Source organism: Battus philenor, unplaced genomic scaffold (genome assembly GCF_028537555.1).
Source record: "Battus philenor isolate CCGP_79_NKW_IND1 unplaced genomic scaffold, ilBatPhil1.0.hap1 SCAF_27, whole genome shotgun sequence".
NCBI classification, from domain to species: domain Eukaryota; kingdom Metazoa; phylum Arthropoda; class Insecta; order Lepidoptera; family Papilionidae; genus Battus; species Battus philenor.
The window spans coordinates 10,843,922-10,913,693 of NW_027181690.1; the positions used below are offsets into that span (position 1 = coordinate 10,843,922).

A 69,772-nucleotide genomic window follows, 5' to 3' on the forward strand; every position below is an offset into this window, starting at 1 on the left:
GTAGATTTTAAAAATAAATTACTTACCTCGTTTTTAGATAGTACTGTCACAGCTGCACAATAGGCATTTGTAAATTCCGCGGGCTAGAAATAGCAGGGCGCAAGACCTTTTTTATAATAGCTAAGTTTAAGCCATTTTATCGGATTCGGAAGTATCTTGGTTCAAGGGACCCTAAAAGTGAACCTTGACTTGGGTTGTAACTCCTCGATAATATCCGTTTAGCTATTCGACACAAGAGCACCCAGGGACCCCTTACTTATTTCTCAAAAATTTTAACGCGAAAAAACTATATATAGTTTGTTAGCGTTAAGATTTTTTTAATTAGACTTCTAGTTGATACAGATGAACTGATTCCTTCAGAAAGTACAGACATGTATTTATCCATTTAAAGAGTGAATATATCACCTAATAGTTACATTTTAACGCAAATAGAACTATTTAACGTGTTTTTTACGTTATAAGGTGATAGATAAACTAAACCCTTGAGAAACTATCAATGCGTCAATTATATATATTAAAAAAACTAGTATCAGTCATTACAGGAAACTTCTTTTTTTCTTATTTCCTAAAAAAGGTAAATATTATTCCAATTTATTTATTGGCAGAGTTATATTATTTTTGTTATTTAAATGTTTACTTTGTTCAATTTTCTTTTTAAAAAGTAGTATCTTCGTGAACCCTGGAACCTATCTTCGATCTTTTTACATGGTTTGCTATAGAAATTCTTAATTCACTTTGCGGCGTTTCAATTTGCGTCGTGTTTTTTTTGGAACGTAACCACGACGCAAAGTTAGGTATTGGTGTACACTACTTCGATCGCATACGTTCATTTTACTCATCAAAGTATGTTAATAAGATTGGTTACATACTTTTTAATTGTTTCTGGGCATTTTGACATCTATCTCGTCTGATATCAGCTAAAAAGAAAGAGATGAAGTCAATACCGACCGGTATTATATTTGTGATATAAGAGTTGACATAACATGCTATAGAAAATCTTATTACATTTTGCGGCGTTTCAATTTGCGTCGTGTTTTTTTGGAACGTAACCACGACGCAAAGTGAGTTATTGGTGTACATATATTTTAGTGAAATTTTTCAGTTAAAATATATATATATATATATATAGCCTAATCATATACCATGCCATGCTGCACGCGAGATTAAATAAGTTAATTTTCATGCTCCGAGATGATTAAGAAAAATATTAATCATTGTTTTACATTTACCTTATTTCATTTTAATGTAAATTAACTGAGATGTAACATGAAAACCATTGTAATTACGTTTTCATTTGTTTATAGTCCGCAGTTCATTTATTTATTGGCACTTTCCGTCCGTCTGTTATCGACAAGGTTTAATATTAAGATGAGAGCCTGCTTTCCAAAATATGCTTCGAAAAAGTTATTGACCTAACTAACAAACTACTAGCTGTTGGGAAAATAAACTGTATAATACTGCTAAAGCGATCATCAGCTGGTCTGTACAAGTCAAATCAGTAACTGGATCCTCAATTACTACTGCCCTGATGAAAGTAGAGAACACGATAGTATGAAAAGAGCTTATCTATTTTAAGTAAGAAAAGGACCAATATTTACATCACCATATTTACTCCACGGGGCATCTTCAGGAGTTATGTCAGGAGGGGTGAAACACGTGTTGAGTAATTTGGCGGTGGCGGTTGTGTGATTCGCATTGTTTGCCGCATACGTGTCTATTCGCGGGCTGGCGATCGGTGCATTTTATTGCACGACTACCACTCCATGTGCGGAAGTGGCTAAATATTGGTCCTTTTCTTACTTAGGATGGACTTCCGCGAGGTAACGCCTGATTCCATTAAATATCATCTATTTTGACATTGTAAGAGAAATTAGCACTTTATTGTATATATTAACATATAAATATAAAATATAGTACAAGTATCGAACTTATATCACTCTATAATGTCTTATCTTAGAATTTTTATCATCATCATTTCGACCGTAGAATTAACTGCTAAACTGCCTCCGCCAGAGATTTCTGATAACACCAGTTGGAAGCGGCCTGTCCTCGCAACGAGGGGATCCGTGGTCTTCACTCCATAATCTTCTGTTCTGAACGATGTGTGGACTACTACTTCAACCTGCTAATACGCCGAGCAGTGTGGTTTACTTTCATTCGTCGGCAGATATCCTCATACTTGATTTGATCTGGTAGGGTAATACCGAGGGTATCCCTCTTGTGGCTTACGACACCGTGTTATATAAATAAAGATAAAATTAATTTATTCAACATTGAAACTTTTAAAAGAACTCTTAATGATCGTCAACGTTTTATTTTTGACTATTCTCTGCTTCACAAGTTGTTATAGTTGTGGAGAAGAAGCAGGAAGAAACTCCACAATAACACAACTTTTAATAAAGTTTAACACAGATTTAGACATATACACTTTATCAGATATAGCCTAAATGAAATCAAAATGATCAGGCTACATCACTGCTAATGATTCTTGTTATTTAAATATTCGTTTATTGAATAATATACATTTTCTATCATTTTACTTTTAATATTCGTTTTGAATTTTATTAACGGTAGTTCAATAATGTTTTGATAAATTTTATTATAAAATGTGATTCCATTTGACACATGAATCGGAGATTTTAAGCAGTCGAAAGTTTGGTATGATTAGTTTATCACGGTACCAAATTCCAAAAGACGCAAAACAGAGTCCTCTGCGTACCAAAATACCACACTGCGATCGCCAACCCACCTGCCAAGTGTGGCGATTACGGTATATCTTCCCATAGTTGTCTTTAAGGAAGCACAACCTTGCTAGCATCTATGGGCTGAAACAGCGATTTAATCCACACTTTTTAATATATGACAAAATAACTATATATATATATATATATACACATACATATATATATATATATATACAGAAAACAGGTAATAAACGAAGCATTTATATTACATCGATGAAATGGAACTTTTTATCGCATATTATCTATAAACATATCAAATTATATCATAATAAGCGTTTTATAAAACCGCTTATGCGACAATACGTTGTATTCACACCTGTGCCCCCAAATCTAAAATGAAGCATTTCTTTTGTATCGTTGTTAAAAATAAATTAAATATACCTAATAAATTTAATAACGATTAAAAAATATATACATTTTATACGGGTCGCAATTTCAAGAGTGAATAGGTTTCTTGGCAAGCATGTAGCATAGAAGGCTTCATCGCTTAATATCAGGCGAGACAGAGGTCAAATGCTTTGCCCATAAAGAGGTAAAAAGTGTGAAACCACCCATATTAATTCAATAGGGGGGGGGGGGGTACCCACACCGTGAACATCGCCACTAGAGAACCTTTCGGCATCAGCGGCCATCCGATACACGAAAGATACGCCCCGCCCACTGTCACTTTAAACGAGCAATTCTTTGAATTCGTTGGTGATGTTAACATAGTCATATCTGGATATGGTGCTCCCCTACCATAAACGGGGCCTTCGGGGTCGCGGGAGTTTAGGGTGGGGGCCCTAAACTCCCATTAGCTTCGGCGACTCTGAGACGGACGATGGCAATTGTGTAATTCGCATCGTTTGCCGCATACGCATTTATCAGCGGGCTAGCGGGCGGTGCACTTTGTTGCACGACTACCACTGCATGTGCGGAAGTGGCTAAATATTTGCCCTTTTCTTACGTAAGTGACCACGTCTGGAATCCGTATATCATCACCGGCAACACACTAGTCAAAGACCTTCGTCAAACATTGCTACATTTTTCAGCTCTTTCTCGAAATTCAACTAACGAACCTTATAATTAAGGGTGTAAAAACAAAGATCATTTTTTTTGTATATTAAATAGTTATTTATTAGATATAATTGCACCTATGACATCGAATGGACTGCAGTTGGCGTTGACTGTCACCTAACACATCCTTATCAGGCCTCCAGTTTCCAAGAGAAAGGACATTAAAGCAAAAATATACATAAAAAAACTCATATTCATACATGGTTAGGACCGTATAAGGCATGTCTTTGGCTCGGGAAAAAAAAAAGTAACAGACATTAGCATTTCTAGCACCATCTGGACAATAAAAGAACAAACATAAATATAATTTAATTAAAAAAGAATATAACAATATATTTATAAAAAAAAATGCCACGAAACACCGAGAAAATGAAACTATGTTTCTTGATGGCCTTTCACACTAGCGCGCCGAATCGCAGCGTTTTTTAAAATGACAAGGGGGACAACATTTCGATACATTTATATATAGCATTAAGTTTATTCTCTTAAGTAGTGTATGCATTGTAAAAATTATATCTCCTTAAAATTATTACAGATATGTAAAGTATTTATGTATGACCGGACGGATTTGCTGGGACTTTTATAGTAGCTCTATATATACACACCAGCGAACAAAGCATTGTATATTTCGAAATCTTTTAATAACATTTTATACTCAGAACTACATTAATTTAATATATTTTATAGATTCACAATGTATCAATGAACGTACAACTTCCGGAATGAAAAATTAGTAGTTGAAGGAATGAAAATAATAAACAAGAGCGCATCATTATAATATATTCTTTTACTTAATCTACACACGAACTGAATTCAATTTTGCATATGGATGTTTAAATTTTATTCCCCTCTGGAATGAAAATATGATATATATGTAAATTAGAATCATAAACTGATTGAATAATTAATAATTTTTAAGTCTTTTTGTAATTTTTTTTCAATCTGTGTTCACAACTAAATTTCAATTTTACTAATTGACGTTTCAATTTTTCAATTATTATGCATCCATTTTCTGGAATGAAAGTTTGGTAGTAACAGGAATATAAATATCATAATTATAATTTTCACAAGTTTGTGTGATTTATCATAATTTTGACTACTAATATTGAATTTTAAAAAATTATTAATGTAAAACTATATATTCAATTTGCGGAATATTTTTTTTTGTTGGTTAATAATGACATTGTGTTTGTGTTAGTTTATATTAAAGATTAGTAGTATAGAGAATAAAGTAAATTATATATTTGACATAAAGTAGGAAATAATTAAGTCCGCGCTAGATCGCTGGTGTGGACATGCCTTTACATTTAAGATTAACATGGTAACTATACGTTGCGAAACCCGTTTTGTTGTGGTCAGTTAAACTTTAATAATAAACCAAGTCTTACATATCAATATTAGTTATAAATTGACAAGAACCAAGCCGACCATGTCTCGTTTAGACGCCGAGGCAAATGTTTTGATTTTTTTTCTTTTAAATTTTAATAAACAATAACCCAGTTTTTCTGGCCAACCAATTGAAAGTACGTAATTTAAATTTGTTTTTATTTTATGAAATGGAAATTGTATCAAAAAATCACTCAATTTCTTCTCGATTGCGAAACCCATGTGTTACAATTACAGACTACATTTTTTTTCTCACTTAAACATTAATAATTAATATGAATTAAATTGAATTCTAACAAGAGCCGTAAAGTTATGTTTTAGGAATAAACATTTTAGAAGTCAACAAAAAAAAAACTACAATTAAATAATAATATTCCGCTGCAGACACCGTTATCGCTTTGCGCAAAAAAAAACTTAATATTTACACGATTTAATTAAATAAAAATTAAAAAATAGAAATTAACAGATTAACAAAGAAAATTTAAGGCAAAAATAATAACTCAACTCATGAAAACCCTTGGTATAGATATGATATTTGTAAAAAATATATAATTTTTTACACCATAACTTTTCATGATACAACATACGTATTATAAGAGATAAAAAGGAGTTTTAAAATAAAGAAGTTATAGAAAAATAATTAAAAAAGTTAATTATTGATCAGTTATTTACAAACAATTTACACATTTTTTTCTCTAAATAACTAATTAAAATCTAACATATACAATACAACAGTGCGTTGCTATCTTAATATACGTTTTACAAAATTTTTCACAAACAAATTGTACGACGATGAACATTTTATTGTCTCAGTCATAAGAAATATAATTCCCGTGTCATTATTTGTTACAGTATCCTCCAAAAAATAGCATTCTTCTTTCTAAATTTAATTAATTATTTTAAATTTACTTACAGTATTCATAATTATAGTGATATCAATAATGTATATTCATTTGAAAATATTTTGACACAAAATGGCAGTGAAACATTTGGGAATACAAAACAATTAAATTTCCGACACCTATTTCATTTGTTTATATTTAGAACGAATATAATCATTCATAAAAAAATATCGTTCGAAATATGATTTGTATAAAAACTTTTTTTTTTAAATGTATTAATACATCAATAGCTTTGCTGTATATTATATATAGTACACAAATATTCCTCGAGCTACGGACCCGGCCATAGCATTTGAGATCACATCTTTATGGCGCAGGTACGTGCTCAAGAAAACACTAGCTTCATAAAAAAATATATCTAGATTATCCGTGTATATTTATATAAAAGTAAACAATTATAAAATCACAAAGTAATTTAGCTAACTAGGTTTATTCAAGGAGGAGTCACTTTACATTGTCTAATGCACTTTTAACACACCGAGTTCGTTCACCAGTACGCGAATGGATCCATCTGGAACAAAGAGAATAACGTCAGCAAATCACATTTAAAGGTTTAACAAAACGCAAATTTAATAGGCTGCATCTGTGTGATGTTTGTGCCTCCAAAAAAAAAAAAACTTTGAACTGTCACATTCGTTAAAATTACATAAAAACTTATTTTAGAATTCATTATTTTAACATATAATCAATCAATTTATTCAGTCAATATAAAAAGTAATTAATGTAACTTCGATACCCAGAATACATTGTTGTACATAAATTGGCAGCATCGTCCTCTGAGTACCAAAATACCACACTGCGATCGCTGTCCCACGTGCCAAGCGTGTGGCGATTATGGTATGTCCCCCCGTAGATATGCCTTACTTTTAAAAAGGCAATATATCACAAGTACAGAAGTTATATTGGTAAATGAAGCCTTAAAAGACAGTTTCAATTTTTTTTTAATTTCGTTGTCGTTTCAGTCTATTGACGCCAACTGCAAGGCATAGATCTCTACCAAAGGTATATACAGGGGGATATAATTTGTGATTAGTGTGGTATTATTATACGAAAAGAACGCTGTTACCTAATCTCTTGTAACTTGTTTGTAAATTAGGCACAAATATTATCAATTTTAAAATTAATAGTAAATAAGCACTAAAGTTGAGAAAGAAATTAAATTAAATTTTAAATAAAAATATTTCAATAAGTGGAATAAATGATAAAAACTGTGATAAATATATGTAAATAGCAATGTGAAGCAGTATAAAACTGAGATTTAAAGAAAATTGTAAATAAAGATACGTATAATGTAGTGGTGGTAAAGGATGTATGGCGAAAAGAACTGAAGAGATAGACTGAGAGAATTGTGGAATGAAAGAAGTAGAAAGATATTAAAAAACAGCGTGAAAAAATCCTGTACTTTCCAAAGGCACCCATAAAAAACTTGTAAGTAGATGCAATGATATATAATTAATGCATAAAGTTTAAATTATATAACATTATGCTGAATGTACCCGACACATTCAAATATTTTTTTTTTTAATTTCCTTCTCATTTAAAAACCTCAATTAACTGATTGCGGATTTAGAGTACATAACAATGTCTAAAGCAGTGATTCCCAAAGTGGTCTATATCGACCCCTAGGGGTCTATGACAACCTGCAAGGGGTCTACGTCAGCGAAAAAAAATTTGGGGGTCCATGAAATGAAAATGGGGGTCCACGATAGTAGATCTCAACACATACATAGATAGTACCTATTTACTTACATCATACTATCTTATAATATCAAAACATTTAGTGTTACATATATTTTACATAACAGATACAAAATTTTATTTTGAGTAGTTTTAATTTAAATTTAATTAATAAATGTATAAATTAACATGTGTTTTTTCTTTAAGTTTTTAACACTAAACTTCACTACAGTTAGAAATTTACAGGAAATCAATATCAGGTAAGTAGGGGGTCTACCCAACACGGAATAACATGGCAAGGGGTCTACAACACAAAAAAGTTTGGGGAACGCTGGTCTAAAGTCTCAATATAACAGGTCGATCGCCGGACGTATTGAGAATCAATTTCACAAGAGTGTCCGACTAAACTCTACCAGTTACGTGATGTGTTACAAAATCGCGACGAGGGAAATGGTGTTTTGATATTTACTCTGTTCAAGGCCGTATCATCGTTGCATTTAATTTATAACTAAACTGGTTTTCACTTTGTATATATTAATTCAGTTACAACATATCTAAATATTTTTTTATATTTAATATCAGTATCGTAGAGTTCTTTGATAGGCCTAATATGACCAATATATATGTGTATTGTATGTATGTATTTATAACATCTACATATACATGTTTATTATGATTTATATCTTACATATATACATTGAATAAATAAATATTACATTATCTGTCACAACTTCCTGTAATTTCCTTTCAAAATATAGTTATATGTTTAATGTTATTTTTTGATAAATAAGTATACACAATATTAACAATGCTAGCATATATTACAGTTATTTATATGCATATATAATGGTTTCAAATAACACTTTTTATTTCAAAACTTTTAAATGCGTAATTTGCGTAAGGCGCCTTCCTCAAAGATCTCTACGATGACCGATCCTGTGGGTTTTTTGTTTCTGAAGATGTTAATGCTGTTAGCCATAAGACTTTTACAGCTTCATCAGTACTGAGTTCAAGGAACAGAAGGATCCGTGAACTAGATCCTGACAAGGGTCCTACTCGCACCGCGTCCACTTCAGAGGGGTAATCCTTCGAGCAACGTCGTTAATCTTGGTTCTTCTGCGATCTTCTTATTTATGACTAGATCACGCATTCAAACTCCGAGAACAACCCCTCGCCAACCCTTTTGCGAAGCGTGGCCATTATGGTATATCTTCGATAGATATCTTTAATCTATGCCTTGCATTGTATGTATTATCATATATATTTATATATATATATATATATAAATATATATATATATAAAACGGAGTAACTTTAACAAATTTATCATCACTACTATTATAATTTTTGATCAAATTTTGTCAATATAACCCCCCATTTAATCCCGATAACCAAGAGCGGTGATCAAGGTGATTTTAGGGGAGGGGGGGCAAGTCCTTTCAGTCAGGCTATCACCTGACCTAATGTTTCAAAGGTCCCAATTCTCGGGGTAAACCCAGTCTGGCCGAGCTGATCTAAGTTGGCGTCATGTTCAATACAATCAAATGTTTAATTGTTGGTGTTATTTTTTTTTTTTTTAGGTTAGGTTATGTGTGGTCTGTTTTCTTTTCGGACAGTATTTTTATGTGATTTATATTTGAATGTATTATTATAAAATATGATGTCGACCGAAAAGAAATATCAAGTCGAAGCGAGAGTGGCTGTCCGGCTAAGTGTGTCAGTACAGTTAAGAGAAGTTACGTCACAACCACGGAAGCCGACCGACTTTCACAGACCAGGTTGCGTAAGACCAAAATCGTATTACATAACAGCCCCACAAACCTAATGTCCCACTGAAGTTGTTACGTCACTGAGTATATTTTTTTTAATAATTTTCGGCGGGTAAACTTTTCGAATGTTGGTAGAAAGTGGAACGTGTGAAATGGCAACACTGGAACGTTTAATTAGGCCGCGTTCACACGGTGCGTTCGATTGCGATTTTATAACATTATGTGGCAATCGACGAATGTTTTTTTTTTTCGAAAGAATTTTTTTTATAACCGGATGGATATATCCGGCTGAAAGCGCCTTGATTTTGTAACTTATTACATTTTTATGGCACCCGATTTTAAGAGCTTGATCACCCCTATCTAGGCAGGGAAAAGATCTATTTATTGTATTACATAATTTTTTCTGATTCGTATTTTTATTTTTCTTTCTCTCTTTATATTCTTCACGATTTCATTCATTCTCTTGACTTATAGGTCTTCTTATATACACCACCACCCTTTCCTCTCTTCTAACTTATATATATATACTTATATATATATACATCTGTGTGTATATATATATATATATTTATATCACAGTACAGTTTATACTTTTATCTTTGATATTTTCCTCTTTTTATCTCAACGTCACCTATATATGCTATTTTTTTTCATTTTATATGGTTCCGTTTTATGACCCTTTCATGTTATCTCAATCATTAGTGGACAGAGTCCTTATTTACATCGTAATGTCTTTCATTCCTCCCACTAATTTCTCTTTCTTACTACCTGCATTGCACTATATATAACTATTGTTTATAATTTACATTATTCCTGTTATTTTATTATATATAATTATAATTAGATTATTACATAATTTTCGGAATCAAATTAGATCACCATGACTGACACTAGATACTTAGAAAATACCTAAGTTATACTTAGAATACACAGGATGATGATATATAGGTATAAAAGCAAAGAAAATTAATGTATAGCTCATATGCTAATAATATATACCCGTGAACGGCGAACAAGCGATTCGATTCTCAAAGAAATCATAAAAGAAAAGTTATTATCAACTTTGCAAATATCAATCCTCAAGTGGAAGGACCTGGAAAGCCTCCACGGAGATGGACAATCATCACCAAAACTTCCAAATTATTTATTTATATATTTTTAACATTCACGCCAACAGATTTTTTGTTATATAGTACAAAATTAATATACTCTATTTATTGTGTGTTTTATGTATATGTATGTTTCGTATATATTTACACGTTAACTACCCTTTATATATCCCTCTAATGTTTCCATAGTATGTTTGACTGAAATTTCATTGTGTGATAAGACCGCCCATTGTACTTTTTTCTTTACTTTTATTCAAGTACATATATATATATATATATATATATATATATATATATATATATATATATATATATATCATAGACATTATACATTCGTTTGAAATTATTGAAAAAATATCCGAATTGTTCGAGCAATTTTTTCATATTTACGCAAAACTTTCTGCAATTTTATTTACATATACATGTTCATATTGTTCGTGATATAGTTATATGAAGATATAGTTCATAATGTAAGCGTCAGTCAAATACGATATGACGACGGAACAGTCAAAATTAACTTCAATAGACGTCACGCACACAGACGAATTGATGCACACGCAGGAACCATCACAAGTCGAACGGGATGGTTGTAGTAAAAAAATCACAGGGAGGTCATTGCACTTTGGGCACCCGAAATGCATGGCATTGCACTCATGTGCGTCGGCCTAGAACTTTTATGATAACGAACGCATCTCGTTGGACATATTCTATATTATTAATCTTTATTGTATCCGTATATACTATATATACTCCGTGTACATATTACACTACTAATTTAAAAGTTCATCACACCTAAATTATTTTAAAAAATACATTGTAAAGTAATTTATAGTTATAACACTATTTGGAAATCCATTCCTTTAAATTCTGTAATAAAATTTGTAAATGTTCAAAAAAAAAAATTTCGTCTTAATTTTGAACGCATCCGTTCGGCGGAATTTTGAAATTGGAATGGCGTTTCTTTCAGCTACTCCACAGCTATATCACCTTGCGAATCATAGTGAAGTCAAAAATATTAAATAAAAAAAAGTTGTCGATCAATAAGAGTTCTATTTAAAGTTCCAATGTTAAATGAATTAATTTTATTTTTATCCGTTAAATTTTACATTTCTTTTCTATCGGAATGTCACTGGCCAGTAACTTCTATAAGTCTACGTGGACAGACGTAAACAAAAACTAATTTTAATATATAGTAATCTGAATTATGAAAATTACTTTTTTTAATATATTATTATTGTGTTATTTATTATGATGCTACATTAATTGACTGCAAATGATCTATACATTTACCATATAAAATGTATATTTGAATTAGTATGCTATATAAGGTCAAAATATATCAGGTGGGGTCAAACTGCGGTCCGCGATAGATGCGACTTTTAAGAATTATTATTGACCAGCGATGTTATTGTTACAAAAAAATTATATCGTTCCGTATGTGTTTTAAAACATATTTAAAATTGCTATACCATTTAATTATAACATATATTTTGTACTTTAAAAAATTGAAGACGTGTGTATTTGAGACGCGAAAATTTAAAATTTTGAAAAATGAATCAAATTATATAGATGCTTGGCTACACTTGATATATGTTAAATAAGTTATAATAATATAAATGTATTTAGGTAGCTTTCTAGCCTACATGTGTGATGAAACTACGCATAAATTCAAGCATATTATAAAATCACATTTATTTATTTCTCAATTACTCAATAAATAAAGCGACTTCCGGATACACGATCCTTAACTTCTGATAGTACAATCTATAGACACAGATTAAACATAAAAATAATCAATTCAACAACACTTAAATTTAAATTCATTATCTGTTTTGTGTAATAAAAAAAATAGTTATCTGTGCCATGTTACACAGAATATATATGAATGTAATTTGACAGTTGTAATAAAAATAAATTAAATTAATTTCATTCAGTAACAACGCGTAATTTATGTTTAAAATATTCATCGCTGCTGCGATATAACTATCACCTGTCAATGTCATTATTAAAGATGGATGACATTTACGTGTATATACTAACCTATTGAGTTTGTTTTCACTTGTAACAACCATTTCTTGATTTAAAATGCTATTATTAATTGTATAGTGTTATTTTTGTGTTTATCTGTGAACAAGTTTTTTTATTTGTGACACCTGTCAACATTTTAATTTTCTATTTATTATCTGTTACTCCTACTTTGATTTGCAATTTTCTATTATCAGTTTTTATCTCTGTTCTGTTGACATATATTGTGTTGGTTCCTCATCACCAACAAACTCGCAAAGATTTGGAAAGACCGCAGAATATCCGGTAACACAAGGAACGGAGCTATTAAAGCCCAGGAGATGTGGTGGTGGAAACGGATGTACAGAATCCCCTGGAAGCACCGAACTAATGTTTCGATCCTCAAAGAACTTAACATAAAAGTGAGGTTATCATCGACTGTGGAAGAACAAAGCCTACTTAAGTTAGAGGTATTCTAATGTAAACAATCTGGTAACTAAAATATGTACATGCACATACGTATATTGTTTATAACAATTATTATTGTATTTATTTATTAATTACTAAAACTCTTAGATTTTATTTATCGTCAAGTTCGTCAATGCTACTAATATATAGTGTATATATTAATATTTGCGGTACTGTTAGGTGATATAAATTTATTTTTATATATTACTTTGCAGCCAGTATCGTTATATGTTTGCTTTTAACTGTTATATATATCTTATTCTTTTCAGCTGATGAACGCCTTCTGCAAGGCATATGTCTCCCCCAAAAATCGGTTTACCGCGACTTTTTCTATGTCAACTTTCCACATAGTATATATATGCATATTTATAATATTTCGATCTATAATAAGATATATTTAGACCGACTAAAGTATTATTGGTTTTTTCCTTATTTTTACAATTACAATACCGATAAAAGCACTGAGAAAGAACACAGATTAAAAATACTTAAACATGACGTGACTGGTTAGTGAAGCTACGCATTGGTACAAGTGTACTCATGACGTAACAGAGTCCTAAATGTGGGCCAAATTAAAAAAAAACAGCCACACCCACATACGTCTTACGCACACACGCGCGTGGTGAAAGTGCGTCCATGTGTAACGGCCGACCGTTGTTTGTCATTCCACATCCGCCCGCGGTAAGGGACGGACGTGTCCAGTTTTCGCTCTTATTAAAATCTTGAATTAAATTAATTCTTATTACATAATGTAATCTATATGATATAATTAATTGTAAACATTTCTGAACAACTTTAATTGATATTACACAATTAAGAAATAAAATTACAAGTAATTCTTATTAAGATATTTTAACTTGGGTAAACAGAATTTTAACTCGAGATGCCTTAGATTCAGCAACGTAAAAGGTTGTCGGCTCAATCCGTTTACACAAATGTAACCATAGCTGAGGTTTATAAAAGAACTCTTTTTTTAGACTCCTGTTATCGCAATCTGATTCACCCCTATCTTCTGAGGAACAGAGTTTTTATTTTTCAATTCGATTTTAATTTCTTTACTCTCCTTTTTCCGTGTAAATATTACCCTATTTTTTCACGATATCTCACATGCTTCTGGATTACTAGTTTTCTACTTTTATTGCTTCTTTTTCGCTCCTAAAATATAATAAGTTTCCTTTTACATTCTCTAGGCAATCCCTTTTGTTTATTAGTTTCAAACAGGTTTGGCTAAGCGCTTCCAATGTTCTATCTCCTCACTGGAAAACAGAAATACTCTTTCGAGTATCTCCGAGTCAATTAACTCCTCGCAAGTGACCTTCTTATCTCATGAATAGACCAAACGTCGTAGGAAGACACTGGACGCTTCTTTTAACCAGTTTTATGTCCAGCGGTGGACGTTCCATGATTGAAATGATAATGACAGTAGTGAAATAAATAATTTAATTGCCCAAACCGAAATTCCTAGGGGAACCCCCGCGTTAATTGCCGCGAAGAGATCTATACTAAGCGCATTTATTACTAAGCTACCACAGGGATAAGACCTTTATCGAGTGATCCAGGCAATAAATAAACAATATAAAGGATCGCAGTTTTCGGGGGCTTCCCCGAGTTTTAATTCCGTGTGCACCTCAAACCTAATGTCTCTAAATGCCAAAGGGCTTCCAGCATTTATCAGTGATAAATCTGTAGTGCGCTATGATATATATATATATGAACACTGACTCATACATTCAGATATACAATTGACAAGATTACTTATCCTCGGAGTACATTGAATCAGAAGTTTGTACGGAGATAAATACAGAGTATAAAACACACAGATAATCGAACATTCTGTAGATGACTAATGTGTTATCTTTGGGAATTTTTTTTTATTTACGTATGAAGCTTGTACGTTACAACTAACACCGAAATATATGTGACATAGTTCTGAAGAGGAAATAAAACTTCTGATTTAATGATGGACCTGAGATTCGATACTTCCAGGTATCCTTGGAAACTTGATCCAGGTGATAGACCAAATCGATGCTTCCTCAAAGGAGATTGACACACAGAAACTATACCTATACCGTCCGAAGCAATTTTAAAAATAAATACAAAGCGCAAGGCGAAAGATGATGATTTCCAATGACAATTTAGTGACAGAAGAATTCAATAAGAATCAGTTTGGATAAAAATTATAATTGGATTGATATTAGCTATTACAGCACCATTTAAAGCTACGAAAAAATCAAAGTGGACTTGATTAGAGAAATGCCTGTACAACACAAACTAAGGCCAGGTTTTTTAATCACTTTCACAATATCAATAAGTAGAACAATTGATTTATAAGTTTTATTATGACTTAAACATCCTTCGTTTTTTAGAGTTTCGAGAAGAAGTAGCAGAAGAAACGCAACAAAGGTTCTATCTATAATAGGATAAAGCCTGCCGAGTTGATTACTATAACCGAAATATGTCACAAGATATTTAAATTTATTTGACTATTTTAAAACATCGAGTGGCGACCACGAGCAGGTAGATGCAGCGTGGGTAGATATCCCACTAGTGGGACCGACGACATAATTAAAGTCGCAGTGATATATCTCTATCGAATCTTTGGCGCTGTAGGGAAAATTTTCAAATAAACTCTCTTGGTATCTAGTCGTGTAAGCTATGTTTCCTATTACTTGCGATCACTTTTCTCTTTAATATTATTTCAATCATTTTTATATTTCATATTCTCTAATTATTGTATTGTATAAAGTAAATTTTTAATGTTGTATCACTTATCAAGAAACACATAACAGTACCATTTCATACGGTAACTTGTAATGTGATTTTAAATCACTTGTACTGCTGGTGTACCTAGGTAGATATATACGATCATTCTTCTCTGATAGATATAGATGGTGAATGACTTGACGCAGTAAGAAGAACTAAACCTCTGACGAATTTAACCATTACTAGGTAAATAGTAAATATTTTAATAATCAAGATAGTAAAACTGCACTTTGATACCTACACAATTGCGCTATTGTATATAATCTGAAAGTCAAAGGTAGACAGAATTCTATAAATATAAATGAAGGGCTGACGATTTGATGTGGTGTGTAGGCTGGTATAATTTAAAAGCTCCCAAGCATTATTCATCTAATAAATATGTTAATTGCTGAGTCAGTGACAATACTATATCTAATGTATAAGTATAAAACTGTAATCGAAAAGTAATGTGAAATTGTCATTTACAACTCCCGGACATTAGGAAAGCAGGTAATTTTTTTAAAGTTTAATGGAATCAGGCGTTACCTCGCGGAAGTCCATCCTAAGCAAGAAGATGCCCCGTGGAACACGTGTTGAGTAATTTGGTGGTGACGGTTGTGTGATTCGCATTGTTTGCCGCATACGCATTTATCAGCGGACTGGCGGGCGGTGCATTTCATTGCACGACTACCACTGCATGTGCGGAAGTGGCTAAATATTGGTCCTTTTCTTGTTTTTTAAGGTTATTAGGACTATCTATAACATATGCCAAAAGTCTTTTTGCCTCAATCTCGATCCCACTTTGACTCACCTATGGTCCACGCTGCAATCCCAAGCTGCATACACAACATCAACACTACACAGCTCTACTCGGGTAGAGCGGTTTACTACGTGCGAAAGACTTCGTGCAATTGGAACGCATGTACAGCTTTTGTTTTACTTTTAAGTTCACGGACCTTTCCGCTCCGTGAAGCTGTAAAAGCCTTCAGGCTAACAGCATCAACAACAACCATGAATAAGTTGATGTCATTGTAGAAAAAATCTATAAGATTCTTTCAAATTTGTCTCTAGTAACATTGTTCTTTTAAAGTTAAAAATGTTTAAATTGATTCCAATTAAAGAAAAAAGCTAGTATGTGTGTCTTATGATATGTTCCTTTTTAGATTTTTAAGGACCTGCTTATTTATTCTAAACGTAAAGACAGAGTAAGACAGTTTTGTTTCTCGGTAATGATATACATCATTATAGAGAAACAAAATTCGATCCTAGGTTCTATAAAAATTAGTCGATCTGACATTGTTCTTTTGATATAAACAAATGCAGTATCATCATTTATTCCTATATCCCCAAGATGGGGCAGAGGGCGTCCACAGTACGTCGCCATCCCGAGCGGTCTTGAGCCTCGCGCTTTACTTCGCTCCACGTCATTCCAACTGCCTTCACTTCTGCAGTGATCGTCCGCCGCCAGGTTTGCTTTAGGCGGCCACGTCCTTGAGGATTCCATTCTAAGGCTTGCCTCGGTATGTGATCTGGGTCCCTTCGGAGCGTGTGGCCTATCCAGTTCCACTTGACGTTTAATCTGCTGGTCGATCGGAATCTCACCGCAGCGTTTCCAGAGATCTACGTTGGAGACTTTCTCAGGCCAGTATATACCGAGAATACGTCGAAGACAGTTGTTAACGAAGAAGCTGACGCGATATATCTTTTGTGACCTTCCAAGTCTCGCATCCATATATAAACACGGTTTTCACATTGGACGGGAATATTTTGTACAGTATACCTCATGTAAATTGTAGTACAAGATACACAGATAGTTATTCTCAAAAGCATAGTGAAGAATATCTTAGCACAGATAAAATTTGTCTCGATACCTTACAAACATATCTGATACATTTGTACGTATACCCGGGGCATTGATAACGGAATTGTGTCAGTTGAGTCGATGGGTGCCCTAAATATACTGATAATATTTATAGAAATATTTACATGGTTTTTTTTTCTATCATTATATATTTACTGTGTCTGTCAATTCGTATTCGACCTCTTTGCTATAGATTTTAAAAAAAAAGTTCATATAACCAAAACGAATATACAGACTATCACTACAATTTTTACTAAACTAACAAATCTGAGAGATTTTGATAATTTCTCGAATAATTCGTACAATTTGTCCTTAAAAGTACGACGAATAAAATTAAAAATATATATAATAAAGATACAATACAAGTAGTAAACTAAAATTCCTGTCAGTCGAATATTTCTCTCCCCTTTTTATTGTATAAAATAGAAAAATCGATTTTCCTAAAGTATTTAAAATAGGATCGAATTTAATATCGATTGAGTTACTAAAAATTAAAATGACAAATTTAAAACATGTTTCATTTTTAATTAGTATCTGTCTCATTAGAATTTGTGCAGCAATTATTACGCGTTTCAATAGAATAAATAAATAAAGTAATATATTTTAAGATAATTCCCACTTTTTTAATACGAAATAATAAATTACGTAATGATAATACTAGAAGAAATCATTTTCCAAATTAATATATTTTAATAAATAATATTCATTATCTGTTCTTGCAGACTATACTGTCAGAAATGCAAACAAATAAAAATAAAAAAAAACTCCTGTCACATTGCAATAGAAAAAAGAAATTAATGTAACATATTTCAGAGTGATCACTTTGTGGTGAATAGAGATAGATATAAAAAAATTTTGCTGAAAAATGAACAATGCATTCAACCCTTTAGCCAAAGTGGTACATACATAGACTACTAAATGGAAAATCCAAAAAATTATATATATATATATATATATATATATATTATTTTTTAGATTTTCCATTTAGTCTACTTTAAAAATTAAAAAAGTATTTTAAGACGTACACCAATACCTCCCTTTGCGTCGTGATTACGTTCCAAAAAAACACGACGCAAATTGAAACGCCGCAAAGTGAATTAAGATTTTCTATAGCAAACCATGTAAAGATCGAAGATAGGTTCCAGGGTGATGAAAAAACTACTTTTTAAAAAGAAAACAAAGTAATTGAACAAAGTAAACATTAAAAAACTTAAATAATATAACTCTGCCAATAAAAAAATTGTAAAAATATTTACCTCTTTTGTAAGCAGAAACAACAAGTAAAATTTAGACAAATTTTCTCTTTTAAAAAAAGCACAACACTACATAATTGAAACTGAACTCCAAAACTAGCAAAACAAAGTGAAAATAAAACTTTATTAGAAATTCCTTTATTTTTATTAAAAAAAATCCCCGAGTTTTGATAGCGCAATTAGAAACAAGTGTTGCAATCTTTTAAAAAAAAAACAAAATTTAAAAAAAAAATTAAAGACTCGAACCTAAAACGACGCAACCGCGAAAATCTAACGACGCACAGTGAAATTCAGGACTAATTAAACAGCGACGCAATTTAAAAAAAACGCAAAACGAAACGACGCAAATCGAAGTATCGGTGTATGTTTAAATTTGAATTAATCGAGTATTATACATATAAGTGTTTATAGTTAGATAAAATAATGCGAAACACTCAAATAAATACACTATGAAATATATTTTATCTATATAGCTATAATTAGCGGGAAGAATTTATAAATGTTTACATGCATTACGTATGCACATACGTGAAATTATCTTTTCTTGATAATTCATCTGTTTACTAATCCTTTATTTTTCAATTAGAACTTCAAATTGGTTGAATTGAAAATGCAGCGAAGGGTGGTGTACGATCCATGTATAAAATTTCATTTCAACAACATAAAACCATTGTTTCAACATTTATATGGAATTCGCAAAAGCAAACAAAATTTAATTATAGATGCATGTTGAAGCCGATGTCCAAATGCCGGCCGATGGCGCAAACGACACGTGATGCCCGCGCGCGCGGTCCAAACTTCGGGCTCTTTCACAAACTTATTTTTGCCTATTTGCAAAGCAGCTACCGCGGGAATCACTAGAAATGTCGATTTTATTTACATTTCAGCGATTTGGAAACGCTTGTGATGTATATTTTTTTTTATATTGTTATTATTTCGTCAACTCTCCGTACTTTGGCAATAAATGAAAACACGTGAATTTTATTGCTCATTATTTTAATGTTATTCTATTAACGACTAGACATAAACACAAATTAAAACACATTAACACATTCCATTCCATACGGGATATGTACAACCCCCTCTGCACTTTTCGTTCAGGCCATTTACAGTTCTGATTGAAAAACATATAATTCTTAAACTAATGTATTGCAATCGAATATAGACAGCTTCACGTGTGTACATACGTAATGCATATTAAAATTAATTAACTTTTTCCATCTAATTACAGCTTTGCAGTATTGAAAAAGTGTATAGCATACGTCCTAAACGACTTTTTTTTTAATTTTTAAACTGTGATTGTGTACGCAGCCTGAATGAAAAATCTTCAAAAATTTTCGTAACACGGAACGTGCTAAAATAACTTTATTTATTCCTTCATATTGTTATAACGTCAACAGCTGGACATACCTACATATATTTCATATAGATATAACTGCCGCATCCAGCATATTTTGAAAAGTTCATCTATCAACTATATCTGTGATTTCCACTAAGTGTTGCAACGGCCATCTTTTATTCACACCACGTGGCGTGCCTACTGCCATTTCGTATACTGACAGAAACATTATAGGTCACAGAACAGAGAAATAACAAGTTTGAATTATTAAATATTAAGCAATCAGATTTAAGTTAAACAAAACTATTCGAAATATCAAAAAAAAGTTTATCGTCAAAACATCACGTTGAACACGACGTTCTCGATGTCACGCGTACAGAAACGCTTCCAATCCTATATATATATGTATAAGTTATATATATACATATATATAGCTTATTTATCGAGGAAAGTTTCAAAAGCTTACCCCATCGAACTGTATTCACATCTGTCTTTGCTCGTAAATCTGTGTTATAAAAAATTCAAATCCAAACTCAAACCTTTGTATAAAAAATTCGCCACAACATGTTATTTAATTTTAGCGCACGATAAAATACAGGAAAACTGATATAAATGTACGATTGGAACGATTCATGCTATTTTAATATTTAATATCATTATATATAACATCGATATTCCTGAGAGTTTTATTTAAGTAATTTTGATATGTAACCAAAAAAAAATTTGTATCTATATTGCCGGACAAACTTTTTGTTACTTGTATATATATACTTTTGTGATTTGTTGATTAGTTATATGTAATACTTAAAATCGAAAAACTTCCGTGTAATAATATAAAAAGAAATAATTTATAAATGGCCTTATTAAAAAAGGTAATTTACTTATATGAGCTCATTTTCTAAATTGACATTTCAAATGAATCATCATTAGTAGATATTATTTTAACTTTTATTACAATCTCTAGTAGTAAAATATAACGAAACATAATTTTTAAATTATTATAAAACATTTTTTGTCTCCTATAAAAAGGACTCCTTTTTATAGAAATATAATTATAAACTTTTATGCCCATAGCCAATACAATGCTATATTATTTTTTAATAAGATATCGTATATGGTCTATGGACTTTTTTCATTTATAAAACTTTTTTTCAGTTTTTTTATCACTCTCCTCTTTCATTATTCACGTTCTCTATTACTCTTCTTCCATCTTCCCATTTATTTACATTTCAATCACACATCGTCTCTCTTCTTTTACACAACCTTTTAGTATATCACAGAAGTTACAATTTTTATTTTTATTTCAAGATTTACTTATGTTATATTATTTCTATATTTCACTTATCCTAAATAACTATTTATTATATTGTCCTTATTCATACAGGATCTACATTGTAATTTTACTTTCCTCTCCTTTATAATTTCTCCTTTATTATTTTTAATGTACACAGACACAATATGTTCTAAGTAAATTTCATTTACTTTTTTTAATTTCATCATCTTTTATCCTTCGCATTATCTTCTATACCTCGTTCTTTTAGTGGTCACACTCTCTTCTATTCCTTTCCATACTTTATCTTTTTCTCTTACGTCACCTTCCGTACTTCGTCTTCACCTCCTGACTACTATTTTTACACTTCTTACTTACGTTTTATCTTCATTCATTTACTTTTGTTTATTGAAATATTTTGCATTACAGTTTTAAATTTATATTTCTCTTTCTTTGTTAAATTTAACTAGGCAGCCTGTTTAAAACGCGGGGGTGTGAGAGGCGCGGTGTACGTGCATCTCACGTTGGATTGTGAAACTTCGAGGTCATACTTCATAAGTTCTAATGCACTAACTATTAAGTTAGTACTTTGTACCTTCACGACTCGTGATCTATTAAGGGTAGACAGATATAAAAAATAAATGATGTAATACGTTTATTCAAAACTAAAACTTTTAACAGAACACTTATTACGCACCTTACTATTCTTTTTATATATTTTATATTACTCCTCTCTGCTTTGCAGTGTTATACTTGTGGAGAAGAAGCAGGAAGAAACTCCACAACAACATGTCTTTTAATAAAGTTTAACAATATATATTTATACACATACACTTTATCTAAAATATCCTAAATGAAATCTAAATACACAGTCGACATCACTGCCAAGGATTCTTCTAGTATATTCATTTATTGAATAATAAGATTTACTGTCAATTATGGTAATACAATAATGTTTTGCGGAATTTTATTAAAATTTCTGATTCTGTTTATTACAAATTAATATTCTTTTTGTAGTCGAATCTTTGTTACAGTCAGTTTTTCACGGTGCCTGTGTTTTAAATAAAACTACTTGTCGTCGACTATGTGTTAATGGAAAATTACGTTTTTTTTGTCTGCCATTTCATTATTTATTACTACCCGAGTGTCATTTACAAATTATAATTCGGGGAGAAATCGCTCAGAGGGTGATTAGGTCATAAAACTCCTGTTTACCGTATCTCCAGGGTTCCATAGTCGACTCACGCCCCTGTGTGCTAGCTTCACATGAAGCTATTAGCCTTGTGAGGCTCTTAAGGTGATCAAAGCCTATCTCGGCGCTGTGTTACACAAGCGTCGACGATTTCCCCGGATGCTACACAAACTTTCGAACACGTCCGTCCGTTCCTGAGCCTGCGCGGAGAGTGCTATGCAACAATGCTCTATTAATATAATAATTTTCAATTTTTTTTTTTCGTGATTTTTTTTTATTTCCGTGCAAGTTCTATGTAATTTTCTAGAAATAATCCATACGTTCTTTGGTTATAGAGGAAGGTAGTCGTTTTTTGATATATATGCTCCGCGTATTGCCACTTTAGACTCACTCTATCTCTCTCTGTATATATATATATATATATATATATATATATATAGAGAGAGAGAGAGAGAGAGAGAGAGAGATAGATCTATATATATATAAAGAGAGAGAGAGACTTTAGTTAAAGTTATCTTTTTTGCCTTCTTCCTGTGGCTTTAAACCCTTGATCCTTGTGGTCCTCCACAATACTCTCCAATGGAGGAAAAATCTATGAAGGAGGTCGAGCTATGAACATCTTATGACTAATATTGATGATGATAAGTTATAATTAAATCACATATGTGATCGAAACAAAGCATAGAGGAAACAAACTGCCACAAGTGAATCATATAACATACGCGAGGTTACGAAACACTATGTGACAACACTTTGGGTTCTTACATGCAATACAATACATACAGTTAAGACCTTATTCCTATTCAACCGACTACTCCTTTATGCAAAACATATGGACAGATAAACAGATACGTACGGATTCACGATATACGTAAACGGTTGAAATTTCTTCCACATTCACTAAGCGTATTTCTAATACTTTTATAGTGCGAACAAAGAATCGTCATTGTTTCCAGACAAGTATAACTAAGGAGTTTCTTATTTCTATGAATTTCCTCTTTATCATTTTTGGGACTGGGATATATTTAACAAAGATTTTTTCACACACCTTCCTATTTTCAACCTTTCTCTCTCATCCTTTACAATGTACGTCTTTCTTCCTTCTTTCATCCTTCACATTTTCTATCATATTCATACATTCACGTATCGCCTCCTATTCCTCGCCATATTTCTTGAAATTTCCAAGTGACACGATTTTATTACACTTACTAAGAATGTGTTCAAGAGTGAATAGGTTTCATCTAAGCATGTACCATCATAGATCTCGTCATCGCTTGACATCAGGCGAAACAGAGGTCATATGTTCCGCCAATATAGATTTTTTTTTTCAAAAACATCAAGATATATCTATACATAAAACGTCTGTCTGTACTCTACAGATTCAATATAAAATGTAATCAAATATCCCAAGAAAGGTTTTTAATTTTTTAATCTATTTATATTTGAGATATATACCGCCATTATGTTCAGATTTTTAATCACACGCATTTCACAGGAACACTTAAATATGTACACTTAGTTTTTAATATATATAACTATCGATTTAAACATAAAATGAATGATTGCTTTATCTGTACGATGCGGCCAACATTTTTGCGTCTACCCTCATTTGAAAATTCACAATATTTTTTTAAAATATAATACGCTGTATTTAACACATAATGAACAGTGGTCACGTGTTCGTATCCAATAGATACAATAATATATAAATCACATTTTATGCATTAATTATCTAGGTTAGCAAAGACTTCCAATTAGATCTATTGCAAATGGCTTACATCTCACGTACTTGCATGATTTTAATAAGGTTACCCACCTTGTGGGTGCGCGTCTTACCCTGATTCATGAAACATTTTATACACAGGATTTAAATAGATATATTAAACAACACTGTCCAAATAGGACGCTATTTTTAGCCATAGACACTGCAATACCCAAAAATATCTATGTGGGATATATCTCATTCTTATGCTCCCTGTTTTTTGGTATCTCTCGTGCTCCTACTAAAATTTTGTTATTTCCACACTCCTTTGGCCTTCTTATTCTCCTTTCCATACATTTCTACCTATCATACATCTCCTGTCTTTCTTCGCCTTTCTTAATACAGAATACAACGCTTGGCAGACGAGTTGGTGATCCATCCACCCATAGTCTAGAAACTTCTTTGTAATCTGTGGCAATATATTAATGCACAAATTTCAATTACATATTTGTACCCCAAGAACCGAACCTGCGATCTACAATCGTAAGTGCAAGTCCTCAACCACTTCACTTTATCATCCTCACTCTTATTTATTTCAGCATTGTACATTCGTTCGTCTACGACAGTTTCCTGTGCTACCGTCACAGGTAAATGTGAAGTTTATTAAACTAAAGAAATTAAAAAATATATATTGTATTATATAGTGCACTTCAATTGAATTCTATCACTATATTAAACTATTACAAGCACTTTCAAATTGTCAATAAACCTAAAATGTCGCCATTGTTGTCCATATAGAAAGCTACCAGCTCGGAAGGCAGTTCTGCTGAAGCCGGCTAGAAACTCAACAGTTGCTCTTTACAAATATAGTTTTATAGATGCGCCACAATAATTAGCTTACTGAGCGAGCATCAACATTTAATTCCACGCATTAACATCAGCAGAAAGAATTTTTTTTTTCAGTATGTTATTTTTAAACATCTCAAGTGGCAGATATGAAATTGTTTATAAAATTTTATTGTACATACATACACCCTTTAACATTAGTATAACTCATTATACAAATGAATGTTTCAAAATGTAAATTTCTAATTGTACAAATATATCGTCATACAAATTATTAAGTGCGTAAATAAATATGATTTCGCAAAACCGTTCGAGAAAAGTTCCTCTTAAGAAAGGATTTGTTTGCGGTCGGATACGACGAAAATAGAACCTTCGACTTGTAAGGTATACAGGCAAAAGCGTTCACTTTAATGTTATTTGAAATTGTCGTATTTCAAACTTATTAAATAGGATAATTGATCAGATTCATAATTTGATAAATAATAACTAAACATATATAATAAAGTACAACAAAGTTTGATTTAAATCTAAAATCAAAAGTATTTTATTAAATTAATCCTATTGTAGCATTTTAGACTTTTGCATATTATAATGTACCCGAAATTATTTAAATATAATTTAAAATTAGCAACTGTTATGTTTCTGCCGGCTCTGAGAAGATCAGCGTTCAGCCTATGTTAACTTACTATGTATAGTGTAAAAATAATAGACTATTTAAAAGTTCAAACTATTCATAGATATATAAATAAATCTTAAACAATTGAGCTATGGTATCCCAGTGGGTTTGATTCCCGGAATGTAGTCTCTGTATACCCGGCGATAAATATTGCACATCGACCTTTGGACACACTATGTTACGTTTTGTCCGTGCGACAGAGATAACGCTATACGAAACCGAAATTAGCCGATTGTCTCTATCCAAAGGTCGATGTGCAATTATCGCCGGGTACTCTTATTCACACTTTGTGCAATAATTATATTGGATTCCCAGTGCTCACATACGCCCTTTGCGTACCATAATAAACAATTTGGAAGCGTTTTGATTGTAGTATTCTATTTTATTATTTGGCTTAAAAAAATTGTTGAATAAGTTGCATTTAAAATCGTCTAATATATTAGGGGTACCGATATATTATACAAAAAATTTGTATACTAGATGGCAAAAGGTTGTTGATAACGAAGGTGAATATATTGTTGATTAGAAATAAAAACTTGTTAAAAATGTAGTCGTGTGAATTTAACTTAAGAAAGCGATATTACTTTCCAGTTCCCCTAATAGCTGCAGTGACGTTTATACATAAGTACAGAGTATAAATAAAAATCGTAATTGATTCAAATAATTTTTTAATGCACTTTATCAATTAATTAATGTTTCATAGAATAAAATTTGTACAATATAAATTAAGAAGGTCATTATTAAATCACCTTTCTAATTATTTAAAAAATAAAAAATGTTCTTTCGTATATACTGGATAATACCATCCAAAAACACAAAAGGCATATTAACGAAAAAAAGTGAAAGTGTGTTGAAGGCGCCCACTGACGCACACGCGCGCCGCGACTTGGTCTGATTCATCGGTCGCGGATTTAGTGGCCCTAATACATAATATCTTCACGACGTCGCGCGCTGTGGGTGGAGATTTACCTTCGTCTGATCAAACCAACATATATTTCTAACACAAAAATGTTTAACTTAAGTTTGACTTGTCCCATAAATCAACGCCAGAGCATAAGTAACCAAGTATAAGTTTCGTAGTTTCGTATATATATATATGCTTTGTTTACACAGTGTGTTATTATGGTACATATAGGACACTGCTGCCAATGCTCTGTAAACATATTTATGAGTAGTGACAATACTATATAATTAATGCCAAAAAGTATCTAGGGAATCAAACCAGAAATATATTTAATATGAAAAAAAAATTTTTATGAACTTAATTGTCAAGAGCATAATCTTCGTAACTACATTTTTAATCTGTTTCGTTATATGCGTACTAAACTTTCTCCTCAAACATTTTATCATAGACACATAGGGAGAGGCCAAGAAAGCTCTCAAGGCCGGCTTTTACGTAGATAAAAAAGGAGCTTTGAAATATTTTAAGAGTTTACTTCAAGTTGTTACTTGATTTAAATGTAACCTTTCAAAGTAGGTTGATTGTTCGATAAATTTATTTTTAAAAGTCCACGTGTCACGTGCCGTTGGCTGTACGAAGTTTACCTTTGCCTTATTTTTTTTTACTTTATTCAACAAACAATATAAATAGATTCGTATGATGTACAAAGTTATCGCTTGAAATATATGACATTTATTTTTTATCAGGCCAATAACTGGCAGTACAATCGACAATAACAGATAGTATAAAATAAATATAAATTAAATAATTATATTTTTTAGACAAACATTCTATACAATAATTAACTGCAAATGAACTATTCGTTTCCTTATATTCCGCTTTTACATTTAAAATCAATCATATTTTATATTATACTAAATCCTTCACGAAATCATCTAAAAAGCGTGTGTAGTTGTTTTTTTTTTTCGAAAAATAAATATTAATTAACTTTTTATTAATAAAATTAGCTAATTAAAACTATTATTATTATTAAATTATGTAATATATAAGAGATAATATATCGCGCCATATATAAATCGGTGCAATTTTAAAACGCCCGCCATATTTAAAACAGTTTTTAAATATGGCGGGAAAACATTTCACCGTTGTTCTGTAACACGTCAAAGTGTAAAATAGCTAAATTCAACAAATATGGTCGCTCGGTAACCAGTAAGTAGGGCAGGCGAAGCGAAAATTTCGACTGCGGTACGCAATTTTAAAACCAATTTTTATAGGCGCAGAGTCAATAATCGCGCTGTAAGTTTTCGAAGCGAAAATGAAAGTCATGACAAACGTTTTGCACAAACGAATTTGAATAGCGAACTCTCGGTTCTGTTTTCCAAATTATGCTCTTTTTTTTATTTCGCGAAGCGGCTCGATCGTCCCATTTACAGATGCCCTTTGTTTTAAAAAAAATAAATGTCATTTAAAATTATTTTTACTTTTTTAAACGCTCGCAATAAAATATATTATTAACCCTTAATTAGGCGCATTAAGAAAATCACTCAATTAGGCGCATGGGGTCTTAAATGACCCCAAAAAAATATTGAGAAAAGAGTATCAAAAAGAAATAAAACTTAATGGATTTCTTTAGTAATTAATAAAGTACTTTAATATACTTTACTTTAAGAAACAAATACTTACTATGACATTAAAATATTAAAAAAAAAAAACAAAAACAGTAAACCTCTCTTTAAACAAATTTTTTTGGCATAGCCAAGATCAACTTAAGAAATAAAGTTTATTCAGCCTCATCAGCGGAATCTTCTGTTCTGCATCCGACGCAGTAAATCCTTGAGTGTTGCTGACAAATAAATTTACGACACTTGAAACATTTTGGTGGCACTTTTTTGTCGTCCTTTCTAGGACATGATGAACAGCGCCCGCGCTTAGCTGTCGATTGATAAACCGCCTTGTTCACATTATAAGCTTCATGGAGCCGTCTTTTTGTGGTCGCTGGTACAGCACGTAGTTGTATGCGACGTTTTTGGTGATCCTCCACAAGTGACGCAGCTATTTTCTTCGAGAAAATCCGTCTTGTATATGTCAAAGTCTTCTTAGTATTCGCTTTGTGTATGACAAATGGGTTGATTCCAGATATTTTTATACTCCAGGTAAATGTAAAATAATATTTTGTGCTCGGGTCCTTACTGCGTTCGATGGTGGTACTTTACACCATTTCACTTTCGGGCCATTTCTCTGAGTATATCGAGATAAAAAATAATTATCTTCCGTTGATACAGGGATGTCTTGGATATGTTCAGACTCCTCAATTTCGCTTTCTGAATTATGAGCACTATCAATGACAGCATCGTTTAAAGTTTCGTCTTGCGAATCCGAACCAGCAACATCTTGCTCTTCATCAAGCACTTCATCCAGCCATTGCAATATTTGTTTGTCGTTAGGCATTTCAATTCAAAAAAAAAGAAAAAGCATAGAAAAAACTCAAAAATACATAAAGAAATCATACCGTATCAAAATACACACATACAAAGATAAACAGTAAACAATATACTAATATAAGCACAAAAAAAAATCACAAAAGTAAAAACTTACCTTTGCCAAAAAATGGAACGTAACTAGGCGCATGGGGTCAGCTCTCTAAAGGACAGCGATGTGTGGGCAAGAGTTAATGTTCTGGATGCGACTAATTTGCGTACCCCGAGGGGAATGAGGAAGCTAGAAAGAGCGTTAGTACGCTCTGAAGACTGTAAGCCATTATTTTTTGAATTTTAAGCGGCCCTGACCCCATGCGCCTAATTAAGGGTTAATAGCATGCTATAGCTATATAGCATGATAAAGTAGTCTGCTATTCTTAGGACCGAACTTTCACTGCTGACCAAATGGCGTACCCTAAGACGTCTTTAAAGATAGAAGCTCGAGGGTTCCTAGAGGAGAGAACACTTCGGCAGATGCTCTATGGTGTTACTACATTGAAAGGCCCCCCAAAAGGGGACCTCGGCAAAGGCTGTCGTCGATATGTATTTAGCATTCCTACTACTTCGAAGAGCGTTAACGCTGAAAGAAATGACGGAAGAAACTGCACCCATGCTTCTACTTAAAATGGTCATGAGGCTTTATATGTATATATATATATATATATATATATATATATATATATATAACGTTCTAGCAACCAGCGGCACGTCGGTGCTCCCGTACTGAATAAGTATGTTTGCACACACGAACAAAATGTAACGTAAAACGCATACACACACAAACACATACACATACAAGGATATTAATCCGTTTGGAGCAATTAAGAAATATTTTCATATATATGTCTATTTATTATTAAGCATTGTTTACATTATTTCTTTGCGTTTTAATAAGTTAAATTACTGTAATATATTATGTGAAATAAATATAAGTTATTATTATTAAACGCATGTTTACTTTACTTAAAATTGGTGACGTAAATTTTGGTACACAGATAAAAAATAAATTACGAATTTTTTTTTTGTAACTCTTTTTTCTTTATTTTATTCTTGCGAAATGACAAATTACATTATTTATCCCAATTTAATTAATCATCGTGATTTTTGTGGAGGCCTAAGCCGTAAACTAAAACTGGGTTTTCTGCTTACCCTACTAAGGAATGTAGTCGTGAATATATAAACGAACTCAATGTTCAAAGGATGCGCAGTACAGTATGTTTAGAGATAAATTCGTCAGCTGTGATATCGTATTGCTTTATCAAATTAGGCGCCATTCTATGAATTGAATGTTACGAATCATTTCATTGTTTCATTCATAAAATATATTTTGCTTGTTACTACGTCAAATTTACAATTGTATTTGATTTTAATACGAAATAACATTGTCATAAAGTCGCTTTTAAATTATTCTGCTATCTGTTTTTTAAATTTAAATAAGACCTTACAGTTTTAAGTAAAAACAGGTCAATTTTAGATCGACTTCTCAACAGATCAGCTTATAATGTTAAAATAATTGACAATTCAAAAGCGCATGCAAATGCCTACTCGAATAAAGACATTGAATTTAACTGTGTGTGTATCTAGTCCGACAGATGACACATTGGCAGAACGGTTAACATCTTAAACTATTACCTTGGAATTAAAAAAAAAAACATAGCATTAATACAATCGTGGAACGATGCGCCAAGTGTCACGTTGTCTTTGTGACGTAATATTTGTCAAGCTATTCTAAACTTAAATTCCGTTACATAAGGGCCTAAATAGATTAACACGAATACATGAGTGAAAAGGTTAACAGATATATGTTTACATGTTTATATGATCTGTGAGGTTTCTATTATTTATTACGGGCATTATAATTGTTTTGGTTAAAAACTGTAACTAACATAAACCGCAATTTTATGGTTGTTGTGAACTTTAGAAAAAATACAGTAAAACTGTCGACGGATGAACGAGAAAGTACATCTGCTTGTGGCTTAGATGAACACCCTTTTTCGTCAGACATATTAAGCATAAAATTATATACTCTTTATTATCAAAATTTTTGTCCATAATCTTTTCGGCTCGGATATTTAAAGTTCAAAAATTTTAAGGTAAAGATACGATACTTGATATCTCTGGGAAATGAAACAATTGTTTTTATTAAGGTGAAAATTAATTCAATAAGAACTAGATTTATGCATTTCCTTATTCTTTCGTAAGTTATTACAAAAATTTTCTCACTCATAACTTACTATACTGTAGATGACGTCTTCTTTTCTTGTTTTTTATAACGCAATATCAAATTCGATAACACAAAAACCTCTAATAATCAATGATAGTATAAGCTAGTTTGCTGTCTGCGAATTTAACATGGCGAACTTTAATATTGAACTTTTAACGATGGTTTAATGAAATCAACAAATATTTAAACTGATAATTAAATTGTTAACGCCAATTACTCCGATATAAGATTAGATAAAGTTAATAACATTAAAGAAACTAAAGTGACAAGTGTAATATTGACGAAATTAATCTAACTTATAAATACATACCACAACAAATCGCATTTAATCCATATTTTCTCAATTAACTTATTCACAAAGTATATTTTCTACCACTATTCATAAAAACATGTCCTTTGTTCTAACAGTAAGAATAAGAAACACTAAAAACTTTTATATTTCGTTCACAATTACTACAAAACTATTCATGTAAAGTTATTTTAAATGTATCTAAAACCATAACACAATATTTCCCAACTATAAATCACAAAACTTTAAATTTATGTAAATATTAAAGCAAAAAGTGTAAATAATTTAATACCTAGTTCATAGTAATTAAAAATAACCAAACAAAAATATAAGTGTTAGTTAGCGAAAGTAACGATAGAGGGCAGTGAAATATATATGTCACAGATAATATCACATCAATCAACGTTGATGTCAATAAACTACATAAGGTAAAAATGGTTTATTCGTTTATCTTTAATAATAATATTTATGATCACTATTAATATTATTGATTTTATTTTTAATATTATTATTATTTTCTTAAGACAAAAATAATTTTTTATATAATTAAAAAAAATATTAAATGTCATAATTGCATATGTTTCTAACTTACTCAAATTTTTTCTTCTTACTTAATGCGTCGCAGAAATATTATTAAGTATTAAATACTCTTTTATTGAGTGATATATTCTTTTTTTTTCTTTTATGCCAGTGGTATAGCATAATGTTTTTCACTAGAAAATATTGACAGAAGAGGGTTTGATTGATTTCATGTTGTTGAAATTATTATAGAATTTTCTAACTTAAAATAATGCGAATGTTTTTAATACGTTCCGGTATATATCCATTACGGAATCGGTATTTTTTTGTGATCATTTTTTATCGTTTATAGGCAAAGCATTTGACCACTGTCTCGCCTGATGTTAATCGATGACGAAGTCCACGATAGTACATGCTTGCCTAAGAATAACCTATTAATTTTTGACTATACCGTTATCAGATTTTTTTACTTCATTGTTCATATTTGATAAATTTTGTGTACGGAGATTGTTGTAAAAGTTGCCTATAAAAGAACTACGAGAAAGGTAAATATCTGGGTATATTCTTTATTGCAAAATTATAGTTTTGATAGTTTTTGATCATCATCAAAAAATGGATCCCATTGCTATCGAGTTGATCTTCAATTGAACACGAAACACATAAAGCCTATATGTAACCTTATGACTAAGTTATATACATTTAAAAGGCGATAAAGTTTATAAGTTATTATATTATAGTTATAACAAGTCTAAAAACAAACCATAACACGTGACTCCACCACACGTGGGGACAGGAAAATATAGGCGAATCACGCTGTTGTAATGAACGGGGTAGATGCACAAGATTAACTGGAATATATTACGTAACTTACATATAATATACCAGGGGACACCAAACAGCGGCCCGCGAGTCACATCTGACTCTGAAGGTTTATTTGTAGCTCTGATTAAATATACCACAGTTCCTTTTTAATTTTTAGGTTATAATATTTTTAAAATTAAAACTTTCAATGTGATTATAAAACACATACGCAATTTTTTACTCTTAATAGCTGTGGAAAAACCTGCTGTTTTTTTTGGAAGTTTTAAAACGAAATTACTAGATTTTAGTAAACTATCGCCTGTTCGTTTCATGTTCATACTTAAAACTAATATACTGACATATGTAAACTTTGAAAGTATATCCAGTTCGGATGATATCTTGGTAAATATAAATATATCGGTAAATGGACTTTAAAATGATTTTTGAACGAAAACTGTGTGAAAGAGATGGATGTATCCGGAAGTATTGCTTTCTCTCTCTCTCACGGCGACGCCGCCATTAGGACGTATTAAGATTTTCTGTCGATTAAAATTAGTTACAATACTAAATTATCGCATATCATTTAGACCCCCCATATACATATTTAAATATATATGTGGACAGACATCATCAAAATTGTCACTAATAAGTCAGAAAACGTAAGTTTCCACTTCGCCAAACACTGAGCTACTTGGAGACAGAGCGATAACACCAGGGTTTCCAGAACTGACCAGGACATGACCACGACCACTATACATATATGTCACAAAATATATACATATATATATATATATATATATATGTATATATATGTATATATATATGTCAGCTTGAAAGTGACTTACATCCAGCGCCTTCCGACCGGCTTTAGAAAGGTCATATGTGCATCATTTGGGTGAACATCCTTCGCAGTGGAAGTCCGTGGTCTCCCTACCCTTAGGCTCCAACGGCCATCTGTTCTACTCGCTAAATGTCCTGCCAAATGCCACTTCAAATAGCCAATGACCTGAGCTATGTCAAATTCCTTTGATGTTCTACGAATTTCCTCATACCATTTTATACTACTGTGATTAAAAAGTTAGGTGAAATTGTCATTAAACTCCTAGGCGGAATGCAGGTAATTTTTTTTTCCTATGTTGGTAGAACTGTCTATAACATTTGCCAAGCGTCTGTTTTTCCAAAATGTTTAATTATATCCGTTTTAGTCCTTCCGTAAAAATTGAAATCACCTGATTTTGGCTCCGTGCGACTTTTGGCTATTCAGGAAACTCAAAAAGCCAATGCGAGGATGCAGTTTTGACACGAATGAGAAAATACAGAAACAGAAACAAACTGCTTCGTGGTCTGGCAAAAGAGCGTTTTATGAGACGGGGATTACATTGAAAGAGATGAAATTGATTTGGAAGAATAAATAAACCATTTATATTTTATAAACAAATTAACCTTACTTTTTGTACGCAGTAGTACTATAGTTGAACGCATTGTAAGAATTATATTGAACGTGGTGTGTATTTAGTTCAACAATAAACCATTATGTAATGATTTATAAAAAGTTATAATAATAATGAGATGAATTAATGAATTTTAATTATTGTATGCATTATATAAATTATGACAGTAATTTTTTCCGAAATATTTTATGAGTAATCAATGACATTAGGTAATGAATAGTTTATTTATTAACGAATTTTAATGTTAACAGATAAACAATAAAGTCAATAATGACACTAATTAAAAATACATACTAAATAAAATAAATTCACTTACATATATTATTTTCACAGTTGTCAATTACAATAAATATCTTTGTCGATTATTATTTTAAAATATTTAATTTAATATAACAGAATATTCATTATAAACACCTTAATGAATAAGATTTTTTAAATATTTAAACGGCGAACAACTAATCTATTTTTAAAAAAATAAAAAAAAAATCTAATCTATAAATTTATCTCGCTAAACATTTTTTTTTAATTAATAGCATAAATCAGAATAATTTTAAATTATTTAAATGTACCATATTTTTTAATTATTTAAATTTTTATAATATTAAAAAGGCTTATGTTTTATTTTATTTAATATATAGATAAAAAAGATTAATTTTTGATAACGTAATAAATAATAAAAGTTAATTAAATCGCATCTAGCATGCTAATAATAGCAGGAGTTCTTTTTTTTAATTTAAATGAATTTTGAACAAACAACATAGAAGATATAAATTTTTTCATTTTTAACTTTTTTAATTTAGCATATTTAGCTTTAATCGAGTAAATAAAACATGAACCAATATTAATTTATATATAATAAATAAAGTTTTTTTATTATTTAAAAAAGAATATGTTCATTTTTTCTTTTATATTTTTTTAATTGCATTCAAATGGAAATATTAATTTTATTCCTCAAGTGACAGAATTACTAACATAATTTTTTTTATTTAAAAATGGCATGTATTTCTTAAAAATATTCAGATCAACAATCGATTTCTATCAGAAATAAACCGAGAAACATCGGGTATATGTAAATTGCATAACATGTCGTAAACATGTTAGAAAAATATTTTACGGCGCCACAGATTATAAAATAAATAATACATGCGCTAAAGTACACTCACCTATGGTCAAAGCGAATGGTCTGGCGCGTGAGGCGCTCCGAGTTGCAGCATAGATCGGCACAGCTCTGTGATCTCCGGATGGTTCAGGTTTATGAGATGCACGTACATCTGCTTGTGCAAGCTTAGCTCACCAGAAACTGCTTCTAGCCTCTTCAACAGCGCCTCCTTCTCCCGGAGAAGTGTCTTTACTTTCTCCTCTACCTCCCGGGAACGTACTTTTGCCTTCTCCCTGGACTTCCTGACCGCTATGTTGTTACGTTCCCTTCTACGGCGGTACTCGTCCGTTCCCTTATCTATGACCTTGCCGGAGGACCGACGGGGTGGCGCTGGTTTATGCTTCAGCAGCGGAGGCAGCAGCGGCGCTCCGAGAGGAGGCAGAGGAGTGAAACCTCCTCCGTAAGGTCCGCTAACACCCACAGGCGGCTGAGGGTTATACTGCCCTGTGTATTGCGCGCATGTCACGGACCTCCTAAAGTCATGGGGCTCAGGAGGTTCCTCCTTAATCGGGGGCGCTTGCTCGTGAGAGTTCGATTGAACTGGAGCATACGACGCGCCCGAGTGAACGGGCTGGGGCATGTACGCGAGCGTCGTTCTGGCGAACGGTCTGGGCTGCGGCGATCGTCCACCGGGAAGTATCTCCTGGAAGAGTGCCATCGTCTCCTCACCGCGGAACTGGTCCTCGATGAGGTGTTGTAAGTCCAAACTGATCTCCTGTCCATTGAGCTCGTCTAGATCGGGTGGCGGGAACGGGGTACGCTTGTCTTCGGGTGTTTTCTTGAGGTCGGGCTGCGGCGGCGGCGGCGGCGCCGCGGCCGTCTCGTACATCTGCGGGGACTCCATGCCGCCCGGGCCGGTGGCGGGCCCTGCGGCGCCGGGCCGATTCTCCACTGCGCGGGCAACCGTCACAATGCACATGCACGACACTCGCGTCGCGTGCTAACGCTTCGGGCTCTGAGCGCGGACTGGCGGTGCGCGCGCGGCGAGCAAGGTTGCCGGAAGGAAGCGCTGAAGTCGCGCTGAAAGTTCGCGGTAAAAGTTTTTTTTTTTTTTTTTGTTAAGGCGCGCACACACCGGCGCGGACGGCGCTAATGGAGCCGATGCGTTGACCCATTAAGACGTAATATATTCATTAGGGCCGAGTCGTTTGTAGATAATTCATTTTTATGCGCTAATTTGTGCAATGAGCGGTCGTTTCTTCGAAATTTAAATGTTTGTTTTTATTAATGAGCATTTTTTTTAAATTATAATGAGTTGACATTACTTTAAACAAAAATTTTGGGTATCATAAATGATATCTAAATATTATTTTATATATTTATATAAAACTTTTAATTTTAAAAAATCATTAAAATATTATGTCATAAGGTATTAATATTTTATTGTTCCTTATTCATTAATTAACAAAAAAAAAACATGACGTAATTTTGGTGCAAATACTTTTTTATTAATTTTAAACAAATAAAATATTTTGAATCTGTTCTTAATATCGATCACTAAACAATTATATATCTAAAACATTGTGTAACATATTTTATTAATGTCACAGATTGTATATTAATTACAATTATAATACGTAAAGCTCATTCTTAAATTCCAAATTCAAATACTAATTTAAATATTTTTATTAAGTTGATATTTCATTAAATGAAAATAAATATGTGCAGTTCTCGATTTAGATAGTTAAACAATAAGATAATTTATTTAAAATCAGAATCTGATAATTCCTATGGCGTTAATATTGATAAATAGATATTAATATTGAGTAAATAAATATAAGGACTACACTATTATGGTTTTTAATATTATAGAATAGAAATTAATTTTAAATTTTATTCATTGATAGTGTTAAAATTCTATAATAATTGGTAAGATATTGTTGATATATTTTTAATATTTTAATATTTTATTAACACATATACGTAAAACTATCAACTTTATAAGAACACTAGGTCAGTGACTCCCAAAGTGGTCTATGACAACCTGCAAGGGGTCTACGTCAAAATTTGGGGGTCCATTAAATGAAAATGGGGGTCCACGATAGTGGATCTCAGCACATACACTGATAGTACCTATTTACTTACATCATACTATCTTATAATATCAAAACATTTACATTATTTATAAAAGTACCTATGAAATATATATTTTATGTTATTTTATTTATAGTTTATTTTATGTTTATTTAATGTTACGTATATTTTACATAACAGATACAACATTTTATTTTGAGTAGTTTTAATTTAAATTCAATTAATAAATGTATAAATTAACATGGTTTTTTACTTAAAGTTTTTAACAATAAAGTTCACTACAGTTAGAAATTTACAGGAAATCAATATCAGGTAAGTAGGGGGTCTACCCAACACGGAATAACATGGCAAGGGGTCTACGACACAAAAAAGTTTGGGGAACTCTGGTCTAGGTCAACCAGAGAGTAATGGAGAAGCTCGGAGTTTCGTTGTGAGATCGAACCACAAATGAGGAGATCGCAGAAGAATCAGGATCACCGATGTAGCTAGAATAATTTCTCGTCTGTGTGTGGCATTGGGCAGAACATATTGCTTGTGCAGACAACTGCCTTTTGGAACAAAGTTTCTCGGGTGATGGCGCTGGATGCTTGCTGATAAAACCGATCATCAAGGCGATCTTTGAAGTCTCGACTTTTTCTTTGCAGTGGAAGTCTATTGGCAGAAAAATAGAAGAATTCTTAATCTTGTATTATTATTATAAATAATTATTACTTTATAAATGTAGATATTACTAAACTTATCTATGTTATATATCTTATTTTATATCGAAATTATTACATATATGCATACAAACGTAAATATAGTACTGAGAGTTCTTTGGTTTAGTCGAATTTTTATCAAAATATATGTTTATAACTATCACAATTGGTTTTAATAAATTATGACGAAATATAATTTTAAGTTAAGTTGTTTTTTTATTTTAAAGTATTTATTTAGTGTATCTTGCCATTTAGCGGGTAGAATATTGCCGCATATGCCTTTCTGGAGTGAAGATATAAAAATGGTAAATGCACTAGGTGGAAAAATGACCTTGTAAGGGTCCTCCAAAAATGCAGGATATAGACCGCTTCCAAATGATTATATATATTGTAAATGAAAATATTGATCATGATTATTTAAAAATAAGAATTTTTTTTTCAAAAATCGATTTTACATTATTAAAAATCGATTAACAAATAAACAGCCATCATTAAACAGCTGATAAGATAGTCCTAGCATCGAGAAATCGCTATCGGCACGGAGCATTTATTATCACGAGCGCAAGTAAATCGATATCAATTGATAGAATAATCGACTGCGAGTAGAAATACGTGTTGTTGGTGATTGTACGTGGTCAATCACCCGTGCGGTGATGAAAAGTGAATGCAACTATAATTACACGTGCTATTACACGATAGTGGATATAAATAACTGATAACATCCATTTACATATATATATATATATATATATATACATATGTATATATCTTTATTTATTAAACGGTTTTATTTAATTCGACCCGTACGGAATTTATTTGTTTATTTATTTGGGTCAAAATTAGAAATTGAAATTTAAGCACCTTCCCGTTGTCAGATTGATCTGAAATTTGGTACACACATTTAATTTAGATGACAATACAATATAACAAAATCAATAACATTGTAAATCTAAGATGGTCGCCGATACAAAATGGCGAATTACATATTTTTCCTTAACCCCCTCAATATGGGTATTAAATGAAAGGGCTACACTAGTAAAACACGATGATTATGTCAAAATTTAATATTCAAGATGGACGCCGTTCCAATATGGCGGACTAGGTACATATTTTTCCACAACCACCACAATATGGGTATCAAAACCGTTTAACTTAAAAGTTTTTTAAATATATTTATTTTTGGTATTCTTTTGGCGGGAAACATTCAAATGTTTTGAATAGTTTTAAATTGTATGAAACAGGGATTGACTTGGGACAAGAGTGTTGTGGATTCTAATTTTTTCTGAATAACGGAATTTTCCCGCCATAAACACATTGACACGAAACGGTTCGATTCCAAATTCAAAATTGGCCGCGTTCATTTGAAATTGAAAACATATGTTATAATCTGTAAATCTCGGTCAGTATATTTAAATGAAATTAAAAAAATTATTCAGTCGTTACATCATTTCGATGATGATGATCCATATAATTCTTACTTTTAAATATTTTAAATGATCACCTGTGTTAGTTCAATTTGATACAAACTAGTATCAAAATGATCTATAGAAATTTCTCAACTAAAATAAACTAATCGTAGAAACCTCTTAAAGGCCCTACTCGAGGTTTTGTTCCATTTTATATCATTTAAAGTGATTACTTTTACACGTAATGAGACAAATGTGTGAATAGTTCAATTTGATACAAACCAGTATCAGATTGAAATTCTCTGTGATGACATTTTTTTAATCCAGTAGAGATATTTACACATATACGTATTATAACTTAAAAATTCCTTTATATTGTATTGATATTTTGAAATAGTTTAAACTTTTTAAAATGTAATTCTAAATTCGAAATATCTTTATTTAAGTAGACATTTACATGCACTTTTGAATCGTTGATTATTTTAACAATTTTGTTGTCGTAGTATATTATATATACTACGACAACAAAAGTAGTAAAAGTAGTAAAGTATATTATATATACTACGGCAACAAAAGTAGTAAAGTATATTATATATACTACGATAACAAAAGTAGTAAAGTAGTAAAGTATATTATACATACTACGACAACAAAAGTCATTGGTTTCTCTCAGAGATGGTCATTATCACTGGATCCAGCGACTTCCAGCGAACTTGACAATGTCGTCGGTCTATCTAGGATAGGCCTCTTCCGGCCCCAGCAGCCATCGGTAGCACTGCCATTTCAGACAAACAATTATTCCAGTCACATTGGTGATCTTAGTTCTTTTAATTTTAATTATGGTATATGTAAACTTTATTCGAGTGTTTAGTTGCATTCATATTAAGTTAAAATAAATTAGACGTACCGAAATGTAATGTCGCTTTCTTAAGTTAAATTACGCGACTACATTTATAACAAGTTTTTATTTCTAACCAACAATATATTCACCTTCGTTATCAACCTTTTGCCATTTAGTATACAAATCAATGATGGATCGGTAACAATTATTAATTTTTTTTGTAATATATGGCGTTAGAAACGACATTACTTTCCGGTCCCTTTATATATATTTACTAGCTGATCCCGCAAACGTTGTTTTGCAAAAAAAATTAAAGTTTTTAATTAACAAATGTAAGATAGGGGTTGATCGTAGAGAGGTGAAAATTTAGGTTTGTATGTATTTTTGTGTGCTGTATCATAATAAAATAAAAACCAAAAAAAAATATAGTCTAAAAAATTAAAAATAAAATTTAGGGGTGGACCACCCTTATCACTTAGAGGTATGGAAAATAGATAGTAGCCGATTCTCAGACATACTGAATACGCATGTAAAATTTGGTAAAAATCGGTCAAGCCGTTTCGGAGGAGTTCAAGTTCGAACATCGTGACACGAGAATTTTATATATTAGATATATATTGATAGAAACATAACACGAATATGTTCAAAAAAACAAGCTCAAGTTACAATGTTATTGTTCAATGTTATAAAATTGCTAAATAAGTTATAGGTCGACGACGACGGCCGCGCGCGACAAAATTGTCTAATTTGCTTTTACTTAGTAAACACTGTGCCTTTCTTACGTCATTTGCGATGTATAATAAAATATATTAACACGTTCACTGCGGGCCCAATTTTGAAGAACTTTCAGCTGGTGCGGCTGAGGTCGAATCAGCCTCAAGCTGAACTTCCTAGTAGTGCGGTTGAGGCCTTTTCTGCCTCATGTTCATCAGTATTTTTTTACAATATTGAGTCAATGCTTCGCAGACATAAAGAAAGCTATATTTTTCTTTGTCATACCTCATACGGTTGAGTGAAAACAGCCGCCGCACCAGTTCAAAGTCTACCATGAGGCTGAATCGACCTCAAGCCGCAGTGAACGTGTTAAATGTTACAACTAAAATCTTTCGCTTCAACACGCATTGTTTATATTGAGTTGTTCGTAATTTCGTTTTTTTTCCCGACAGAGGATTAATTACATTTTTTCATATCTAACTTCACACTTAAGTCTTTTCTTCTCTAGTTTTGACAACTGATATAGCAAGGCTTGTGTGTCGGTGGTAGGTGCCCTTTTAAATATGTAGAACAAAGCAGCATTTAGATCATATTTTACTTATTTAACAACAGAAAAGTTATGAAAAGGGTAAAAATGTTTTTCAAGCTAAAAAAAAAATTAACTCATGTGCATGTAGAAGGTTTGTTGATTATACCCCAGTGCCAGAACTGGTTTGCAAAATTTCGATCCGGCAATGTTGATGTCGAAGATGCACCACGTTCTGGATAGTTGGTTGAAGCTGATATAGACACGATTAAAGATGCACCACATCCTGGATGGCCGCTTGAAGCTGAAATAGACGCGATAAAGACATTAGTTGATGCAAATTGACGAATAACAACATCTGAGATTGGTGAGAGATTAAATTTATCGAATTCAACTGTTTATGACCACCTAAAAGGTCTGGGTTTAACCTCGAAGCTCGATATATGGGTTCATGTCCTCACAGAAAATTTGGTCACTCGCCGAAAGCTTTTACAGCTTGGATAGGATGTACTTCAACAGCCATTGCTACATCCACCAAATTTACAACTTGGATAAGATGTACTTCAACAGCCACCAAATTCTCCAGACCTGGCTCCTTCGGATTATTATTTGTTCCGGTCACTGCAAAATGTTTTCGTTAACACCTTTACTTGAAATGAACACGTCAAAAATCACCCGGATCAGTTTTTTTCCAGCAAAGATGGCAAAAGGTTTTGGATCAGAATGGCCAACATATAATTTAATTAAATATTTATTCATAATACGAAGACAGTCTTTCATTTTTACCACAAAAAAAAACAAATTTAATTTCCCAACAAACCAATATATATATATATATATATATATATATATATATATACATATATATATATATAAATATATATATATTTATATATGTATATATATATAGTAATATCTATCTGCAGCCCGCTTCGCGAACTTATCGAATGTCTGCTTGACTCCCATTGGGAATAAAATTTGCCAAAATTTTCTACTACGCAAAAGAAAAATTCCTTCTAAATTTTGAGCCACGAAACCTTGTGTTCTGAAATACCATGATGATATAGTACAGTTATTTCAACAGAATTATGTCCTTTGTTGATTGATGCTCTGAGGTAGAGATGCAGATATCGAAAATATATTTGTTTTGCAAAATAGAGACATCCCAGCTTCTTACAGTTTAGAGCCAAAGAATATATTTATGATAATATTTGGTACATTTATAAAAATTATAGTTAATTTTAAAAAAGAGAGGTACATAGCGTATTTAAAAATCACCGTGAAACCGTACCAAAGTTTCGACTGCAAATCTCTTATTCATTCGTAATAAACTGAATAAGATTTTTTAATAAAATTCCGCAAAATATTACACATAATAAAAGTACATTGACGAAAAAATCTTATTATTCAATAAACGAATATTTAAATGACTAGAATCTTGTGCTAAAATGTCGAGTGTATTGATTTCATTTAAGCTATATCTAAGTGTATATGTTAATAAAAGACGTGTTGTTGTGGAGTTTCTTCCTGTTTCTTCTCTACAACTATAACACCTTGCTAAGAAGAGTAGAGTCAAACATAGTTGACGATCAGTAAGAGTTCTGTTAAAAATGTTAGTATGTCTAGTGCACTTTATTGCACGACTACCACTGCATGTGCGGAAGTGGCTAAATATTGGTCCTTTTCTTACTGTTTTCAGAGAGCAACAGTGTTCTAAGCGTACCATAATACCACACTGCGATCGCCAACTCGTCTACTAAACGTGGCGATTATAATATACCCACAATACAATAATAAATCTTTTAAAAAGTACGACTTCAAAACTAATAATCTTGCATATAAAGAATTTAGTAGTGGTGGCATAGCGGTAAAGGACTGAAACTTGCGATTGTAGGTCGCAGATTCAATTCTTGATACAGTCTTATATATTTAACACTTTGTGCATTAATTATACTTTTGTCATTGCTCACAAACAAGTATCTATATATCTATATATCTCCCCATAGATATTTACAAGGGAAGTGTCTTCATAAGTCTATATATAAAAACACTGAATAAAACCTTGTTTTAAAGATAAATATGTTGGTAGATTTTTCAGTTGATTTGTTTTAACTGATGTTACATGATTATATAAAATATGGAAGGGTAATCTTATATTATACTAGCTGATCCCGCAAACGTTGTTATGCAAAAAAATATTTTTAATTTTCAATTTAAAAATAAGGGTTGATCGTAGAGGGGTGAAAATTTAGAGTTGTATGTATTTTTGTATGTTGTATCATTAAAAAAAAATTCAAAAAAATAAAAAAAAAATTTTAAGGGTGAACAACCCTTATCACTTAGGGGTATGAAAAATAGATAGTAGCCGATTCTCAGACCTACTAAATACGCATATAAAATTTGGTAAAAATCGGTCAAGCCGTTTCAGAGGAGTTCAAGTTCGAACACCGTAACACGAGAATTTTATATACTACTCTCGTTTATAATATATATCGTATTTAGATTCATGGGTATTATTATCACAAAAAAAAATTACATTTTTATTTTCTCGCTTCCTATTTCAACGTGTACAAATTCTCTGTCTCTTTCTTTCATGCTTGATATATAATGTAATATTGCAAATGTGTTTCTATAAGAACTCATCTGTGCGTATTTCCTAGGCATTCGCCGGAGCCCTGGTAACAGCCTGAAGGAGTGGGGGGCGCGGTGAGTGGCCCGCCGCCTGCTCTATGATGCAACACCCAGCCGATATGTAGTCGCGACATCGAGTATTGGCAAGACAGGCAAAATATATCTAATACAGTAATACCCCGCTTTACGCGAGGGATACGTTCCAAAAAAAAAAATCGCGTTAACTGAAATTCGCGTATAACGAGGGTTTATGATTAAACATAGTCAAAAATTATCAAAAAAAATATACAAATCGTGACGGTCAATCGCATCGCGGCGGCGGCGGCAGTGAAACAGATAAATGACAGATGGCGCCACAGTAGACGCAACGAAAATCTGCATCGCGCTGTTGAGAGTCTCTGCGCTCATTATAAGGGCTAGCGGAGGTGCGGTCAACACAGGAAGAAGCGACTGAAGATCAAGAAGCAACCGACGAACAAGAAGCAATCGATGAACAAGAAGCTACCGAAGAACTAGAAGCTGCCGAAGAACAAGAAGCTACAGTACTACGACCCCTTTTACACGTTCATAATACCCAACACTGTTTTTAATTGTTTGACAGATGGTCAAGACACCATAGAGAAGTTGATGACTACATTATATTTATATGCACTCTTTCGTGTAATTCGAGGCATTTGAGCGCGAAATTTCCAATTCGCGTTATAGTGAAACCGCGTATAACGGGGTCGCGTAAAGCGGGGTATTACTGTATATTAAATTTCCATGTCACAGTGTTAGTTACCGTACTCCTCCGAAACGGCTCGACCGATTTTTACCACATTTTATATGCTTATTCAGTATGTCTGAGAATCGGCTACTATCTATTTTTTATACCCCTAAGTGATAAGGGTGGTCCACACCTAAATTTTTTATTTTATTTTTTATACAATTTTTTATGATACAGCATACAAAAATACATACAACCCTAAATTTTCACCCTTCTACGATCAACCCCTATTTTTTATTTGTTAGTTAAAAACTTAATTTTTTTACAAAGCAACGTTTGCGAGATCAGCTTGTATATATATAATATACATTTTGTTTTCTAAACTTATAATTATGAGAGTTTATATGTTTTATAGAAGGATAATAGGTTTATTAAAGAGAGATTTTTAATGTTATCAGGATTAGAATCCTAGTCTTCATAAAACTCTTATGCCCTCTCCATGTAAAATACAGAATTATTACATTAAAAGCGAAAGAGCTGAATATATATCGAGTACTCTTTCTAATTGCCCTTCTGTGGAACATGGGTCCCATGGAAACATTGATATATACGTATATAGACCTGTATAATGTCTCTGAAATTTGTCGCATTTACTTTATCTAATGGAAACTTCTTAAAGTACAAAGCCTTTAGGAACAGATAGTAAATGTCCGCTAATAAACGCTCGCTCCCTAACCGCGAACAGCGTGGACGAACCGAGGTTTTTTTTTTATGACCCCCGCTATTGGGGGCCTCTCGTACCCCTATTTACGGTGGGACAGGGACTTTATTTGCAATTTATTTTTTCACATAGTTTTTGTATTTTCTTTATTGTCTCTTTCGGTCTATTATCTATCTTTCATGCTACAGTTCTTCTATCTTTCTCTTTTGCTCTGTTCAATCTTTCATTCTTTCCTCTTTTGTTATAACATTTTTACTTTTTTTTTTTATTGTACATTTTTATTTTACATTACTATTACTTATCCTATAATTATTCTCTATCACAGTTTTATGTATCACTTTGGTTCTATTTTATCCTTTTATTTGTCTATTTTCTATTTATTTGCGTTTTGTTCCTTTCAATGGCACATTTTGCAATTGTTTTGCAGAGGACTATGAATGACGAATCGAGGTTGGACCTCCTTGGCTGGCCTGTGGTCCACGCTGCCGTCCAAAGCCGCATACACAACATCAACACTACACAGCTCTACTCGGGTAGAGCGGTTTACTACGTGCAAATATCATCGTACAACTGGAATGCGTCTGTCCAGCTTCTAGTTTATTTTTATGTTCACGAACGGAAGGGTTTCCTTTCCGTGAACTCAATTCCAGATGAAGCTATAAAAGCCTCCGAGCTTACAGCATTAACTTCAACCGAAATCAAGCAAAGATAGTAAATAATAAGTAATTTTAATTTGTATTAATACGAATTTTGGAAACGCTTTTTCTTACTATGTTACATAAACTACTCAAAACAAAATAGGGCCCACCGCAACTTTGTCTCTAATCGTGTTTATAAATAACTCATATACTAATCATTGACAAAATGAAGCACTACCACTTCTAGCACACATGTTTATTAGTTCATAATGATGTTTTGAAAGTTAACTTTTTTGTTGATTTCAAGTGGGTAGACAAAACAGTAAAGTGCTTAAATTTATCCATTTCTTAAATTTTCAATCGTTTGTGTTCTCAGTCTTGCTTTAAGCGCAATACTTTGATCACACTTTGTTTAGCTGTGTTTTTTTCGTTTTGGCATTATTCCCGATTACAATGCCAGGTTCTCGTCGTCATATGGATGTGGAAACTTCGACAAGGGCAGTTCTTTTGCTTCAAGAGGGAGAATCGCAAAGATCGGTTGCATCTCGCCTTGGTGTGTCACGGCGAGCTATTCGAAACGTATGGGAGCAGTTCCAGGAGACAGGTAGAGTGGCTAGAAGACCTGGATCAGGAAGGATTCGAGCCGCAACTGCTCAAGAAGACCGGTACATTCGATTGACTGCGCGCCGGGACCGCACGACAACCGCCCGGACCTTGCAATCCCTAATTCAACATCGACTAATTGTAAAAATTTAATAATCATGTATGCACATAAATTAAGGGGCAAAATGATGGTAAGCCCTATTTTGTTTTGAGTAGTTTATATATATGTATATGTATATATATATATATATATATATATATATATATATATATATATATATATTTATATATATATATATATGTATATATATATATATATATATATATATATATATATAGATATAAATATTAAAATACTCTAAACGGCCAATACGTGTTGGCAGGTCGTCTCAGTGAGTGGGTAAGTAGGCGAACGACAGCAGAAAGTGCTTGCCGATGGTGACGCAACCGCGCCGGTAACCCAGTCACCAGCGGAACGGCCGTCGCGACGGTGCCCGATGGTTACTCGGACGGTGGTCATTTACCGCTCCGTTCGATCTTCGAACATCCCATACGTCATGCTACCCTGGTACATACCTCTCTCCACGTAACCGTGGTACATTTTTTTAACTTGACGTAACTTATTATAACTTATATATTATGTAATACCTATTATGTATTAGATTGCAATTAAGATAGATAAGTTAGTGTTGTACTTAAATACATACATTATGATTATATAGAAAAAATCTCTTTCACCGTCTTTTTATGGCGATATTTACTTCTTGATTGTATTGTAACTTAGTTTATATATGTATGTATATTTTATAACTACATTACCCTTATGTTCAAATTATCACTCTGTTTTCACCTATGTAAGCCTTCAATCTATGTATATCACCATATGTTTCACGATATCTGTGAAATTAGTAGGTTTAGATCAGTGATTCCCAAAGTGGTCTATATCGACCCCTAGGGGTCTATGACAACCTGCAAGGGGTCTACGTCAGCGAAAAAAAATTTAGGGATCCATGAAATGAAAATGGGGGTCCACGATAGTGGATCTCAACACGTACACTGATAGTACCTATTTACTTACATCATACTATCTTATAATATCAAAACATTTACATTATTTATAAAAGTACCTATGAAGTATATATTTTATGTTATTTTATTTATAGTTTATTTTATGTTTATTTAATGTTACGTATATTTTACATAACAGATACAAAATTTTATTTTGAGTAGTGTTAATTTAAAATCAATCAATAAATGTATAAATTAACATGTGTTTTTACTTTAAGTTTTTAACACCTAACTTCACTACAATTAGAAATTTACAGGAAATCATAATCAGGTAAGTAGGGGGTCTACCCAACACGAAATAACATGGCAAGGGGTCTACGACACAAAAAAGTTTGGGGAACTCTGGTTTAGATACTTGAAATTATGAAGAAATAATTGTTTTGAAGACATAGGTCGATAGGACTGTCTATAACATTTGCTAAGCATCTGTTTGTCAAACGCTGGAATATCATTTGGCACAGTCCAAAACATTTTGAAGAATGTTTTGTATTTCAAACGCGTCAAGTCTCGATTGGTGATAAATTAGCTCAATTTAAAAAAAAAATCATCCAAAACTCAACTCATATCGCGTCGCAATCTGATTTGGCTCCACGCTACTTCTGGTTATATAGCAAACTCAAAATGTCAATACGGGGACGCCATGAAACGATTGACAAGATAAAACTCTAATCAAAGAAGGTACTGAAGGCTTTACAGGTAAGACTATTCCGACTGTTTCAAGGACTGAAATAAGAGTTTTCAGAAGTGCGTTTTACCAGACGGGGATTACCTTGAAGGTGATGAAATTGATGATACTTTTTATCACAGTAATATATATATATACATATATATATATATACATACTAGCTGATCCCGCAAACGTTGTTTTGCAAAAAAAAAATTAAAGTTTTTAATTAACAAATAAAAAATAAGGGTTAATCGTAGAGGGGTGAAAATTTAGGGTTGTATGTATTTTGGTATGTTGTATCATAATAAAATAAAAACCAAAAAATTTGTTTGAAAAAAATTAAAAAAATTAGGGGTGGACCACCCTTATCACTTAGGAGTATGGAAAATAGATAGTAGCCGATTCTCATACCTACTGAATACGCATATAAAATTTGGTAAAAATCGGTCGAGCCGTTTCAGAGGAGTTCAAGTTCGAACACCATGACACGAGAATTTTATATATTAGATATATGTACATGTATACATGTATAATAAAATAAGGAACAAATTCCTACAATCCAAATGTTTTTTAAAACGTCATAAAATATTCTTTATTCTTTTGGAAAACGTTAAGCAATTCTAGAATGTTCCATCGAAGATTAATTACAATCGGATGATTTTCAAGAACTTTATTAATGAAATAATAAGTTTTATCTATGCAATTGACATTGGATTATTAAAAAGAATTATTAATATTTTTAAAGTTATTTTTGTCTTTGTTTTGTCGCGTTTTACGGAATGTAACATTTTTTTTGGACTGTGGTAGCTCTAGATGGAGGTAAACGATTGATACTTGTAATCGTAAATCGTGGATTGAATTCCCGAGATGCAAGGATATATAATTTACACTATGTGCATTTATTATATAGAATTCCAATAGACGCCCTCTGAAAAACATAGGTCTTTTCTAAAAATGTCTATGGAAGATATTCTGTACCCTCAACACTTGTGGTGTTATGGTACAGATATGACACTATTTCCCATCCTCTGGTAAATTGTTTCTGAGCAGTGACAAATCCTACATAACTAATGCACGAAATGTGAATTATAAAGTTTATATCTCGGTAATCAAACTCACGACCAACGATCGCACACCTTAGTCTTCTACCACTGGACTACCACTGTCAGCATGACTTGTATATTTAAAATTGATTTAGAATCCCGACATTTTTATGCAGTAATATTTGTTATAGATTGTCGGAAGACACTAGGTCCAACTTCCGACTTCGCAGTTCTGTTAGAAATTTATAAGGGGCAGATTTTAAACTCATAGAATAAAATGTATTTATCCTGGAAATGAAACTTTTTTTATTGTTATCACAAAGACATTTAGAGTGGTTTTAGATATTGCATTCACATTTGCTTACATTTAAAGGTAAATATACGAAATTTAATTAACCATTTCACAATACCCGTATCGACAACCTAAGTTCTCAATCATCATCACCACCGGGCGACCACTGTTCACCATTGCTTGGCTTCCAAGAATCATAATGCATAAGTCTGCCAGTAAATGGAATTGTTTTAATTTCCCGTATTAAAACGTAATATTAACATTCATAATTTAAAAAAAAATATTGTAACTAAATAATACTGACAAAGAAGAAAAAAAACCAATAATATTAGACATTTGAAAATCTAACAGAACCAAACTGCAATGTCACGTGAGTAAGCAGGTAAATAAACATTATTTAATATATAAGGAAAATTGACGAAAGATTCGGGCTGATATATCTAAAAAATATGATAGGCTAGAAAAAAAATTCCTTTCCATTTTATATCGAAACTAGAAACATATTTTTTCAGTTTATATGTAGATAAAAATATAGGACTAGACAGTTCGTTTAAAAGTTATTTCTTCATGTAAACATGATTGTCATGTTTACATAAAGCTTGTTGCATTAAAAATTCTGAATATACCATCATTTTTGACAGAATAACTTGAAAAGAATTTTTTTTAATGTAACCTTTTTAATGTCATCAATTCCAGCCAAATACAAATAGTATAAGTAAAAGAGATTTTATTAAATTGCAAAAATATTTTTAACGATCTAATAAATACAATGATAAATTAATTTGATATATATATTAAAATACAATATATATAAATGTGAGAAAAGGACAGATGTAGACGTATGAGAGCGAAGAGTAGAGAACTTTCAAAATGGCGATCATGTGAGAAAGGATAAAAAAGTGTATGAATATATATTAAAGTTCCTCAATATATCTTTGACCTTTTATTTCTTAGTTTTAAATCTAATATATATAAGTTTATTATTTAATAAATCTTGTAGCATTCAAGTTTTGCTTCGAAATGTGTGAAACGTGGTTTGTTGACACATTTAAATGGTCAATATTATAATGTATTTATAAAAAAACATCTTAAATTTCAATTAAAAAATAAGAACTGTTGTGTTCCAGATTCAAAAAAGTCAGATTTAAAAAATTCGAATATTTAAAAGTACTTTTGAATTTGGAAGCAATTATAACAAAAATAAAACGTAATATTTTAAATATCGAATTTCATCAATCGAACAACAAAGAAAACAAACTAGGTGACGTCTCTCAGAAGTCGGACGGGCGAGCCGTGGCGCGGGTACCAGGGCGTCAGAGCCGCGAGCGGTTACGCAACCGAGCCCACTCTCACTTTCGCGAGCCGCGGGCATGTACTATCCGTATCTCTTAATGCCATCCGTGCATTCTATGATCGCCTGGTACTCGGGATATAGCGTAAATAGGACGACATTCGACTATATAATAAATATTTTCAGTATTATTATAAATATTATATAGTAATATTATAAATAATATACGAACTGGAGTATGAGAAGATCCGATACTTTATTTATTTTTATTTATTTAATCTCTATTTATTATAACACTTTAGATAATAATTTAAAAAGGGACAATTTATATAGACATACAAGAGACGGTCTAATCGCTGTAGGCGATCTCTACCAGACATCTCTACTTTAATTCTTCTACGGATAGCATAGCATAGCCAGAATAAATAGCCACTATGCCTTGGTAAGTAGGGCCTTAACTTAAAACATAACGTTTTGAAAAAGGTTTGTTGTAGAAGCTTTCCTAATGTGTATACCATATTTCAGTGACAATTTTTGTATTTTGGTTAATAAGGTTATTAAACACTCTTATAATAAAAATCCTAATTTGCAAAGATAATGTTACGTTGGAATTTAAATAATGTAATGTGTGTGCCCAACATGTATGCCCAGTGTGTGTGATCATTGTGTGTGATAGCTTGCAGAATTAAAACGTTTTAGTAGCTCAACGAACCACGCAAAGAGCTATGTCGTGATGTCTCTGGGGGATAAAATCAAAAATGGGTAAATCGGTAGACTGACTATCTAACAAATTGAAGGGAGGTCACATATCGCGTAAAACAAATAGCCACTGGGACTTTAGGGTCTATAATACAGACCAAAGACCGGCAAGTGCATAGTCTCTCCATCGACTGGGTTATTTCAAAAGGTCCCCCCTTTTTGGAGACCTATCGTTCCCCCCTGTCATGTATGAAGCATGTTACAAGTCGTGTAATTTTTTTTTCTTTCTCCTTTCATCTCTCTTCACATACAAATCGTCTCCCGTGCATCACCTTCCTTCCCTTAAACCATTGACTAGTCGTCTGAAGCGACAGTGGGTGACGCACATCGCTGGTGAAACCGATGGTCAGTGGGGCCGAAAGCAAACCCTCCCCCCCACTAGTTGGACAGGCAACATAGTTGAGGTCTGGGGAATTCTCGCGTTAGGCGTCCATCACCTGAAGAAGAAGCTATGAATACCAAACGCACCCGATCTGTGATGTGATCATAAAAAACTCAAACTTGTTATGACCACTTTAATTTTTTTTATTATAACTTACCACCTTCACGTTGTAATATGATTCGAATCTAAATTCTTATTTAATATATTCCTAGTTGTCATACATTTAGTTTAACAAAACTAAAGAAAGATGTGTATATATATAATTGAACCAAAAACAAAAATATTAAAATCGTAAATAAATACATAAATAAATTGATTACTTTGAAATACAATTTAATTTATTTATTTCTCGTATTGACACAAGGCAATAACATTGAACAGTAAAAGTCTATATATAGTATAGATATAGCTAATAATGTTTCATATATAACATATATTCATCATTTATTCATATAAAATAAAAATAGATTCTTATATGTATATAAGATACTTTTTCTGATCTTACAAAAAGCCTTTCTTCTGAAAACAAAGAAACGACATTTAATGTTTGTTATAAAGTCCTTCTTGTAATTTTATTTTTATTATAACATTCTAAGGGAATAAATTTATAATACATCAATACAATAACATATGATATTCCTGTCAAAAAATCAAAGTAAAGAAATATAGTTTCTATATATATATGTCCGCAAATCACTCTAAAAATCGTAAATTCTAGATCTTTGTCTGTAAATATATCTATAATCAATTAAAAAAATGTAATGTTTTTGGCTATTTGATGAGATATAAATATAAAACATATATAATAGTTAACAAGAATGTATATACTTTAAATGTAGTCACACATAAATTTTATACTGTGCAACCTGACTAGGGTGACGATGAGTGTTAAATTCCGGGTATATTATATTCCATAGATCGTATTCAGCTGGAAATGGACATCCTATATTAATTTCTGCAGCTTCTTTCGACCTGAACAATTACCTCTGTTCACCTGTTTGGTAGACGACTTATACTGCGTTTCCCGGTCTATGGCTTCTACCACAGAATCTCAAAGACCTAGTTGTTATCTTATGCCAAACACGCCAAGTCTTGATTGATGCCAAAAATCCTCATTTTTTTCGCGTCAAAACTGGACTCATCATTCCACAACCACCGTTTTCGACTAATATGATGGTACGTTATATTACTGTGATCAAAAAGTAAATTGAAATTGTCATTTAAAACTCTCGGACATTAGGAAGGCAGGTAATCTTTTTTCCTAGGTTGATAGGACTGTTTATAACTAAGCATCTGTTTGTGAAAAGTTGGAATATCATTTGGCTCAGACTAAACCATTTTGAAGGATGTTTTATGTCTCAAATGCGTCAAGTCACAATTTATTTATATACTGCACTGGTTCTTCGCCTCTTTTTTGCCAAAAACTGGACTGGAATTGTTCCACGACCACCATATTCAAATTATTTAACTCAGTGTGACTTCTGGCTGTTCAGCAAACTGAAAAGTCCCATGCAAAGACACGGTTTTGGTACAATTGAGGAGATAAAATCCGAATCGAAAGTCTTGAAATATATACTGAATAAAGAATATTAAACGACTGGAAAAATTGATGGTAAATTCGTGTTTTATTCGACGGATTTAAGTATTTTTTGGAAGAATAAATAAACTTTTTTTATTTTAGATTTTTTAAACAAATTTACATTACTTTTTGATCACAGCATTATATATGGTTATACTTGGAAATTGATTTATTATTATTTTATATGATACTAGCTGATCCCGCAAACGTTGTTTTGCAAAAAAAATTAAGGTTTTTAATTAACAAATAAAAAATAAGGGTTGATCGAAGAGGGGTGAAAATTTAGGGTTGTATGTGTTTTTGTATGCTGTATCATAATAAAATAAAAACCAAAAAAAGTGTCTAAAAATTAAAAATAGAATTTAAGGGTGGAGTACCCTTATCACTTAGGGGTATGGAAAATAGATAGTAGCCGATTCTCAGACATACTGAATACGCATGTAAAATTTGGTAAAAATCGGTCAAGCCGTTTCGGAGGAGTTCAAGTTCGAACACCGTGACACGAGAATTTTATATATTAGATAGATGTGTAAGTATAGTCCTGAAAACATTTAGTAGCGTGGTCACACTAGCAAGTCGGTTCTAGCGAAAGTGTGTCAGACCCACGCCGACCCGGGGGTAGGGATGAGGTATTTCCAACGTGAAATGCTATCCGCTAGCAGCTAGCCTCAACGCCTTCATTTTGTTACGGTTATGTTACGAAACTGCGACTGTTTTTTTTCTTTCCGCATACTGGCCAAAAGCCACGAATCTTATTGTAAACAATAAACAGGATATGTTTTAAGAAAAATTATTACCACGTGTTTATCTAGTTTACGTATTAAATAAATTGTCCTGCATTCATTTTTAAAGCATTATATAACTCACTTTCACTCGATTGTAAGTGATAATACGCTAACCTGATTAATTCTAAGTTACGAGTGCTTTTAAAATACAATATATTGAACATCATATATTATAAACCATATTTATTATGTGTTTTATTATCTGTATATACTTTAAATGGGTTAAAAATAGCTTATTTACCATCAATTAAAAGCTGTTAAAACAAATAAAATTTCAAACATTTATAAAAAAATCATCATAATAATCAGTTCTTCAACTTAGTTTTAAGTAATTTACGATTTAAATAAAAAAATTGTTTAATATAAAATAAACATTGTAACATGCAAAAACGTGAGCGTAAAAATAGTCCGTAAATATTATAAGGCACGGATGTTAATGTCCGGAGATAGATACTAATATATATATATATATATATATAATAAATTTAAAAAAAATGTACTGTATATATGTAGAGATGTACACCTTATCCAAATATAATTATAATTTTAAAAATGAATAACGTAATATTAAAATAGTAGTAAAAAGAAGGTTGGTAGGAGAAAGAAGTCGTGGCTTCGTAACATTAGAGAGTGGACCGGAATCGCCAGCGCTGCTGAGCTATTACGCAGAACTAAAAATAAGGAAGAGAGCAGGAAGCTGATAGCCAACCTCCACTAGTTGGAGAGGCACTTCAAGAAGAAGAAGAAGTAAAAAGCATTTTAAAATTTGTAATTAGTATATATTATTATTAATTATTACTTACTATATATCCTATCACATTTCTATAGAAAAATAAAATAAATTAACGTGACATACGAGTATTTCAGAATGATCACATTATACAGAGTGATTAGAAATAGGTAATGTAAATGATTATTATTTTTCTGATTGTTAAAATACTGTTTATAGTTCAAATTTATACAAAATAACGGCATTTATGTGTACGAACATAATGATAGGTAAAGAAGGTTGCCCTATTAATAAACCTGAAAACAACTTATAATAATGTTGCCACTATACCTGAAACAGCATTACATGTACAATAATAATTTATGTATATATTTATATATATATATATATATATATATACATATATATATATACATATATATATATATATATATATATATATATATATATATATATATATAGAGGGTTGTGAGACAGAGTTAGAAGTAAAAATCACTAGAGGCAGCATCACTGGTCTCTTGAGGGACGATGGGACTCGTCTTCTTTTTGCAATTTTGTTAAAAAGGTAATAAAAAATATTGTAAAATAAAATATAATTTAGGTCGGACAGATAGATACAGACAATAAATAAACTTTGATAAGAAAAAATAGGATAAAATTTTAATGGTAAATAAAAACTAATGAAAATATATGTATATATATATATATATATATATATATATATATCTCACGAACCTTCGTTTTAAATGCGCTATTCGCATTTCAAGCATAACTCATTGCTCTCTGGGTGATCTAATCTTCTTATGTGTGTGTATGTTACCACGTCTAGGTTCCATATATCATCACCGGCAACACATTGGTCAAAGAAGTGTATGGTGAATTAAAATATAAAAAAAATATATTTTCTAACATAAAATATTAGATTTTATAAATCAATGGTATCTTGTTTGTTTCTACGCCATAACAAGATCGTATGTTTAGTAGATATATTTATAAGGAGCAAGTTTGTGGTCTTCAAAAAATAAACATTGGATTCATTTAAAAATAACAAATTAATTAAATCGCCCAATGATCTACAATTATATACGCATACATACGGTCAGACCAACGATTAGCATACAATATGAACTAGGCAGAAGTTAATGGGTCAACCCAACTCAATGACCCTCAACCTGTATTGTAGGTGTCCTTGGTACCATTAGGAGTGCTGACCCGAAAACTGTGTATGACCTGGAAACTGCATTAGTCATTGAGTCAATCACTACACTTCTATTAGGATCAAATAGAGTAATATTAAAAAAAACATCTTGCGATAACAAATTAAAAATAAACAAAAAAACCGGTCAAACTGAGATAAGGTTCTCTCGGACGCTCTTATGTTGAAATGCTGAGTATTATCGACAAGCGACAGCCTAACTCCAGGACTCCTCTTACCTCCTCTAGGCCTCCGACTCGGACTCCCAAGTCCTCGAGGTTCACTACCTTAAAAGAAGTACACTAGACACTCTGCGCTCTGCCATCTTGTACTCGAGAAATCTACGAATGCCATTTCGGCAGCAATGAGAACAAGCTAAAGTGACAGTTATCAAGCCACATATAACGAGGAACAGATGACTGCTGGGATTCTCAATTCTGTAGAGACGAGATCTGCAAGCGTAGAGTAGGACTTCCAAAAGAGTAGATGTATGTCTCTACCACCTGGTGTTATTGGAAATGTAAAAGATACTCCTTTATTTAACTCGTGGGGAAATCATGCATGGGATATCCTTTCCGCCTTGGAGGCAACGAAAGGATTATACAGGACTCCTAAAGAGTAAAACTCCATGGTCTTCTTGAACGCCTTTTGTTGAAACTACGGGAACGCTTTCACATACTACAGTAATACCCCGCTTTACGCGACCCCGTTATTCGCGGTTTCACTATAACGCGAATTGCAAATTTCGCGCTCAAATGCCTCGAATTACGCGAAAGAGTGCATATAAATATAATGTAGTCACCAACTTCTCTATGGTGTCTTGACCATCTGTCAAACAATTAAAAACGGTGTTGGGTGTTATGAACGTATTTTACAAGAACGTAAACAAAACGTTATCCAAAAGACAATAGATGTATTTTTCCGTAAAAAATAAGAGTATGTATTGCTTAAAGTGTTCCTAGAATTAAAGTGATTGATTTGTATATTTTGTAATAATTTTTGACTATGTTTAATCATAAACCTCGTTATACGCGAATTTCAGTTAACGCGATTTTTTTTGGAACGTATCCCTCGCGTAGAGCGGGATATTACTGTACCGCAGTTTCAACGACGGTTGCCCAGTGTCTTGACTCTTTACTCTTACTTGCGATGGATCACCCAGAATCCGTCGCCAAGGCCATGCTAAGGAGGTTGGAGGAACTCAGTATAACACCCTTCGGCCACTAGATCTCCGACTGAGGATGAGGAGTTCAGATGTTCTTTCTCTCTCTTCGCAGCCTCCATCTGCGTATATCACCATAAAGGAGAGAGACCTTATGGCAGAAATAACTAACGTTTTGGCCTCACAATACACCTGACTCAATAGAAAAAAAAAACGAAATACACTATACAGATAATAGCAAAATCTCTATAATAGATTAAAATGTTATCTTTTAATAAAATTATCACACTCCACTAGAACCGCACACACACGCGCGTGACCTAAAATTGTAACTAAAAAGATGCAAACAATCTTTTTAAAGTTTTGATACCAGGGCCGGACTCCATTCGTGAACTTATTAACAATTATGTAATAATTGAATTTTATTTTTTTAAATCATTTCATATACATCTATGGATTTATTATATTAATTATATATATAATTTAAATGACATCTACAAAAAATTTCTTTTTACTCTATTCATATTACTACAAGTATCTTGATTATACAGGCTGATTAGATATAGGTGTAAAAAGTTTAAAATTTTAAAAAATTGCCCATTTGCAATTCAATATATTAAATAAGTATATTAGTTATTGGTATTAATAACAATATATTACATAATATATTAAAAAAGTGTTAAAGTCATAATTCGGATTTATCGCATTACTTAAGAAATAATAAATTAATATAACTTATTTCAAATGGATCATTATAAACAGTACCCGGCGATATTGCACATCGACTTTTGAAAGAGACAATCGACTAATTTCGGCTTCGTAGAGCACTATCTCTGTCCCACACTATCTATATGACGTTCTGTAAGTCGTTGTATTTCGTGCGATAGAGATAACGCTCTACAAAGCCGAAATTAGCCAATTGTCTCTTTCCATAGGTCGATTTGTTATATTTATCGCTTAGTACTGTACATGATGATTGCAAATAAAGCTTTAGAGCTTTTTGCAAGCGAATGAGATACATTCACACCTTTACAGCTTTTACATATATAAACAATCACTCTGTATATATCAAGTGTTATATATAATGAATAAGAATACCTATATAATCTTTATCCTGCATCCAAAGACTTGCCCAGACCTGGACTATATCGACGGTCAACCTAGGACCTAGGCCTGGAAGGCCTACCTTTCCCCGTGTACTTCGCCCACTGCCATTTCAGACGCATAGCCCCATCCATTGATTTCTGAATGACCTTGAGCCTTATGAGGTCCGTCAGAAGTGACCACGTCTGGAATCCGTATATCATCACCGGCAACACACATTAGTCAAAGACCTACGTCTTCGAACATTTTGTACTAGAAGGGATTTAATTCCACTCGAAAAACATTTCATCCCAAAACCAAAGGCTGCACGATCAACACTTTATACACTTTAAACGAGCGATACTATTTTCACTAATATATATAATGTAATTTAAAACCTACAATACTCTAGTTCCAAGTCAATCCCTGATTTATATAATTTGAATTTTTTTTAAAAACATTCGAATGTTTCCCGCCAACAGCATTTTCCCGCCATAAACGCATTGACACGAAACGATTCGATTCCAAATTCAAAATTGGCCGCGTTCATTTGAAATTAAAAACATATGTTATAATCCATTCGTCTCGGTCAGTGTGTTAGTGTATAACGAATGAAATTAAAAATTTTAATCATTCGTTACGTCAATAATTTATATGTGTGTTTGATATTTATTAGAATTATTTATATAATTTAGAATTAATATTAATGTAAATGTGATTTTACTGTATTAATTAATTTTATTTTATTGTAAACGAAATAAAAAAGTAATTTTAAATATCTCCTAACTTTTATATAGTTTTTAATCCTATAACAACACTTTCTTGTGCTATAAAGGTAACATGAAAAAAAACCAATAGATATGTTCACCAGTTTTGTGTATAGCAACACAGAAATATGAAATTTAAATTTGGAATTAATTATTTATAAAAATATTCAACATTTAATTTAAATATATACGATTTATTATTTAACAGGGCTGGATTATATAGATCAATTATTAATTCATGAGAATCGATATACATATTTCGGACTCGAATATTAAATGTGAACATATTTCAGAATTAATTATATATTCTCTAAGATTTTGAAAAAAGAAGGCCATTGTTTTTTTTTGTAAGCGATACTGTTTTTGGTGGAAGATCGAATCAGAATCCATAGAAGAACATACAGAGGAGACAAAAGATGAAAGGTTTTTAAGTAGCGACCACGAGTGGGCAGGCTTTCCACTAGATGGATTGTCGATATTCTTAAAGTCGCAAGAAAGAGCTGGACGTGGTCATAGTGGCGACTTTAGGGGGGAGGCCTGTACCTTGCAGTTGTTTCAGTGCAAATTACGTATTTCACAGTGATCACTTTATATAGAGTGATTTGAAATAGGTGTAGAAGTATTAAAGCTTTTTGCTTACAAATGGGCAATTTTACTCCTTTTTAGAGTTTACACCTATATATAGTACCCGGCGATAAATATTTTACTTCGACTTTTGGAAAGAGACAATCGGCCAATTTCGGCTTTATAGAGCGTTATCTCTATCGCACAAAATACAACGACTGTCAGAACGTCACATAGTGTTCAATGAATGATACTTGTTGTAACAGCTCATAATAGATACCGGACTGTTTGTATTTCGTGCGATAGAAATATGGGCAATTTTACTCCCTTATAGAGTTTACACCTATATACAGTACACGGCGATGAATATTTCACTTCGACTTTTGGAAAGAGACAATCGGCCAATTTCGGCTTTATAGAGCGTTATCTCTGTAGCACGAAATACAACGACTGTCAGAACGTCACATAGTGTTCAATGAATGATACTTGTTGTAACAGCTCATAATAGATACCGGACTGTTTGTATTTCGTGCGATAGAAATATGGGCAATTTTACTCCCTTATAGAGTTTACACCTATATACAGTACACGGCGATGAATATTTCACTTCGACTTTTGGAAAGAGACAATCGGCCAATTTCGGCTTTATAGAGCGTTATCTCTGTAGCACGAAATACAACGACTGTCAGAACGTCACATAGTGTTCAATGAATGATACTTGTTGTAACAGCTCCTAATAGATACCTGTTTGTATTTCGTGCGATAGAAATAACGCTCTACGAAGCCGAAGTTAGTCCATTGTCTCTTTCCAAAGGTCGATGTGCAATATTAATCGCCGGGTACTGTACAATTACTTTGTCTATAATTTTTTGTCGCGCCGAATCCGGCCCTGCGTTTTTCTATTAGTAGTTGGGCTCGTCCTATTTTAGGGATTGCAACATAGGGCCACGCACACATGCGCGAGTGTAGATCGCGTCTCTGTGTGTGTAGATAGCAGACGTAGAATATCCGTGCGCTTTTTATATTATATCATTGTTTGATTATTCAACCATTTTTTTATACGAATGTAATAAGTTGTTTGATACGTTAATATTATAATAATTCTGTACCTTAAAATTATAATATACACCTATCCCCCGATTTACACGGTACTCGTTTTACACGTTTTCACTTTTACACGGTTTTTCGAATAAGTTTTTTTTTTGTTTTAATATCCGATTTTACTACCTTCTCTCGTAATAAAATATTTCTGCTTCAAACATCGAATCGGCACAAATAACTTCGAGTGATGAAAGTGAATTCGAACCTTCGATTCCGAAAAAAAGATTGAGAATAATTTCTTTTTTGTTCTTCTATTTAATGTATGTTGTAATTAAATACGAAAAAAAACAGTTTTTCCGTAATATATTTAATATTTTAACTTGTCAATGCATTTTAAAAAATTATTGAAAAAAATCCGCAACTGATAAATAGCAAAATCATGCATTTTCTGCGAGTTTTTCGATTTACACGGTTTTGACTTGAAAATTTTTAATTTTCGATTTACACGTTTTCCTCAGGAACGCATCTACCGTGTAAATCGGGGGATAGGTGTATATGTAACGAGAAAGTAACAAAATAATTTCTTCTTGTTCAGATAGAAGCCCAAGTAAGGTTTTGGTGTGCCCTTAAATTCACCAGGATGACCATTTCTGCTCTGCCTGCATCTAGCGGCTTCTCTTGACCTATGTCTTCAAGTCCTGACCACCCTCGCTTGGCGAGGCGCTTCCGGTCGCTGGTGCCGTCATTATGAGTGTAGTTAGCGTGTGGTGCATTGCGCCCATCGAAGCCTGATGTATCCGACATCAGGCTTCGGTTTTTGGTAGCGAAGAAATTTCATTGCCTAGCGATGTACCAAGGATGCAGCAGTAAGCCAGAGGTATAGGACTGAGGAGGTTGAGGATTATATATATATATATATATATATTTATACATGTGTGTGTATAAATGGAAATATTCATTTTTATTTTTACTAGAGTATGCGTTGTTTATATTGATGTAGATGCAACGCCATAGGTTTTCGCAGCTTTGAAATTGAAGGGCTATAGGACTAAACAAAATATACTGGTACAGTCATACGCTTGTTGATCGATGACGTTCACGTGATTTTGAAATGATATAAAATAAAATGTATAATAATTGTTATATTGTAAGAAATGGGGCGAAGTATCGAAGGCGATGCATAGAAGGTGCATAAATAAAAGCATTAAGAATAAAAGAAAATGCGAAGGAAGGTAGAAGATAGAATGTCAGATATAGTGACGGAAGAATGAAGAGAAATAAATGATGTAACTATACTGAAAAACTTGCTGAAATCAAAGCCCCTATTCTAAAAAATGTCAACACAAGAAAACTGATAGATACTTCAGATAGTAGCAGCATTATTAAAAATCGTATATTATTGTATCCAAGAATACTATACTGATGTTAATGCGTGGAATTAAATGTTGATGCTCACACATGAAGCTAAAATTTTCGCGCATCTATAAAACTTTATTTGTAAAAAGCAACTGTTGAGTTTCTCGCCGGCTTCAGCAGAACTGCCTTCCGAGCTGGTAGCTTCCTATATGGACAACAACGCCGACATTTTATGTTGATTGACAATTCAAAAGAGCTTGTGATAGTTTAATATAGTGATAGAATTCAATTGAAGTGCACTATATAGTACAAATATATTTTTTTTTTAATTCTTAAATATAAAAAACTTCACATTTACCTGTGACGGTAGCACTGGCAACTGTCGTAGACGAACGAATGTACAATGCTGAAATAAATAATTAGAAGTGAGGATGATAAAGTGAAGTGGTTGAGGACTTGCACTTACGATTGTAGATCGCGGGTTCGGTTCTCGGGGTACAAATATATAAATGAAATTTGTGCATTAATATATTGCCACAGATTACAAAGAAGTTTCTAGATAATGGCTGGATGGATCACCAACTCGTCTGCCAAGCGTGGTATTCTGTATTCTGAAGGGAAGACAAAGGAAGACAGGCGATGTATGATAGGTAGAAATGTATGGAGAGGAATAGAAGAGAATGAGAAGGACAAAGAAGGAGTGTGGAAATAAATTTTTTTGGAGCAAGAGAGATACCCAAAAACAGTGGCCATAAAAATGAGATATATCCCACATAGATATTTTTGGGTATTGCAGTGTCTATAGGTTAGAAAAAACAGCGTTCTAGATTCCAAAGTGCTTGTAATAGCCTATACGAATAAAGAATATTTTGACTTTGATTGAAGGTGGGATATTAATCTTACACGGTACAGAGGTTTAGATTGCACTGTAAAATCATTGAAGCCTCCTTTATGATTTCTATACGAAAACCTAACCTAATTATAGAAGCCAAAATAGACCAATAATTCGTTTTAAAATGTCTTTATTCAATATCATTTACATGCGTTTTAAAATTGTCGATTATTTTAACAGTGTAAGTAATAAGCTACCAGCGATTTAAACTCTGATATATTGAGAAGAGCCGAAAACTCAACAGTTCTTTTAAACCTAAATTAAACAATGTTTTATGTGTACATTTAAATATAATATATGTAAAGTATTCAATATTTAAATGTTCACACATTTCGAAGCAAAACTTTTGAATGATACTAAGATTTGTTTAATAATATACTTTTAATTTTAGATTTAAAATTAAAAAACCTACATAAGATATCTTAATTTTCTTTGTGATCACAAAATGTAACTAATGTTTTCGCTGTTGTGGTTACATCTCTTGATTGACTTCACTTGCTCACGTAACACTTTAGAAGGAAAAACTTTTGAACAAAATACGAAATACGAAAGCGAACTTGCGAAACAATTGTAGCAGAAAATAAAACAGTTTGTGTTTTATTTTAATGTTAGATGTTTCTTGTATATTTTATAATTACATAACTACTCCTATCATTTTGCAATTACCGTTTATAACAAAAATAAATAAAATTGAATTGTCCGCTTGTAACATTAAAATAACCTTTTATTACTACACACATTTAAATATATACATTACACATACCTTTTTTATTTTTGTTTTTCTATATGTCTGTTTGTCCCGGCTAATCTCTGGAACGGCTGAACCGATTTTGACGATATTTACACTGGTAGGTAGCTTATGTAATAAGGAGTAACTTAAACTACTTTTAGTCTTAAAAAAATTAAACTAGATATTTTTTTTGTTGCTAAATTTTAGACAAAGTCACGGGCACAGCTAGTCTTAACTGTATCCAGTTATAATTAACATCTAATGTTATTCAAGTGAGTTTCGACCATGTATTTAAACAACATTTTTGTTTAAAGATATTCGAGCCTTATAATTTGAGTAGTATCCCTAAAACAATAAAATAAGCAAAGTATTGACTGTTTTTTTTATTTTTTATTCTCATTCCCCTATCTTTGGAAATGATAGGATCGTTCGTTGTTTTAATTTTTTTTTTCACTGTCCTTTTCATTTTCATTCTCTACTGTCATTCTTCACATAATCTATCATTCTATTCTTTCTTTCCACAATTCATTCTAGCTTTCTCTTTCGTTCTAATTCTCATTCATACATCTCCTTCTTATTTCTCTATTTTACAATTTTTATTACAGTTTTATGCTCACTCTGTTACACCGTTTTATCTTGTTTATTTTTGTAACATGTTTAACTATTGCTTTACAAAACCAGTATTGACTATTGCTTTTCAATATTTTGTATACAGAATGATTAAAATATGTGTAGAAGCTTAATAAGGTTGAATGTATAGCTCTACTTTTCAGCCGATGAAAGCCTACTGCAAGGTACAGGCTTCATGTGCTGCACGAATCTATCTACTTTTCGCAACCTTAACACGTTCACTGCGGCTTGAGGTCGATTCAGCCTCATGGTAGACTTTGCACTGGTGCGGCGCGTAAAACTCGTGTTTTCTCTCTAGTGCGGCGGCTGTTTACACTCAACCGTATGAGGTATGACAAAGACAAATATAGCTTTCTTTATGTCTGCGAAGCATTGACTCGATATTGTAAAAAAATGATTGAAACATGAGGCAGAAAGGGCCTCAACCGCACTACTAGGAAGTTCAACTTGAGGCTGATTCGACCTCAGCCGCACCAGCTGAAAGTTCTTCAAAATTGGGCCCGCAGTGAACGTGTTAACTATATTGGTCCAGCTAGTGGGGGGTCCAGTCATGCTATGTCTACTACAAGCAGAGCGATGCACTCCGCATACAGCTACTTCAGAGAAGCAATTATTCTAGATACTTCGCTGATTTTGTTTCTTCTATGTATATGTTAAACCATATATAAAAATCAATGGCTTCAATATAATAAATAACGTAATGTTAATATAGTTAGTAAGAAAAGGACCAATACCCACTTGCCGCATGCTCATTTTCATTTTTTTCATTCATTGCACATACTCACCCATAGCCATTGTACATCGGCGACTTTTGTTCTTCTACAAATTTCCCCCTGAATATATCTCTTAAAGAAATTGCGAGCATACTCATCTCCGTGGCTTTCTCAATGAACTCATAAGCTGGAGGCCAAATTTCTGTACCACAGGTCATCTCAGTTTACATACACTGTGTACATACACTCTGTGGTTGGTACTAATCGGTGTAAAAACTCCTGAAAATGCCCCGTGGAGGGGTGAAACACGTGTTGAGTGAATTAACGGTGGCAGTTGTGTAATTCGCATTGTTTGCCGCATACGCATTTATCAGCGGGCTGGCGGGCGGTACATTTTATTGCACGACTACCACTGCAATGGAAGTGGCTAAGTGTTGGTCCTTTTCTTACTTGGGATTGACTTCCGCGAGGTAACGCCTGATTACATTAAATATTTAATATAGTTAGAAAAAGAGTCTTAAAATTTATATTAGCACATATTATTGTTTACTATCTGTTCCTGCAGATTTTGTTCTGCCAACTGTTACTGGTCAGTTGCATTACAATAGAAAAAAAAAATGTAACATTTCAGAGAGATCACTTTATATAGGCAGATTAAAAATATGTTTAGAAGATATATGGCTTTTTCTGACAAATGATATTTGATTTAAAGCGTTTTAATCCAACTAATCAACATATATATGTTTATTAAAAGAAAATAACATAGAGGATATTATTTTCAGCATTCGGCGGGAATTATTTATAATAATTGTGGTTACTAGGATTTCTGTTCTTGCAGATTGTACTGCCAGAATTTACTGGACTGTCGCAAGTAAAAATAATTGATTAATATAACATATATCACAATTATCATCTTATACACAGTGATTGGTGATAGGTATAAAACAGAGTTCCTCAAACTTTTTTGTGTCGTAAACCCCTTGCCATGTTTCTCCGTGTTGGGTAGACCCCCTACTTACCTGATATTGATTTCCTGTAAATTTCTAACTGTAGTGAAGTTTAGTGATAAAAACTTAAAGTAAAAACACATGTTAATTTATACATTTATTAATTGAATTTAAATTAAAACTACTCAAAATATTTTTTATCTGTTATATAAAATATATGTAACATTAAATAAAAATTGAATCAACTATAAATAAAATAACATTAGCAATAAGTCAATATTTTTAATGAGAAGGATGAACCTGATGCTTTAATAATAAATTATCAACATTTGGCGTCAATTCAATCTGTTTTGAAATTATAAGATAGTATGATGTAAGTAAATAGGTACTATTAGTACATGTGTTGAGATCTACTATCGTGGATCCCCATATTCATTTCATGGACCCCCAAATTTTATTTCGCTGACGTAGACCCCTTGCAGGTTGTCAAAGACCCCTAGGGGTCGATGTAGACCACTTTGGGAATCACTGGTATAAAAGGTTTGTATATATTTTCTGGTGAAAAATGAGCCATACATATGTATCTCGAAAGCTTTTATATCTATTACCTGTATAAAATAAAAAAATAAGGTTTTTATTTTATTTTTTAAATTTATCATATAGAACATACTTTTAAAAAAATTCACAAATCACATTAAAACATATTTAAAACAATATAAATAAATTTTAATATAAACTTAACCACAGATAAATAATATAAAGTACGAACCCTGCTAAATTATTCACGCTATTTACGCTATTTGATATTTATAGCAGATTGCTATTTAACATTGACATTTTATCTCATATTCACACGGTCTTGTTTATAAATATTAATTAAAAAAAACACACGTAGCTTGAACGTAATTATTATAAGATACTGTCATTATGATATACACATTATTGTGGTTATTAGATCTTTAGCTAAAATAACTAGCTGCATATAGTTGCGCTACAAAATCTATTTTGTCCAAAGTGAGGTATTGGTGTATTTATATAAAATTAGGTGGCAAAATCATAAAAGATTATTAAAATTGAAAAAAAAAACCTATTGATTTTTATCACTCCGACATCGATTTGTATACTAGATGGCAAAAGGTTGTTGATAATGAAAGTGAATATATTGTTAATTAGAAATAAAAACTTGTTAAAACTGTAGTCGTGTGAATTTAACTTATGAAAGCGACATTACTTTCCCGTCCCTCTAACACGTTACAAAATCCTACATTCTTATTTATTCTTAATTTACTTTCTGGCTTTGCGTTTCTCCTTTTTTTATTTATTTTTTTCCTCAATTATCACAGTACAGGGTTTTTATCACAGTTTAAAGCGACATTACTTTTCGGTCCACCCAAATATTTGCTTGCCAACGTTGATGCGGATTATATTTAATTAGAAACAATCATTTATTAGTTTGTAATTACTGTGATCAAAGAGTAAAATGAAATTGTCATTTAAAACAGTCGAACATAGAAGCCAGATAATTTATTTTCCTATGTTGGTGTACTGTTTATAACACTTGCCAAGTGTCTTTTTGTCAAAAGTTGTAATATCATTTGGCTCATCCCAAACCATTAGGAAAAATGTTTTGTGTCTCAAACGCATCTAGTTTGGTCGATGTCATACTGCATTGGTTAGTCGCGACTTTTTTGACCAAAAACTCGACTCACATCGTTCCGCAACCACTAAATTCGCTAGATTTGACTCCGTACGACTTCTGGCTATTCAGCAAACTCAAAAGGACAACGCGGGGATGCAATTTTCACACGATTAAGAAGGTAAAAATCGAATCTAAGGTCTTGAAGGCTATACCAGTACAAGGGTATTCCGACTGTTGGCAAAAGTGGGTTTTATCAGATGGGTATTACTTTGAAGGTGATAAAATTGATTTGGAAGATTTAATGGAATCAGGCGTTACCTTGCGAAAGTCCATCCTAAGTAAGAAAAGGACCAATATTTAGCCACTTCCGCACATGCAGTGGTAGTCATGCAACAAAGTGCACCGCCCGCCGGCCCGCTGATTCTGTTCTCTCTGTGTTTGGCGCTAATCGGTGTAACATAACTCTTAAAGATGCCCCGTGGAGAGGTGAAACACGTGTTGAGTAATTTAGCAGTGGCGGTTGTGTGATTCGCATTGTTTGCCGCATGCGCATTTATCAGCAGGCTGGCGGGCGGTGCACTTTGTTGCACGACTACCACTGCATGTGCGGAAGTGGCTAAATATTGGTCCTTTTCTTATTGATTTGGAAGAATAAATAAAGGATTTTCATTTTATAAACAAATTAGCCTTACTTTTTGATCACAGTATTATATATCGCTTATATTATTTTCCGATCGGAGCCGCATAAAATGTAATAATTAAATAAAATTATTTTTTTTATCCTTTCGTTATATGTATTATAACAGTCAATTAATTTTATCTGCCTAAAATTCATCAAATGAATAAAAATTTAACAATATATTTCATTTATATTTAAATGTCAACAAGGAGTCTGTACAATTGTTACGTACAGGAATTTCGAGAATATATTTTAACTGTCATTGCAAATTAGCTTACTGAACAATGTCGCATGACAATTAACTGATCTTGGAACATTCCTGCGCCTTTTACTATTTAATATATTGTGTTGTTTAATGTTATATTTTACAGCTACGGGTTACCGGTAGATATACAAGAAATGGAAGGGTCGATATATTTAATTTTCCAAAATATACTCTACAA

At 32.3% G+C, this 69,772-nt stretch overlaps 1 protein-coding gene across 1 annotated transcript; it reads right to left on the bottom strand.

Moving 5' to 3' along the window:
• Positions 1-6,577: 6,577 nt before the first annotated feature.
• Positions 6,578-36,736, bottom strand: slbo (slow border cells). The gene is made up of 2 exons (XM_068769081.1): positions 35,822-36,736; positions 6,578-6,599 (listed from the first exon to the last, which is right to left on the bottom strand). The coding sequence occupies exon 1, from the start codon at positions 36,734-36,736 to the stop codon at positions 35,828-35,830; it is 909 nt and encodes a 302-aa protein (XP_068625182.1). The 3' UTR covers positions 6,578-6,599; positions 35,822-35,827.
• Between the last annotated feature and the right edge of the window lie 33,036 nt (positions 36,737-69,772).

Excerpts from the sequence above, each read along its gene's own strand:
- slbo (XM_068769081.1), bottom strand. The coding sequence starts at position 36,736 with ATGTGCATTGTGACGGTTGCCCGCGCAGTGGAGAATCGGCCCGGCGCC.